The sequence below is a fragment of the Helianthus annuus genome, chromosome 2 (assembly GCF_002127325.2).
Source record: "Helianthus annuus cultivar XRQ/B chromosome 2, HanXRQr2.0-SUNRISE, whole genome shotgun sequence".
Classification (NCBI taxonomy): Eukaryota; Viridiplantae; Streptophyta; class Magnoliopsida; order Asterales; family Asteraceae; genus Helianthus; species Helianthus annuus.
This window is the reverse complement of record NC_035434.2, coordinates 51,213,918-51,286,006: the sequence shown is the minus strand read 5'-3', so window position 1 is coordinate 51,286,006 and position 72,089 is coordinate 51,213,918. Positions and strand designations below refer to the sequence as shown.

The following is a 72,089-nucleotide window of genomic DNA, read 5'->3' as shown; positions in this document are numbered from 1 at the left end:
TTGATTTGTCAAAACGTACTCAACTCATATACACGAGATTCTTAATCATGTCTTAAAACATTTTATTACGCAAACTTCAAAACCTTACGAAATGCTACCAATCAATTTAATCGGCCCAATGAAACTCTTGCCCATGAACTTCGTATTCGACTTAATCACTAAAACTTGCTCACATTATATCGTCATACTAGAGACTTCCATTCTTAATTGAAACCAAACCAACCTTTCTCAATTACCTATAGGATCTTATAGATATTATGAGATCGTTTTACCAAAGAATATTTCCAACATCAACGAACCATTTGTAAAAACCCTTTAAAATGAACACTAAGACCTTTGATAAATCCCTTTTCCAAGGATCAACGTATTCACAAAAACTCCAAAATTTCTTGTTTTGATGAAACGAACTTACCTTTTCCTACACCTATTTTTCAAGACACGTGGGCAAGAAGACTCCATGGGGACCGACCATCTTCGGATTTCGTAAACTCTTTTAAAACAAAGGTAGCATTTCCATTCATTACAAAATACGATATGCATGACCAATAAGTACTTTATATCCTCTTACATATGCAAACTATATTCTACCTTTTTAAACTAAGCCCAATCTAAATTTGATTCAATAAACTCAACGTTTCGTTTAAACAACTATACATGCATGTCATCATACACGTTTTGTCGCTTCATCGCAACAATTTCACTTATATCGTTCGTATCTACATACTCAACCTTTTGAGCACTCTTACATACGTAACTTTGTTATGTTTCAATTAATACTATATACGTAATCAATAGTAGTTGTACTCACCCTCTCACTCATATTCATAACAACACATTTTATGCTTATACTTGTAATCGTATTCATACTTGTACTCATGCGTTTTATGATTTTAATTATATTTATACGTTTCATGCTTACACGTATACTCATACTACGCGTACGTTTGATACCCATACTTACGTGTATATTCATACTTAAACTTATACTTATGCTCATAATTTTGCTTATACTCATGATTCATACATTCGTACCTATACGCGAGCGTAACCTGAGGGATTCGCTTGCGTGGGTCCCACACATACTTAAACATGGACTTGCTTATATACCATATTCTTGTACGTACACATTCTAAACTTTTTATGTATACCTCGATTCATACACAACTAGTACAAGCTATGCGGATCATGCGACGATCAAGATAATCGCGGGTGCACACGGGATTATAGTGATTGGCTCATGAAAAACCATAGAGTGTACTACTGTGTATGGTAAGACACGGAACGTAACATGACACCGAACACGAAACGCACGTAATGTGGTCAAAACATGGTGGATACGCCGCTGGTACTTCCTATACATAAGTGTATTCATCATGTTACCAAACTTTCATAAGACGTGCCATGAGAAAATCAGTGTTTTGCAGACCTTTTAGACCTAATTCAAACTTTAAACAACTCACAAACGCGCTATATCCGATTATCCATGACGAGACTTCATTCTTAGCACGCTACTTTATCTATCCAATACATATGCCATTCTTATACTTGCATTCGTTTATTAAGAGTCAATCGTTCAATTCCATATACGCAACTATACTTTTCCAATTATGTTTGGTACCTCAAATCATTTTAGACAAACGAACTCCTTTGCAAACCCATCTTGTCATCCTTCAAAATTTCATACTTTTTACGTTTCAAATTTTTCAAGTCTCAATTCTTAATAGTCACCTTTTGCCAAAACTCTTTCAAGTCTTCCTCTTGAATAAATTTCGGGACGAAATTTCCTAAAGGAGGGGAGACTGTAACGCCCTGCTTCTACGTACTTTCCATAATTAGAAAGCTCGCCTTGTAATGTTATTTTTGGAAATCTTGTATTATTATAGTCGTCTTCTCGTTGTAAAATCCGAGACTTGGATCATAAATAAAATTCGTATTTCTTTAAATTCACCATCTACATATTCATACATGTTCATACGTTCGAATTCATTGTACATCGAATCCTTATTTGTAATTCATACTTATACGATACTTATTCACGATGCATGTCCATGCTTGTCCTTAAATTGTTGATACCTAAAAACCCCTAATAATATGCTTATTTATATAACGGTTAATCATCTAATATGTGACATATACTTGTCACTTACAAACATGTTACATACTTGTACATTACACTTTTTACCTAGTTAAATCATGTTTTATTTCATATCTCACCTTGTTACAAGTTAGGGGAAACATTGTTGCATATTATTACACAACTTAACTAACAAAATTACTCATTATAATGTTTTAAAAAAATAAAAAAAATAAAGAGATATGGCAGCCCCAATTCAGCAAAATTCAGCCCCATATAGTTGGGTTTTGTGGGCTAGTTTCAAGGTGTAACCCCTTCTAAACACTTCCAAAGCCCAACCCATTGAAACCCTAATCCTTCCCCCTATAAATACCACTTATAACCAGCCTCTCTACCACTTTTGCAACACTAAAAACTCTCAAAACATCCTCCAAACCGTAGCTGAAAGCAAAGGTTCGAGCAGATTGACACCCCTTCACGAAAATGAGCATAACTCACTCATTTCTTAACGAAATCACTTGATTCTTTTTCCTACTTACTTGGATAATAATGGGGTTCGATTCCTAGACTTCTCCTTGGAGAAATCAGACCTGGAAATGCCCCGAAATCATCCATAAACTTTCTGTTTGTTTTTATGTTCATCAAAAACTTGTTTATACCTATGTAACTTGTGTTCAACACATCTCATACCTATGTCCTAATGCTTACAACTTATCCCATGGTTGGTTAAGCTTAAAAACAAGGTTGAGACATTTAAAATCAGAGGATTAAACCTCATAAACTTGGTGTTTTGTCTAGGGTTTCAACCCACAAATCATGTCAAACATAGCCTTTGATACATGAGTGATTAGGGAATAACTTGGGTTGTCCTACATACAATCCTCACGTGATTTGATGATTTCTCTATAGTTAGGTTGTTTATGTTATTGTGCAAATCCTAGTTCGTGACCCTCCTTGGTTGTTGTTACACCAAGTGAAGTGGTGAACATTCAAGGGGTTCCTAAATGGAAGCATGTCCTTCCTACCCCATACATGACATCTATGATAACACGAGGTGCCTAAATGAAGATTCTAATCTTCTACCTCCTACTTGAATTATTGGACTAAATAATATGTAGTACTTAACCTAGATATATATATATACTCATTCGAACCTTTGATGTTGAACTCATGTTTATATGTTAAAGTAGTAGAACATCACCTAAGACCTAAACCTTGTTGTGATTCTTATGGGTGTTCAACTCATGAAAACATTATCATAACCCTTGTGGTTACCAAGTGTCATACAAGTGTTAAGTGTTGAAGATGATTATTTTCACATGCTATTCACATATCTTACTTTTTATGTTGTTTTGAATACCGAATCTCGACTCTAAGCATACTTGAACTTTAACCCTACACATTCAATCTTCCAACCTCATCAACTCGTCAATAATTGGATAATTGGAAAGCATATGCAAACTTTGTGAGTATACTCGTGTTTCCCCTTTTTACTTTTACCACTTTTGGGGTGTAACATGTTTATCTATCAACAAACTTACACATGAATATTTTGCTTAAACAAATGAACATTCCTATAACACGCTTGTATACGTGATGGCTTGATGCTTTAAACTTGGATTTATCTTATGTGTTGAATTTATCATTAACTTCGTACGAGCCAAACCGTGACATATGTAGCGCTATAGGATTAACGACCCGCCCCTTTATCTCGGTTATGTCATGAGCATATTGCGTTTCCTTGGTTTGATATGTTAGACACATACCATATTTAAAGGCTTATCTTGAATCACATGCTTGCTATGAGGAATTGTTCAAAACTTATCTTTTGATATGTACGTATCAAACTTGTATACTCGCCTTTGCTTTTGCATTGAACTTTATTTTAACATGTTACAGGTGGATGTTGACGATGCATGGAATCTAGTAGGATGCTTAGATACCCACTTAGAAAGAATTGTATTCGTATTGTATCATTTTATTATTCATGTTGTTGTACTTTGTTTCAAAACCTTGTACTTGATTCTTTAGAAATGAAATGAAATGATTATTTAAATACTTGTCACAATTATTAGCGTTATGATGTCTCGAGCAATCTTCACACTTCGTCTCATCCCGATGTTTCCGCCATTGGTTGGGGTGTGACAGATTGGTATCAGAGCCATAACTATAGGGAATTAGGAAAAGTAGGAATGCTTTAACCTAGTCTATAGTTCTAGAGCCTTATTCATACCTTTTACTTAAAACTACTTGCATGCTATCCTATTTGCTTTTATTTATTCTCTTGATCTTGTAAGCATATGTGTCACTTATGCGTTAACACTTAACATGCTATACTTGTTTTTATTATGTGTTAATACCTGTTTCATCGTCTTATCCTTTATGTGTGTTCTTGACATACTTTTTATGCATTAATATTCGTTTCATCATTTCACTTTTATTGTGATATTCTTGACATGTTATACTTGTTTGTTTAATCTTTAATATACACTTTTCCTCACGCGTTTTACTCGACTATTCTAAATCCGACAACACACATATTACACAAACGAGACGAGTTCACCCAAAATAGGCGTGAAACCCACAATTTGGTGAATGACTCTCAATCCTTCTACTTTTCTTTTTACACGGAACTCACCACCAAGTTAGGAGTGAAATCCTCACCTTGATGGAGAAATTCGAATTTCAAACTCTAGTGGACCCTCGTCAAAGTGTTGAAATTAAATTTTGACCCAATGAGTACCAACCACACTTAGGATACGAAATCGTCAAGTTAGGGGTGAAACCCGCACCTTGGCGACTAGTTCCACTCCTTGATATTTTTGTTAAATCCCGCCAAGTCTCGAAATTTCGATTGATTTGGGACAAGTAGTAACCGGAAGGGTAAATACCGTTAACCGACTTGTCGGCGAGAGTATTTTACCTATTAGGCCAAAGCATGCTCCTCAAATTCAAAAGACTTTTCGACCACTTTGGTTAGTCAAAGTTCCATTTGGAACACTCCAAACTTTGGTCAAACATGTGTTTCTATTGTTCATTTTATACGATGCAATCTTTCAACCTCGAGTTTACCTTGATTTCTTTTTTCACACGCACAACATATCGAACCTTTTCGATACATTTATATATGCATGATTTTCATATAATTTAAATTCATATTCCTTGTAACAACTAGTGGAGAGGTATCATCGAGATTGGAGTGATTTCCTTACCTTGACGATTAACTCCACTCCCCTTTTCTTAAAAACGACCTCACCAACGAGTTAGGGGTGATTCCCTTACCTAGGTGATCGTTACCAAAACGTCTCTTCAAAATATCTTATTATGCAAACTCGATCATATTTTATACCCAAATTGTTTATCATTATTCAAAATACCCACTCATACCGATTTCAAAATACATTGATTTGTCAAAACGTACTCAACTCATATACACGAGATTCTTAATCATGTCTTAAAACATTTTATTACGCAAACTTCAAAACCTTACGAAATGCTACCTATCAATTTAATCGGCCCAATGAAAATCTTGCCCATGAACTTCGTATTCGACTTAATCACTAAAACTTGCTCACATTATATCGTCATACTAGAGACTTCCATTCTTAATTGAAACCAAACCAACCTTTCTCAATTACCTATAGGATCTTATAGATATTATGAGATCGTTTTACCAAAGAATATTTCCAACATCAACGAACCATTTGTAAAAACCCTTTAAAATGAACACTAAGACCTTTGATAAATCCCTTTTCCAAGGATCAACGTATTCACAAAAACTCCAAAATTTCTTGTTTTGATGAAACGAACTTACCTTTTCCTACACCTATTTTTCAAGACACGTGGGCAAGAAGACTCCATGGGGACCGACCATCTTCGGATTTCGTAAACTCTTTTAAAATAAAGGTAGCATTTCCATTCATTACAAAATACGATATGCATGACCAATAAGTACTTTATATCCTCTTACATATGCAAACTATATTCTACCTTTTTAAACTAAGCCCAATCTAAATTTGATTCAATAAACTCAACGTTTCGTTTAAACAACTATACATGCATGTCATCATACACGTTTTGTCGCTTCATCGCAACAATTTCACTTATATCGTTCGTATCTACATACTCAACCTTTTGAGCACTCTTACATACGTAACTTTGTTATGTTTCAATTAATACTATATACGTAATCAATAGTAGTTGTACTCACCCTCTCACTCATATTCATAACAACACATTTTATGCTTATACTTGTAATCGTATTCATACTTGTACTCATGCGTTTTATGATTTTAATTATATTTATACGTTTCATGCTTACACGTATACTCATACTACGCGTACGTTTGATACCCATACTTACGTGTATATTCATACTTAAACTTATACTTATGCTCATAATTTTGCTTATACTCATGATTCATACATTCGTACCTATACGCGAGCGTAACCTGAGGGATTCGCTTGCGTGGGTCCCACACATACTTAAACATGGACTTGCTTATATACCATATTCTTGTACGTACACATTCTAAACTTTTTATGTATACCTCGATTCATACACAACTAGTACAAGCTATGCGGATCATGCGACGATCAAGATAATCGCGGGTGCACACGGGATTATAGTGATTGGCTCATGAAAAACCATAGAGCGTACTACTGTGTATGGTAAGACACGGAACGTAACATGACACCGAACACGAAACGGACGTAATGTGGTCAAAACATGGTGGATACGCCGCTGGTACTTCCTATACATAAGTGTATTCATCATGTTACCAAACTTTCGTAAGACGTGCCATGAGAAAATCAGTGTTTTGCAGACCTTTTAGACCTAATTCAAACTTTAAACAACTCACAAACGCGCTATATCCGATTATCCATGACGAGACTTCATTCTTAGCACGCTACTTTGTCTATCCAATACATATGCCATTCTTATACTTGCATTCGTTTATTAAGAGTCAATCGTTCAATTCCATATACGCAACTATACTTTTCCAATTATGTTTGGTACCTCAAATCATTTTAGACAAACGAACTCCTTTGCAAACCTATCTTGTCATCCTTCAAAATTTCATACTTTTTACGTTTCAAATTTTTCAAGTCTCAATTCTTAATAGTCACCTTTTGCCAAAACTCTTTCAAGTCTTCCTCTTGAATAAATTTCGGGACGAAATTTCCTAAAGGAGGGGAGACTGTAACGCCCTGCTTCTACGTACTTTCCATAATTAGAAAGCTCGCCTTGTAATGTTATTTTTGGAAATCTTGTATTATTATAGTCGTCTTCTCGTTGTAAAATCCGAGACTTGGATCATAAATAAAATTCGTATTTCTTTAAATTCACCATCTACATATTCATACATGTTCATACGTTCGAATTCATTGTACATCGAATCCTTATTTGTAATTCATACTTATACGATACTTATTCACGATGCATGTCCATGCTTGTCCTTAAATTGTTGATACCTAAAAACCCCTAATAATATGCTTATTTATATAACGGTTAATCATCTAATATGTGACATATACTTGTCACTTACAAACATGTTACATACTTGTACATTACACTTTTTACCTAGTTAAATCATGTTTTATTTCATATCTCACCTTGTTACAAGTTAGGGGAAACATTGTTGCATATTATTACACAACTTAACTAACAAAATTACTCATTATAATGTTTTAAAAAAATAAAAAAAATAAAGAGATATGGCAGCCCCAATTAAGCAAAATTCAGCCCCATATAGTTGGGTTTTGTGTGCTAGTTTCAAGGTGTAACCCCTTCTAAACACTTCCAAAGCCCAACCCATTGAAACCCTAATCCTTCCCCCTATAAATACCACTTATAACCAGCCTCTCTACCACTTTTGCAACACTAAAAACTCTCAAAACATCCTCCAAACCGTAGCTGAAAGCAAAGGTTCGAGCAGATTGACACCCCTTCACGAAAATGAGCATAACTCACTCATTTCTTAACAAAATCACTTGATTCTTTTTCCTACTTACTTGGATAATCATGGGGTTCGATTCCTAGACTTCTCCTTGGAGAAATCAGACCTGGAAATGCCCCGAAATCATCCATAAACTTTCTGTTTGTTTTTATGTTCATCAAAAACTTGTTTATACCTATGTAACTTGTGTTCAACACATCTCATACCTATGTCCTAATGCTTACAACTTATCCCATGGTTGGTTAAGCTTAAAAACAAGGTTGAGACATTTAAAATCAGAGGATTAAACCTCATAAACTTGGTGTTTTGTCTAGGGTTTCAACCCACAAATCATGTCAAACATAGCCTTTGATACATGAGTGATTAGGGAACAACTTGGGTTGTCCTACATACAATCCTCACGTGATTTGATGATTTCTCTATAGTTAGGTTGTTTATGTTATTGTGCAAATCCTAGTTCGTGACCCTCCTTGGTTGTTGTTACACCAAGTGAAGTGGTGAACATTCAAGGGGTTCCTAAATGGAAGCATGTCCTTCCTACCCCATACATGACATCTATGATAACACGAGGTGCCTAAATGAAGATTCTAATCTTCTACCTCCTACTTGAATTATTGGACTAAATAATATGTAGTACTTAACCTAGATATATATATATACTCATTCGAACCTTTGATGTTGAACTCATGTTTATATGTTAAAGTAGTAGAACATCACCTAAGACCTAAACCTTGTTGTGATTCTTATGGGTGTTCAACTCATGAAAACATTATCATAACCCTTGTGGTTACCAAGTGTCATATAAGTGTTAAGTGTTAAAGATGATTATTTTCACATGCTATTCACATATCTTACTTTTTATGTTGTTTTGAATACCGAATCTCGACTCTAAGCATACTTGAACTTTAACCCTACACATTCAATCTTCCAACCTCATCAACTCCTCAATAATTGGATAATTGGAAAGCATATGCAAACTTTGTGAGTATACTCGTGTTTCCCCTTTTTACTTTTACCACTTTTGGGGTGTAACATGTTTATCTATCAACAAACTTACACATGAATATTTTGCTTAAACAAATGAACATTCCTATAACACGCTTGTATACGTGATGGCTTGATGCTTTAAACTTGGATTTATCTTATGTGTTGAATTTATCATTAACTTCGTACGAGCCAAACCGTGACATATGTAGCGCTATAGGATTAACGACCCGCCCCTTTATCTCGGTTATGTCATGAGCATATTGCGTTTCCTTGGTTTGATATGTTAGACACATACCATATTTAAAGGCTTATCTTGAATCACATGCTTGCTATGAGGAATTGTTCAAAACTTATCTTTTGATATGTACGTATCAAACTTGTATACTCGCCTTTGCTTTTGCATTGAACTTTATTTTAACATGTTACAGGTGGATGTTGACGATGCATGGAATCTAGTAGGATGCTTAGATACCCACTTAGAAAGAATTGTATTCGTATTGTATCATTTTATTATTCATGTTTTTGTACTTTGTTTCAAAATCTTGTACTTGATTCTTTAGAAATGAAATGAAATGATTATTTAAATACTTGTCACAATTATTAGCGTTATGATGTCTCGAGCAATCTTCACACTTCGTCTCATCCCGATGTTTCCGCCATTGGTTGGGGTGTGACATAAATGACAAGTCGAAACCAAGTGATTCTATCTTGTATATCTGCTCTTTTATTTATTTATTTTTTTTATTTTACTTATTAAAAAAATCTTTTCTCAAAAATTTGGTTAGATTAGATGTCGACGATATTCCGGGATTAAAAGCTCTTGTGTCCTTAGACGACCTCGGTATCTTACCATCACTATACTATGCCAACAATGAGTGCACTTACCCTAGCATGTTGCAGAGAGTGGTAGTTTTATATCGTGTTTTTATATATTTAAAGTTTGATTAGAGAGTAAAAAGTACATAAAATATGGTGAAAATCTGTACACACTTGACACATGTCAAGCACCATTGTCGTCACTGTTTTTAGCCATAGGTCACCAGATCCGCTCGATCTCACACCTGCTCATCAAAACTTCCATTCATTTGGATCCGATGTCACAGATCTACCAAGGAACGGAGCTTACAAGCACTGCTTGGCGTTTTAAGGTTACCATGGGGCGACCCTCGCGGACCAACATCTGAACTACCTCCGCCACCTATTCCAATAGGACCACCACCATCTCGAGCTGTACCACCACTCATCACCCACCAATTGCCACTGCGAGACCCGTTGTTGCCGTCGCCATACGCCACTGACGCGGCGATTCTGCTGCGGGTGCCTTCTATTCTGCGCCACAGCATGAGTTGGTGGCCCATCGGACCTATTCTCTCTCAATCTCCAATCTCTCCCTCTCTCTCGGTTCCACTCTCTCTCTAGATATGCAATGTAACACCCCGTGTTTCGAAAGTCAAAGTAAAAGTCAAGATTGAAGTCAAAGGAAGAAAAGATAGCTAATTGCGATCTGTCTCTCCTTGCTCAAATCCTGTTTTGACTTCTTTAACTTATAATTAGGCTATTTTATTATCGCTTTAGTTGTATTATGTGGAGTATCTATTAATAATCGCATGGTAATCGCTATTTATCGCTTGATTTATCGCTTTATCGCCATCGCAATCGCACTCGCAACTCGAATTACGCAGTTTGGTTATTGTTATACGTGTGTGTGCCTTATTTGTTACTTGTGCATGTTTACTCTACGTTATGTGTGGTAATCAATCGAAACGCAATCGAACTCAATCGCAATCGAATCGCAAACGCTAAACGAATACGAAATAAGGATGATTATATGTTGATATAGTAGTTGGGATTAAAAGTAATTTGACTAGGAAACTCTCTCCCGCATCGCAATACTCGCAATCGCAATCAAAACAATAAGACTCGTAGCACCGAACACACGAATCAGAAGGCCGATCGACCAGGAGACCAGTCGATCGAACAGCCGCTTGATCGATCGACCAGCTGTCCGATCGGACTGCCTAACCGATCGACCAGCCCCTCTCCATTCCTTTCCATTTTGGGCAACCCTATAAATACCCCTTGTCACCATCATACTTTCCACTTTTGGCAACTGACGTCCGACCAGCGCTTTAACCTTGCTTTTTCTCCGATTTTTCACAATCCCGGTAAGATCTCGTCCTAAATCTTGTACTTCCTTAATCTACACGCACTCCTACACCTTTCTATCTTTTGAATCATAACTTTTAACCGTGAAATCATCAAGATTCAAGGTGTTCTAGGATGACGTCATCATGTGTAACAACTGCCACTAAAATCCATAATTAGAATGATAATTAGCTAGTAAGGAAACCCTAATTAAGAAACCCAAGTAATTCTGCACTAACCCTAAAATTTCCAGAATAATCGGAATCAGGATCAGGGCCCCTAAAACTCAGGGGGGCAAAACCCTAGTTACGATTATCATCATAACTCTCTGTCGAAATAGAATTTTAAAAATCTAACGACTCAGCAAGCCTACACACGCAAAAACCTAGTCTATGAAAGTAGGGTGGTCACTCGCGTAGCGCGACGCCTAAAGGGGTACCCCCTCGCGCTACGCGACGGTGACAAATTTTCAGTATAAATAGCAGGGGTTGGGACTTGAAATCTGGCACTTGAACGACGTTAAAATTCCTAATATACGTCGAGTTATAAGCAAAACAGTTCACAAACACACACGATTATCGAAACGCTGCCGCAATCAGGGTAATAACTCGATCGCTATTACGATTCAACGTCCGATCGATTATAACTATCCAACGATAGTCCGGGTGCTGCTCAATTGAGCTTGTACTTTGATTATTCGTCGTGATTTCGACTTGAATATTAGAGTGCTGTTCGAATTCGGACTATGCTCTGTTATTCGTTGTAAATCCGATTGAATTATCGAGCATCGCACTGATTAATCGTTGTGAAGGTTTAATCTCGTGAATTGACGTAACTGCTGTATTAGTTACTAACCTGTGTGTATGCATTGTGTTAAATTAGGTTTAAGCAAGGCTAATCAGTAGGCTTATATCTATTGCTCGTTAATCTGCAATGTGAGTCATTCTTCTTTTTAAACTGTTTTCTCACAGTTTGTGAGTAAGTATTACAATACCTCAAATTATTTTCAAGGTTATAATTACAGGGATTAAGTCTTTGTAATCACCAAATTACAGCTGGTATGTGGGGTATTGTGCACATTACTGTTATTATCACTCTATGTGAGTGAATATTACTCTATGTGAGTTATTATTACTCTGTGTGAGTATACCGTCACTATTTGGGCAACGGGACCAATAGTGGTATGACCACAGTCACAGAAATGAATCGAGTGACAAATACCCATTCTTGATAATTGGTTGATAGAAACATTGTAATCGCTCTTAATACTGTAAATTATAACTAACGGGTCGTTTTAGAAAACAGAATGATTCACTCAGTATTTCCCTGCTGACAAAACCTTTTTCAAACATGTTTCAGGTGATCTGTGTGATCCAGGAAAAGTGCAGTAAAGCACTATCAAGCTCAGAGAAGTGGCTCAGTGTAAATAAATGAATAAAACGTGTTTTGAAAAATAAAGATTTCTATGTGAAATCAACTTATTGTAAATTATGGGATTTATCCCTTAAACTTTGTATAATATATTAAACGAGCATATTTCACGGATAAAAGATCCTGTTATAAAAAGACTTCCGCTGCCGCATTAATTAAATACCACGGGAACTGTTTCGCGGTCCCCCGACTCCGTCCAGGGTGGGTTGGGGAGCCGTGACAGCGAAGGTCTTCAATCTGTAGTGGTTTCTCTATAAATTTTAAATTTTCGTTCACCTCTACATCTTGAAGAGGTACTACCAGGGATTCGTCTGCTAAACATTTCTTAAGATTGGATACATGAAATACGTCATGTATTCCAGCCAATTCTTCTGGTAGTTGTAAACGATAAGCAACTGGTCCTATTCGTTGAATCACGGGGAATGGTCCAACGTATCTTGGACTTAGCTTTCCTTTCTTACCGAATCGTACTACTCCTTTCCAAGGAGAAACTTTTAAAAGTACTTTATCTCCTACTTGAAATTCTAAAGGCTTACGACGATTGTCTGCATAGCTTTTCTGACGATCTCGAGCTGTTTTCAGTCTTTCCTTGATCTGAGTTATCTTATCAGTAGTTTCTTGTATTATTTCAGGACCTGATAATTGACTTTCTCCGATTTCTGCCCAACATACTGGAGTTCTGCACTTACGTCCGTATAGTGCTTCAAATGGTGCAGCTTCGATGCTTGAATGATAACTATTGTTATAGGAGAATTCAATTAATGGCAAGTGGCTATCCCAATTACCACCAAAGTCAATTACACATGCTCGGAGCATGTCCTCTAGAGTTTGTATTGTGCTTTCACTCTGTTCGTCTGTTTGTGGATGATAAGCAGTACTTAGATTTAGTCGAGTTCCCATTGCTTTCTGAAAACTTTTCCAGAAATGCGAAGTAAATCGACTATCTCTATCCGATACAATGGAGAGCGGGACTCCATGTAGGGATACTACTTCGTCCACGTAGAGTTGTGCTAACCTTTCCATACTAAAGGTTTCTTTCATTGGTAGGAAATGAGCTGACTTGGTTAATCGGTCTACGATTACCCAAATCGCATCATTACCTTTCTTGGTTTTGGGTAACTTTGTAACAAAATCCATTGTTATAAGTTCCCATTTCCATACAGGAATTTCTAACTGTTGTAGTAGTCCTGAAGGTTTCTGGTGTTCAGCTTTAACTTGTGAACAAGTTAAGCACTTGGATACGTATTCGGCTATATTCTTTTTCATTCCTATCCACCAGAAATTATTTCTTAAATCTTGGTACATCTTATTGTTTCCTGGGTGCATAGTATACCTAGATTTATGAGCTTCTTCTAAAATCTTATTTTTTAACTCTCCTTGCTTAGGTACCCAAATTCGTTTCTTATGAAATTTCCAAATTCCATCATTTCCTTGTTCTAATTCTTTTAGGTAACCTTTCATTCCTTCAGCATCGTCTTGGATTGCTGTTTTCTGGACTTCTTTAATTTGTGCCATTAAATCTACTTGTAGATTTAACCTCAGAGCACGGACTTGTTTCTGTTTCTCATGATACTTACGACTTAAGGCATCTGCAACTACATTTGCCTTTCCTTCGTGATATTGGATATCACAGTCGTAATCGCTTAGCATCTCCATCCATCTTCTTTGCCTCATGTTTAATTCTTTTTGCCCAAATATATATCTTAAACTTTTATGATCTGTATAAATAGTAAACTTACTTCCATACAGATAATGTCTCCATATCTTAAGGGCAAAGATTATGGCTCCTAATTCTAGATCATGAGTCGTATAATTTTCTTCGTGCTTTTTCAATTGTCTAGAGGCATACGCAATTACCTTCTTGCGTTGCATTAATACACATCCGTATCCTAATTTTGAAGCATCACAGTATACTTCAAAGTCTTCTGTTCCTTCGGGTAAGGCTAAGATTGGTGTATTCGTCAACCTATGCTTTAGAATCTTAAAGGCTTCTTCTTGTCTAGGTCCCCATTCAAACTTAGCAGCTTTACAGGTTAACTTAGTTAATGGTATGGCTATCTTAGAAAAATCTTTGATAAATCGTCTATAGTATCCAGCTAAGCCTAGAAAACTTCTTATCTCCATAGCTGTTTGTGGAACTTTCCACTTTGTAATTGCGTCTATCTTAGCAGGATCTACATGGATACCTTCGTGATTTACCACATGACCTAAGAATTGTACTTCTTGTAGCCAGAATTCACATTTCGAGAATTTGGCATAAAGCCTTTCGTTTCTTAACAAAGTTAAGAGAACATGTAAATGCTCACAATGTTCTTTTTGGCTTTTGGAGTAAATAAGTATATCGTCGATGAAAACGATCACAAATTTATCCAAGTATGGTTTACAGATTCGATTCATCATGTCCATGAATGCTGCTGGGGCATTCGTTAATCCAAAGGGCATGACTGTAAACTCATAATGACCATACCTAGTTCTGAAAGCAGTTTTAGGTATGTCTTCTTCTTGTACTTTCAACTGATGATATCCAGATCTTAAATCTATCTTAGAGAAATACCTAGCTCCTTGCAATTGATCAAAAAGATCATCAATCCTAGGTAGTGGGTATCGATTCTTAATCGTAACCTTATTCAATTCTCTATAATCGATACACATTCTCATCGATCCATCTTTCTTTTTCACAAACAGTACCGGTGCACCCCAAGGGGATGAACTAGGTTGTATGAATCCTTTGCTTAATAATTCATCTAATTGCTTTTTCAATTCTAGCATTTCGGTAGGTGCTAATCTATATGGTGCTTTAGCTATTGGTGCAGTACCTGGAATTAAATGGATTCTAAACTCTACTTCTCTATCAGGTGGTAATCCAGGTAATTCTTCTGGAAAAACGTCTGGGTATTCTGACACTACCGGGATGTCCTGAAGTTCCTTATCCTTAGTGTTAATGATTACTGAAATTATATACACCATTTCCTGTTTTCTCGAATAACTAGCCAACTTCATTACTGAGATGAATTTTAGTGGCTTTCGAGGTCTATTTCCAGTAATTAAAATTACTTCTCCTGTAGGTGTTTGAATTTCTACTGCATTTTTGTCACATAGGATTCGTGCATGGTTGGCTATTAACCAATCCATTCCTAATACTACATCGAATCCTGCTAAATTCATTGGTAACAAATTTACAGAAAACTTATGGCCTAATAGTTCTATTTTTCCTTCTTGCCAGATTTTATCTATTTTCACAGAATTTCCTTCTGCGGTTTCTACTGTGAAGATTTGCCTAAGAGTGGTTAATGGTAACTTAAGATCTTGGCAAAATAAAGTATTTATAAAACTTTAGTTCGCACCAGAGTCAAATAATACTTTTGCAAATACGTTGTGAACTAAGAACGTACCAGCTATCACATCTGGAATGAGTTCGGCCTCTTGAGTGGTCAACTGGAATGCTCGCGCATTTCTCTTGGTTGTTCCTTCAGCTGGTTTGGTTTGGTTAACTACAGGTTTAGCTAACTTAGGACATTCAGATTGAAAGTGTCCCCTCTCTCTGCAATTATAACAAACTTTTGTTTTCTTCCTGCAGTCTTCTTCCCGATGTCCTCTCATTTTGCAAAAATTGCAAACCATATTGCATTGTCCATAATGCTTCTTTTTGCAAATTTTGCAGAAAGGAGATGATGAGGATTGTCCGGTTCCTCTCTTCTTGGCATTACCCACACGAAATCCTTGGGTAATCTTGTGAGCTAATTCCTTCTTGCGATCTTCCTCTCTTGTGCGTACCAATTCATCTGTTAGGGTATTAGCTAATTCTACAGCATCGTCAATAGTACGAGGTCTCGCAGCTTTAACGATGTTTCGGATTTCACTAATTAACCCCCAGATGTAACGAGAGATAAGTACCGGTTCTGGCGAAGCCAGTGATGGCACTACCCTTGCGTATTCAAAGAATGTCGAAGTATAACCCCGACAATCTACACCTAACATACGATGACTTAGGAACTTGTTTGCCATTTGTTCCTTCTCGTATTCGGGACAGAATTTTCTTTCTACCAAACTCTTAAATTCTTCCCAACTCATTGCATAGGCTATCCTTCTCCCTTTTGCCTGGAGGACCGTGTTCCACCATTCGAGTGCTCCTTCTTTGAACAGATTTGATGCATACATCACCTGGTCTCCATCGGCACATTTGCTTATTGCAATTACTGCCTCGGTTTTCTCTAACCAACGCAGTGTTGCAGTTGCCCCTTCGTTACCTGCAAATTCAGCGGGTTTGCAAGCAAGAAATTCTTTGTAAGTGCAACCAGGCGTTGCAGCTTTCATTCTTTTAGGGAGTGGGGCCTGCTGCGGATCATGATCGTCATGATTACCGCCTCCATTTATGCTGTTACTGCCGTTATCTTCTGGAATACGTTTACTAGGAATTAATTGTGGTTCGGCAGGTTTTCGAACAGCAGCTACAATTTCTGGAATAGCATGAGCTATCCCTTGGGCGATAAAATGCTCGATATCTTGTCGAGTTATATATTGATCTTCCTGTTCTTGCTCAGATTGATTTTCTTCATTAATTGGTTCATTGTTAACGTTTTCCATCTGTTAATTGGTAAACTTATTAGTGTCTAACTTATCAATTGACAAAATTCACATAGATACACATAGATTATCACAATATACAAGTATCACCAAAATTGTCGATTTCTCGACTTTTACTTTGTTAGTATATTGTATATGCATCCATACACACCATATCTTACAGAGTTTTATTGCCCATTTTACAGAATTTTAAGTTACTATCATACAATAGGGTTTTCTGTGGTTTAACTGACTGTTCTAGTAATGATGCTCCCTCTCATCGTACTTCCAAGTTAGATGCTCCCCCATTTCCCTGATCCTATTACCTGTACCTATCAGTTCTTCACCGAACTGACGGAGTTCAGCTAGGTTTTCATTACTCATGGGAGGATTTGGGAGTGGTTCTGGGTCAAATTGTGGAAGGAAGCTATAAGGACTGTTAACTATATTTTGGAATTGCCAGTCATTGGTCCACCATTCCTCCATTTGGCCTAATGGTCTGGTATGAACTAGTGGGTCTGGAATAGCTGGTCCTAGGTTTAGTGGGAATTGAACTGTAGCCGGGTAAGAAAAGAGATTATCGTTGATAGGCTCTAAAACATCACAGTTCTCCAATAGGCGATCTATTTCGTCCTGGAACGTGATTTCCTCAGACTGTTTAGAGCTTTCGCCATTCTCTATTCCCTTTTGCTTCAGATCTATTCCTATTTCTTTTTCAGGTGATTTCGAACCTTCTCCAGTTTCTATTTCCTTTCCCTTGTTCATGATCACAGGATTTTCTATTTTAGGGAGTTTCCTAGTGGCATTTTTCCTACGGCGCACTTTCCTCCACCCTACATATCTTCTCTTCTTTTTAGGTTTGGCTTTTTCCAGCGGTGGGGCTTGGAATTCCACAGGTTCTTCTATGTCAGCAATGTAACCAGTAAAGTCGTGAGAGACTTCGATAGGCACTGGATATAAGTTGAGATTCTGGAATGTTTCCGACATCTCATTCATGCTGCATAGCATATATGCAAAATGCAATGTTAAAACTTTGGAACAAAGTTTAACAAACAAAACACTGAAGTTTTATTGCATACTAATTTATACAAAGAACAACAGAAATAAACACACTTAGGACTTTATTTATTTACGGGATTGTGATTTCTCTTATTAGACCCAACTTATCGGATATTTAGAGATTAGCATTTTCTGCTACAGTAGCTAGCATATAGAGATTTGCCCATTTCCCGTCTATTTTATCTTCCCAAGGTGTACTATTACCCAACTCTTGGACTTCTGGGTTAAACCTAACTCTCTTGGTTCGGGGTTTCTTTGTCTCCTGACTCTTTTTAAGTATCGAATCCCTTTTCTCTGGGGAAAGTGGATTCTCATAGTTTGCCTTGCGGACAAAGATTCCTTCTTCTAGGTTTACTGGGTTTTTAGAAGAAGATGCCACATCTAGTTTGTGGTAGATAGCAGACAACTTTTGTTTACCCATACTGTGACTACCAAATAATCAGTTAATAAAACAAATAATCACAGAATACAATTAGTAAAATTAAGTATTTTGAACATAATACTTAGTTTAGGCTTAATCAGTGGCTCGATCAGTGGCTCAATTTAATTATTAGCTCTGATACCACCTTCGCTGTCACGGCTCCCCAACCCACCCTGGACGGAGTCGGGGGACCGCGAAACAGTTCCCGTGGTATTTAATTAATGCGGCAGCGGAAGTCTTTTTATAACAGGATCTTTTATCCGTGAAATATGCTCGTTTAATATATTATACAAAGTTTAAGGGATAAATCCCATAATTTACAATAAGTTGATTTCACATAGAAATCTTTATTTTTCAAAACACGTTTTATTCATTTATTTACACTGAGCCACTTCTCTGAGCTTGATAGTGCTTTACTGCACTTTTCCTGGATCACACAGATCACCTGAAACATGTTTGAAAAAGGTTTTGTCAGCAGGGAAATACTGAGTGAATCATTCTGTTTTCTAAAACGACCCGTTAGTTATAATTTACAGTATTAAGAGCGATTACAATGTTTCTATCAACCAATTATCAAGAATGGGTATTTGTCACTCGATTCATTTCTGTGACTGTGGTCATACCACTATTGGTCCCGTTGCCCAAATAGTGACGGTATACTCACACAGAGTAATAATAACTCACATAGAGTAATATTCACTCACATAGAGTGATAATAACAGTAATGTGCACAATACCCCACATACCAGCTGTAATTTGGTGATTACAAAGACTTAATCCCTGTAATTATAACCTTGAAAATAATTTGAGGTATTGTAATACTTACTCACAAACTGTGAGAAAACAGTTTAAAAAGAAGAATGACTCACATTGCAGATTAACGAGCAATAGATATAAGCCTACTGATTAGCCTTGCTTAAACCTAATTTAACACAATGCATACACACAGGTTAGTAACTAATACAGCAGTTACGTCAATTCACGAGATTAAACCTTCACAACGATTAATCAGTGCGATGCTCGATAATTCAATCGGATTTACAACGAATAACAGAGCATAGTCCGAATTCGAACAGCACTCTAATATTCAAGTCGAAATCACGACGAATAATCAAAGTACAAGCTCAATTGAGCAGCACCCGGACTATCGTTGGATAGTTATAATCGATCGGACGTTGAATCGTAATAGCGATCGAGTTATTACCCTGATTGCGGCAGCGTTTCGATAATCGTGTGTGTTTGTGAACTGTTTTGCTTATAACTCGACGTATATTAGGAATTTTAACGTCGTTCAAGTGCCAGATTTCAAGTCCCAACCCCTGCTATTTATACTGAAAATTTGTCACCGTCGCGTAGCGCGAGGGGGTACCCCTTTAGGCGTCGCGCTACGCGAGTGACCACCCTACTTTCATAGACTAGGTTTTTGCGTGTGTAGGCTTGCTGAGTCGTTAGATTTTTAAAATTCTATTTCGACAGAGAGTTATGATGATAATCGTAACTAGGGTTTTGCCCCCCCTGAGTTTTAGGGGCCCTGATCCTGATTCCGATTATTCTGGAAATTTTAGGGTTAGTGCAGAATTACTTGGGTTTCTTAATTAGGGTTTCCTTACTAGCTAATTATCATTCTAATTATGGATTTTAGTGGCAGTTGTTACATCATGTGTTCTTGAAGAACTTCATGTTTTGACCTCAATCCTCCAAGAACAAATTAGATCTAATCGATTTCCACATAAACAAACAAAGATCTTTCATAGATCTAAACATATTCACAATAAAAAGGATTAAAAGATAGTTTTTCCAACTTTCTTTCAACTCTTTTATTCTCAATGCATTCAAAACCGATAGAATCGGAGCTTGTGCCAACTTACTACTCATTCTGGTGGTTGTGTTTGTTCAAGATCTGGATTCTATCCACGAGACTACCGATTTCGGGCTAAACATGAAACACCGCCTCGAACCGTTTACTAGACCGGATTTGGGTGATTCCTATCCGATCAGGGGTAACAAGTATTGACAAAGTTTCTGTTGCTTAATACGTTATCAAAGCATCTCAATAAAACGACAAACAATCAAAACAACCAAGTGTAAGACGAACAGGACGACCAGGAAGGGGTGCCGTCCGATCGGACTGCTATCCGATCGAACAGCCAATCCGAACGACTGGCCAATGCGAACGACTTGCACCTTGGTCCCACCTTAATTTGCAAATCAATCCTCAAGAGTTTTGGGGACACCGAACGGATTGCCGTCCGATCGAGTTACCACTCGATCGACAGACCATCTGACTATGTGGTGTTTTGAAACTTCAAACACTTAAACAATTTTCAACATATTCAATGCACTAGGGATGCCACCCGATCGAACCACCGTCCGATCGAGTGACAACCTGCTGTGCACTTGTTCTCGCTAAAGTGTCCAATCAATCGGGTTGTCGTCCGATCGAACGACCGTCCGATCGACCAACCTGAAAGGTAGAAATACTCCTATGTTTTCTAAATGCGACAACGAAAACTTCAAAGGTCAAACCATCATACACAAACACATCCTTCTCAAAGGAAGAAACAATCCACTCGAAAGGTCACCCGACCGGATGACCATCCGAGCAGACTGTCAACCGAACGACCGGCCGTCCGATCGAACTACCATCCGATCGAACTGCTAATCGACCCCACCTTCACTTGTCCCGTTTTACGCGTCGCTTATCATTATGCTATCAATCTGTTCAGGCTAACCCTACTCTCTAGCGCTTCCTTCAATCCATTAACCGTTGTGAGTATACTCGATCCCTTTTTGCTTTATGCACTTTTGGGTGTTACATACGTTACTTATTCTAAATCACATCAAACACACTACGCAATACTTTTAAACGCTAATCGTTACCGCATGTTATACGTGACTTAATGAATGCTTGTTTGTTATGTTTACATATGGAATGTTGTCTGCCTGCCTTAGCAACGATAGTACTATTAGTTTGGACTCAGCACCCGTTCACTTGGGGGTTGTTAAGGACAATTACCTACATGGCTCACAGTGGTGAGTGTGTATCGCGAACTGCCTTGGGCAGTCAACCCGCAGTCATTGTTATCGATAGGTTCATGTCGATAACTAACATGCCTCATTTTACACTGTGTACGTGTTGGTTATGCGTAACGCTTTCGAACTCTATATGCTATTATTAAACTTGTATGCTCACCTTTACACTATGTGTATTGACTTTTACTTTAACGTACGTGACAGGTGTCACACCCCAACCAATGGCGGAAACATCGGGATGAGACGAAGTGTGTAAAGATTGCTAGAGACGTCATAACACTATGTGACAATATTTAATTAAATTCAAATTTCATTTCAAAACTAAATGTTACACAATATTCAAAAGGAAATAACAACATTGTTTCAACAAATAACATAACAACAAAAGATAGATAAATTTAGGTGTGTATCTAGCCACCCTAAACTTGTTTCATCAATCATCCATACTTCAATAATCAACCTGCAACATGTATTAAAATAGAGTTTCAATGCAAAAGCAAAGAGCGAGTATACAAGTTTGTTTACATAGCATAATAGAATAAAAACTCATATCCAACATGAACATAATAAAATAGTTTCAGCCATGCTAGTTTACGCAGTCCAAGTGATAGCCCAAGTTTCCAATGCGTTAAAGTACCAAACCCAAAGTTTCACGGGAGGTTAATATGTCTCCTCCTAACAATACCCCTCGACTACAAATGGGGGAGGTGCATTACCCCTATAGCGCTACTATTGTTAAGGCGGAACTACACACAGGGATTAAACGTTCACATAGCACAAAATAGTCTCAAGTATCACAAGTTTCATGTTTCATGTTTAAATGGATAGAGCATGTTTCAAATAAGTTTCAAGTGTCACGTGCGTTTAATATAGAATACATGTTGCACCCAAAGTGTTTTAAAAGTAAAAATGGGTTCGAGTATACTCACATAATTGCTAAGTCTTCCGATTATCCAAGTGTTGACGAGCGTATGAGTTTAGGAGGTTAGAACACCGAGGTCACCCTATATGGTAAACGGGGGTGTATGAGTATTCGGAATTATGACGGAGGAATTGAATTGGAATTTACAGTATAACTAGCCGATGGTTAAGTATATATATTTTTACGTATATAAAGTTTATACAAAGATTTTTAATCTAAGTTTATCAAAAATATTATAGAAGTTTTGTCAAAAGAAAAGAAAATAAATAATTAATTAATTAAATAAATTTACACTTAATATTTATTGTTATAAAGATTTAATTGAATTCAATACGTTTTCATTAGTGGTTCGACCATTAATTAACACAAAATTATAATAGTGTATATTTTCTTTATATAAAAAAAATATTAGAACTTCGAAAGGTTTCGTTTTATAAAATTTACGCGTTTTGTTTTACGAAATTTTACGAAACACGGGCAGAGTTTCCTCTGTTTTTGGACGATCCCGACAACACAAGTTGTCGATTTACATGTTCAAAATTTAACACTTTATCAACATTTCAATAATACGATGATAACAATATGCGAATACATTTGAAGGGTTTGACGATTACTACTTTATAAACCGTTATGGTAAATAACTCGTAGATTTAATTGTTACACATATAAATTGTTAGTTGGAACAAGAATAATGTCGAGAGTAAAAGATAATGCATAACAATTGATTAACGAAAAGAAGATATACCGAACACGAATTCGAACGGGAATCTGAACCGCGACTGAAACGAGGTAGAGCCCGAAACCCGTGTTGACTGTTTGACCAGTTGACTAATGTTGACCGAAGCTGACCCGGTTTGACCCGAAACAGGAACCAACCTGTTGACTGTTTGACCGAACCAATCTGAGATTACAAACTCAAACCGAAAAAGGAAACATAATCCGAATTTTTGAAACGTACCTGGCCTAAACCGAGTGCGAACCAACTGATGTCGAGACCCGAACCAACAGATCTGAGAGTTGAACTGGAATAACCGATCGAACCAAACCAAAATGAAATTCAAGACGGGAACTCGTTTGAAATGAAACTGATGTTTAAGCGTAAAAGAAAGAAAAAGAGCTCAAGACTCTTATCGGAACCGAAACGGTCGTGATGGCCTGTGTCGAGTGAACCCGAGTCGTGCCCGCACCGTTCACCATCTTCACCGCCGACGCCGGCAGCCGCCGCGCGTCGGTTCTGCTGTCCGTCGACGTCAAGTCGATGTCGCCGCCGCCGGAGTTCAGATCGGAGAGGATAGAGGGAGAGTGTACAGGTGGGTGTCGCGTCGGAGTAGAAGGAGGGGTGTCGGAGTTTGACCAGAACCGGCCGAAGTTCGCTCCGGCGATCGGAGTAGCGGGAGAGAAAGGGGGGGCGCCTGAAGTGTTTAAAAAAATTAGGGTTTAGGTACCCTTTTATACTTTTAGTAATTACACAATTAGACCCTCAAGTTTAAGGAGTTAATTAAATGGTTAAATTAACTTTGTTTGATTTCCAATAACTAACTAGGTTATCTAAATATCCTTTAAATTAATTAGATAAATTAATTAATATCTATGTTGTGTTTTTTTACAAAAAGTAATTAATTAAACGGATCGTTAAACCATATAAAAATCTTTTGACGGTTATTTAATTCGTAAAAAAAATTCCGTTGGCTCAAGGTTAGGTTTTGAATTTCAAAACGGGTCGGATTTCGGGAATCCATTTTGACGGATGTTACAGTCTCCCCTACTTTAGGAGATTTCGTCCTCGAAATCTAAGAAGAATACTTCTAAAGATTCAAAAGAGAGAATAGATTAGACTTGGTCATAATGTTTGCTTAAGAAAATTGTTTATTGGGAGGAACGAGAAGGTTTGGTACTTTTAAATAAAGTAATATTGGTCTACTAGTATGTTTTCACAAGAAAAGAGAATAGAAGGATAGTTTTAAAGGTAAGGAGATATGTTAGGATTCGAACGCTTAAACAGACTTGATTGTGAACGAGGTTCATATGAAGGAAAAGAATAACGGAGAATAATGAGAGTATAAAAGTGAACGATTGACTTGGATAATCGGATATAATGCAGTCATGAGTTGTTTAAAGTTCATATTAGGTTTAAATAGGTCTGCAAAACACCGAATTTATCATGGCACGTTTTACGAAAGTTTGGTAACACGATGAAAACACTTATATATAGGAAGTACCAGCGGCGTATCCACCATGTTTTAACCATGTGACGTCCGTTTCGTATTCGGTGTCATGTTACGTTCCGTGTCTCACCATATACAGCAGTACACTCTATGGTTCTCATACGGCCATTACTATAATCCCGTGTGCACCCGCGATTATACCAATCGTCGCATGATCCGCATATCTTGTACTAGTTGCGTATGAATCAAGGTATGCATAAATTTTGAAAATAAGATTGCGAGTGTATAGAAATGTAGCATATAAGCATGTTTGCGTTCCAAATATTATAAGTCCAACGTAAGCGAATCCTTCGGGTTTCGCCCGTGTACATGTGCGAATGTATAAATTTTTGAGTAAAAAAAAACATGAGCATAGTATAAGTTTAAATTTGAACACGCACGTGAGCATAACACAAAACGCATGCCAGGAGTATGAGTAAAAGTATAAGCATAACGTGTATTAAAATGAGCATAAATGTGAGCACAATTTGAGCACAAACGAATGAAGTGAGTATAGACACAATTCGTATAAATGAGAGTACAAACAAAAGTACGAGTATAACATAAATCGTATAAATGAGAGTATAAATGCGAGTACGAGTGTGAATACGAGTATAAATATGAGTATAAACACAAGATGCATGAGTATGGATGTAAATGTGAAAATTAAGTGTAAAACATGAATGTTTAAGTATGAATAAAATACATGTGTATGAATATAAGTGTAACAAAGTTGTAAAAGTGCAAAAACATAACTCGTATGAATATGAATACGAATGTAGTATAGACATGAATGTAAGGACAGCGTAAATGTATAATTGTGAGTGTGTGTATAAACGTAAAACGTATGAATTTTGAATCGTGAGTATAACATAGATTTGTAAGTGTGAACATGAGTGGAGGCATAAAATGTACAAGTATGGATATAGGAAATAATGATTTTTTTATAGTATATATCGAAATGCACGAGTTTAGATACGTAAAAGATTAAGAAGTTTTGAGTATAACAGAAAAGAAAACGAGTGATACGCGTGAAATTGTTGTGAGATATTGACTAAAACGTGTAAAATGTTATGTATGTATAATGGGTTGAGCAGAACGTGAAGTTTATTGAATCAAAATAGGTTGAGTTGGCATGGTACGTAGAATTTAGTTTGTGATTGTAAAGAGGATATAAAACATCTACTGGTTACGTGAAATGTACTTTGTAAAAAGAATGGAAATGCTATTATGGTTTTAAAAGAATTTACATAGTTGAGAACTTGTCGGTTCTTATGAAGTTTCCTTGCTCACGTGTTTCGAATTTAATTGGCGTATCGAGCGAGGTTTTGAAAAGTTCTTGGGATTAACAAGCTTGCATCGTTTTAAGTGACTTTTATATTAGAAAGTTTTGAAGTTTATAGATTCTTGAGGAAAAGTTGATCCTTAGAAAAAGGAATTTGGTATACGAACTTAGTGATTGTTGAAAAAATGTTTTATTGGTTTTGAAAAGGAGTTTTAGTAAATGCTTAAATAATACTGGTAATATTTTATAGGTGTGTGCGAAAAAGTTGATTTGATTCTCAATTAAAAATAGAAAATCTCCAGTTTAATGATATGTGATGAGCTTGTTTTAATAGTTATGTTGAATACAAAATTCGCGGGCAATGGATTTATTAGACCGACTAAGTTGACGAGTAGTATTTCGTGAAATTTTGAATATTGAGAAACAAGTGTCTACGGAAAAGTTAAAAATTTCACGTGTGTAAGCTATATGAAAATATAGATTGTAGGATAAGAAGTTCATTCATATAAACAATGCATTTTGAAATAATTAGAGATTTGACTAATGATAATCGATTTAGATGTATAAATGATCGTGTTTACATAACATAGTCTGTTAAAAGAAAGTATCGGTAACGATCACCTAGGTAAGGGAATCACCCCTAACCCATTGGGAGGTCGTTGTAAGATGAGAGAAAGAAGCGAAGTTAATCGTCAAGGTAAGGAAATCACTCCTATCTTGATGATATGTCTTCAGTCGTTGTTACAAAAGTGTAATTAAAATTAAGTGAAATTATGCATGTTAATGATGTATAATCGTATGATGTATGCGCAAAAGTGAAATTTTAAAAATGGTTCAAAATTGGCAAGAAAGAGTCTCATCATAAAAGATCGAAGATAATAAAGCGTACACTTGATAAAAAGAAACTTGGATGGTTCCAAAACGGAACGTTGACTAACCAAAGTGGTCGAAAGGTCTTTTGAATCTGAGAGCATGCTTTGGCCTAATAGGTGGTATACTCCCGCCGACAAGTCGGTTAACGGTATTCACCCTTCCGGTTACTACATGCCCCAATTCAATCGAAAATTCGAGACTTGGCGAGATTTACGTAAAATCAAGGAGTGGGACTAGTCGACTAGATGCGGGTTTCACCCCTAGCTTGACGAGTTCGTACCCTAAGTGTGGTTGGTACTCGTTGGGTCAAAATTAAATTTCGACACGTTAACGAGGGTCCACTAGAAATTGAATTTGGAATTTGAAATTTGAAATTTGAAATTTCCATTAAGATGTGGATTTCACTCCTAACTTAATGGTGTAATTTCGTGCAACAAAAATGAAATCAAGCGGGATGAGAGTTGTTTACCAAATTGTGGGTTTCACGCCTATTTTGGTAAACTTGTCTCTTTTGTATGAGTGTTGTCGGATTTAGATTACTCGAGTAAAATGTAAGAGGAAATGTGTATGTTAAAGATTAGACGAACAAGTATAAACATGTCAAGAATAGCACATAAAGAACGGAATAATGAAACAATTATTAACACATAAAAAGTATGTCGAGAGTAACACATAAAGGATAGAACGGTGGAACAAGTATTAACACATAATAAAACAAGTATAGCATGTCAAGTGTTAACACGTAAGTGACATATACGCTTAAAAGATCAAAAGAGAATAAATAAAAGCAAATAATGTAGCTGGTAACTATAGACTAGGTTAAAGCATTCCTACTTTTCCTAATTCCCTATAGTTATGGCTCTGATACCAATCTGAGATTACAAACTCAAACCGAAAAAGGAAACATAATCCGAATTTTTGAAACGTACCTGGCCTAAACCGAGTGCGAACCAACTGATGTCGAGACCCGAACCAACAGATCTGAGAGTTGAACTGGAATAACCGATCGAACCAAACCAAAATGAAATTCAAGACGGGAACTCGTTTGAAATGAAACTGATGTTTAAGCGTAAAAGAAAGAAAAAGAGCTCAAGACTCTTACCGGAACCGAAACGGTCGTGATGGCCTGGTGTCGAGTGAACCCGAGTCGTGCCCGCACCGTTCACCATCTTCACCGCCGACGCCGGCAGCCGTCGCGCGTCGGTTCTGCTGTCCGTCGACGTCAAGTCGATGTCGCCGCCGCCGGAGTTCAGATCGGAGAGGGTAGAGGGAGAGTGTACAGGTGGGTGTCGCGTCGGAGTAGAAGGAGGGGTGTCGGAGTTTGACCGGAACCGGCCGAAATTCGCTCCGGCGATCGGAGTAGCGGAGAGAAAGGGGGGCGCCTGAAGTGTTTAAAAAAATTAGGGTTTAGGTACCCTTTTATACTTTTAGTAATTACACAATTAGACCCTCAAGTTTAAGGAGTTAATTAAATGGTTAAATTAACTTTGTTTGATTTCCAATAACTAACTAGGTTATCTAAATATCCTTTAAACTAATTAGATAAATTAATTAATATCTATGTTGTTTTTTTTTTACAAAAAGTAATTAATTAAATGGATCGTTAAACCATATAAAAATCTTTTGACGGTTATTTAATTCACAAAAAAAATTCCGTTGGCTCAAGGTTAGGTTTTGAATTTCAAAACGGGTCGGATTTCGGGAATCCATTTTGACGGATGTTACAACAGGTGCTTAGGATGCTTATTTGCTTTCTTTGCTGTGAAATCGAGGCTAGGAAAGACCTAGGTCAACAATAAACAATTGTCTGTAATAAAAATCTGAGTTGTCGGAACAGAACAATTTGACTAGATCTTTCTGTAATAATTGTATTATCATTTATGACATGGTATGGGACGTGTTGCTTTAAATATTTGGTAAATATAGTTGTTATGGAAACTTCTGGACAATCTGTTTCGCTCAGTGCCGCGCCCCGATGTTTCCGCCATCGGTTGGGGTGTGACATGCAAGTTGTGTGTGTGTTTGGAGAAAAAATAAAGGTGGGGGCTAGGGTTTGAGTTTGTGTGGAAAAGAATAATGAGGAGGAGTTAAGGATGTTTAAATACCTAGGGTTTGGTGTGGTTAGGTAGATGTACACCGCGTGTATGAACCCGCTTAACATCACGTGTCTCACGTTAATCATTGCTCGTTCATAAAAATAAATATAATGTTTAGATTATATTTACTAATTTAAATCTAATCGAGTATATATAACATATATATAATATATACATTTGTATAAAAGAATATGCGTAAAGAATTTGTAGTACAACATCGTGATTGTCAATTAAACAATGTGTTCGCTCTTTATAAGTTATAGTGATAATGATTTACTAAATAATAATCCATAATATTTCTACAGGTAACTTTCTATAATTAACCATGGTCAAAATACGGTTGTCACAATTAAGTTGTATGGAGATGTGGAGACTAGGTGATGTGGAGACTAGGTGATCTACGAATGTTGTTCAAGAAGATGCGGTTAGATTTAGGGTTGTAGTGGTGGTTCGATGATGGTGAAGGAAGAGGTGTGGGTGGGTTGAGGATTGGGGTACTCGTCGGAAAATTGCCATGAGTTCGGTAAAGCTGCAGAGGTGAGGGTGTGGGTGTTGGTGTAGGCGGGTGAGGGTGTGGGTGGGAGAAGATGGACCGAGTGAAGTTCTAGCCAAAACCGATATTCCGGCCACAAACTTTCGGTGAAACATGGTCATGGAGAAAAGAGGGTTGTTTTAGGTTTTAAATAAAATTCGTGGGGCCCACCTGAATTCTTATCTGTTAAGTATATTTTGATTTAATGTTTTAATTATTATATTTTAATAATACGTGCATTTTTGTCATTTATTCCATTTAACGTAAAAAACTAACCCCCATCCACGTTAGGGACTATCCGAGAAACGAGTAAGCAAAAGTTGTGGGCTATAGCTATACTTTTAGAAAGTTAGGTACTATAGGTGAAATTTGACAATGCCACAGGTACTATCCGGTCATTTTTCTCAATCTACATTAATAACAATTTAATATTCCATTTATTTAATCCATGTGATACACGAGTTTCTAACATAGTGTGCGGACCACATCTGCAGACATCTGTAGAAGAAAAGGTGGACCAAACCTCTGTAGTCTGCAAGAAGAAGGCTGTTTATTTTTTAACGTATGTAGACTTCTAAAATAAACTGGTGTGGTGTACGGACGGTAGTGGTGGGTGGTGGGGGTGCTGGACGGTGGGTGGTGGTGGTGAACGGTGGTTGTGGTAGACGGTGGTGGTGGTGTTGGTGGTTGGTGGTGGGTGGACGGTGGTGGTGGTGATAGGCGGTGGTTGGTGGTGGACAGTGGTGGTGGTGGTGATGGACGGTAGTGGGTGGTGGACGGTGGTGGTGGTGGTGGTGGTGATGGACGGTGGTGGTGGTGGACAGTGGTGGTGGGTGGTTGTGCTTTACCCTCTATAGACCTTAGAAGATCTTAGAAGTGGCTGAGCCAAATCTGCACCAAGAAGAGCTCGCGCAGACGTTTTTTAGTGAAACGTCTTCACAATAATAAACAGTCTGCAGATAACAATGTCTGCGCGTGGTCTGCGAGGCGCAGGCAGAAGAGGCTGCACATATCTTTTTTAGAAAAACAAACACCACCTAAGTGTTGAGCCAGTTAGTGCTGTTTGGTTAAAGCTCTGAATAACTATGCAAAATGACTATTTTACCCCTTTGTTCTATTTTGTGCTAAATGAAATGTACCTGGTGATTGACGGGTGGTGATGGTGAATGTTGGCGGTGGCGGTTGGCGGTGTTATTGGTGGGTGGTGGTGGGTGGCGATGACAGGTGTTGGGGTGCTGGTTGGCTGTGTTAGGGGTGGGTGGTGGCGTTTGGCGATGAAATGTGGTGATGGTGGTGGTTGGCAGTGTTTGTCATGGGTGGTGGTAGTAATGGGTTGTGGTGGTTAGTGGGCGGAAGTTTTTGGGTTAAATAAGTTTATTAGAGCAAGGATAAATCTGTCTCTTAACCATTCAACATTATCTTATCAGCTAATCACTAAGATGTCAACTGAACCGTTAAGAGATATTACTTTTGTGAACCAAACACTCTTACCTCTTAGTGATTCAGAGGTATCCTCTAAATGAAATCATTAAGAGGCTACCAAACAGCCTCTTAGTCAACACGAAAATTTTACCGAATCTAACCCAATGATAAGAGACACAAGGAAACCTGGGTTGGATCCTTGAGCCAAACGGGTTTTACCGGTAATTTTATCGTCGTGCCTACGGGCGGGTAGGTTACTGGGTTTTCCTCGGAATTGGTGGTGGACTCGGGTTACTCTCGGAGTACTCCGTTTTTCCAGTGGGTGCCCCGAGATTGATCGGGATTGATTCTGTTGGCCGTTTAAAAAAAAATAAAAAAAATCATTGTAATTTTTAGTTTTATCGGTTGCAACGACAACTAAAAATTCGGATATTGAGTTGAAAAGCACCCGAACACTCAAAAAAACTGATCTGGTAAAAAGGAATCCAACAGGTTTTGTTTTTGCTGTTTCAAGAGACGTAATTAATTAAGTAATTGAATCTTATTGCCCTACTTTTTGTTTTAATTTTTGAAACTAACTTTGCATGAAATTTTGATGACCATAAATTACGATACTTGGATGATGGGTAAAACCAGAGTTACGTAATATAATAAAAATTTTAAGATTATTGGTTAACATTACAATGTTTTGTTAAACTAAACTTTTAGTATTTAAGTACTATGTGTTGTATATTATGTAGGAGAGTTCTAGGCATAAGATAGTCATTTTTGGGAAGAAAAGAAAGTATAATATATATATATATATATATATATATATATATATATATATATATATATATATATATATATATATATATATATATATATATATATATATATATATATATATATATATATATATATAGGGAGCCTATATATATATATATATTTAGGGTAAGGTTCATGAGTGAACAATGGTGTATTTGTGAACAAAAATGAACAAATCTTGTCCATTGATTATACAAGATGATGAGATTTTGTATTAATGGCATTTTTGTAATTCTTTTATGTTACTTGGTTTTTAATTAAATGATATGAGGGCTAATTAGTAATTTCCATTGCAAATATCAGTTACTAGGATATCAAATCACAAATCAAAATAAAAACCTAATCTTGTTCTCTCTCTACACCAATTTCTTTCACAGCCCCCTTCAAGTGATGACGATTACGTCTTCCCTATACCGTATTTCACAGTGATTACATCTTTAAGATACATATCAAACGGCGATTCAAAATTCCAGCGACTAATTGAAGGTATTAAGCTTAGTGTTGGTATGTTTTTCCTCTTGTTTTCTATCTGCATGTGTAGATTATAGTGTTCTTACCCATTTGTTCTTGTAAAAGCTAGGGTTTTAGTTAATTGTTCATCAAAATATGTTTTTTTGGGTCAATAAAGTTCATTTTAGTTGCTGGATTTTCATTTAATTTGTGGGTTTGTGGTTAATTTGTTCTGATTTTGTGAAGGGGATGTGTATATGTTAGGGTTCACTCGATTAATCAAGAATAATATATAGAAATAAATTGTTCGTTTAGCAGTTGATTTGTTCAGATTATACAGATTATACGAAGACGATGAGTTTATGCTAGGGCTTATACACACATGTATACTCTGTTTTCGGGTTTATTCGATTATACAGTATACTTTGTTTTTTGGGTTTATTCGATTATACACATATGTATACTCTATTTTTTTTGGGTTTATTCGATTATACACATATGTATACTCAGTATTATGGGTTTGCTCGATTATACACATATGTATACTCTGTTTTTTTAGGTTTATTCGATTATACACATATGTATTATGTTTTGTTGTTCATATGTGTATAAACACCTTGTGTTGTAAGAGATTGGTCATGTGCTACTAGTTTTGTGTGTTGTTTTATAGTGGAAAAGATGTCATTATACATATATGTATAAAGACAATCGTATGTCGGATACACATCTGTTTTAGAACTGGGTTATCAGTGAAAACTGTCTGAAATCTAATGCTTAGTGTTTTGTTTTTGTTATTGTATTTTTAGGGAAGTTCAGCAATTCGAAAGAGTGGAGTTTGAAGGGGCAAATTCATAGATGTTGGATAGTGATTGGGCGACCACTAACAACGGTGTTGACTGTGGTGTGTTCGCCATACGACATATGGAAATGGATGGGAGTAGATAATATGCTCGCACTTTTATTTAGTTTGATTTAATTTAAAAAAATTGGACTCCACGGTCATAGATAATATGCATCCTTGTGAGAGTCCGATAAAAGTTTTTTACGGTAACGATTTTTTTCTTGAAGTCAACTCCAATGAAAGTGGTAAGTGCTTATCGTGATATGATTCATAAAAGTCCTTATATAGATGTCATGTACATAAGTGTACTTTTACAAATAATACGTCATATTATTTGTGTGTAGAAAATGTTGTAAAAGCATGTTGGTTATCCCCGTTGCTATGAGATTGAAGATGTCCAGCCTGTTCGTTTAAAGATTAGTTGGGCGACTATAGGAAACTATGAAGACTGCGGTGTATATGTGATGCGTCACATGGAAACATGGATAGGGATCGTTGAAGGGCGTTGGGACGCTGGGTTTCCAACTGAAATCTCAAAAGAGAAAAACAAAATAGCACAACTTAGGTAGAAGTTTGTTGTGAAACTGATAATATCGCATGCGAACATACCTCACGAACGAATTACGAATGAAGCTAATCAGTTTGCCGGTATCAATAAAAAGAAATAGATGTGAAGTTGCTAGTGGTTTATTTTGTGTAGTGTTTGGTCTGGTGTTTCAATACTGGTTATGGTTTATTTTACTTGTTTTGGTGAAACTAGTAGTTATGGTTTATTTTGATTATGTTGGTGGACGTCGTTTTGAATGAGTTATATGATAATATTTTAATTGGATGATGTTAATTTCAGTTGTTGTCATTAAAAAATCGATATCATGTATGTGCATTTACACTTGTGTACACAGTGTTTGCATATAAAATACATATACCGTTAATTTGTATGTCTATAATGTGCTAATGTTGCCTTTTAACATAAAGTAACAGACAAATATATTTGTTCATATAATTAAGACAAATTAGTATATTGTATTGATTATGGACCAACAAGGAATTTTTTTTTGGAACGATTAATCAAAAAATCGAATTTGGTTTTTGATCAAGAAAGTAGGGTGGTTAGAGATTTATCTATTAACTGAATGTGATTATGTGTAATAAATTTAAATAAAAAATAGTCTTTATATGTCTAATGACCATCATACCCTTATAACTTTAAAAGAAGATCAATGGCCAGGATGAGTTCGTTTTGTTCACAAATATAAAAAGGTTCACAAATGAACTTAATCCTATATATTTCTTCTTTTAAATGTAAGAAAATACATTAATTCAATATATGAACAAATTACCTACATAGTGCAAAAGTCACATGTAAACTTTATTGCATGTAGTGTATACCTACACCGTGCAAAAGTCACATGTAAACTTTATTGCATATACTTGTGCATGTAGTGTATATTACTTACATGTGTACATAAACATTCAAAAAGTGTACCGCATTAATATAAATGTTTTTTCTATATGCATTTGTTTGTAAAAGGTTAATAAATTAAAAAATAACTCAGTGTTTTGTAATGAATCTCACGCACACTTAACATCATATTTACCACATATAAACGGTTAAAATTTCATGTTTTCTTTCTTTATCCAATATAAATTATAATATGATCATCTTCGCTTCCAAATCCAACATAAATCCGTATTAAATAAATGTAAAAATAGATATATTTGAATATTGATATTATGATTTTTGATCGGACTAAATTGATAGAGTAAACTGCCAAAATGGTCCCTGAGGTTTGGTCACTTTTGCCACTTTAGTCCAAAACTCAAACCTTTTGAATCTGGGTCCCTGTGGTTTCAATTTTGTTACTCTTTTCATCCAAAATTGAAATCTGGTCATATTTTGTCAGTTAACATTCAGTTTTTTTGTCTTTTCCCTCTCTTTTAATAAAGGGCAAAATGGGTTTTTAATGTTTTTTATAACAAATTAAAAAAATCTGACCATTTTGCCTTTCATTAAAAGGGAGGAAAAAGACCAAAAAAACTGGATGTTAACTGAAAACTCTGACCAGAGTTTGCTTTTGGATGAAAATGACAACAAAATTGAAACCACGAGGACCCAGATTCAAAAGATTTAAGTTTTATACTAAAATGGTAAAAATAACCAAACCTCAAGGACCATTTTAACAATTTACTCAAAGTGATATAATTTTTTTTTTTTTTTTTTGAACGGCAAATTTGGATCACTGACGGACCACTGGAGTATCATCGTGCCATCAGTGAAACCACCCGATCATATCTATCTCCACTAGACATAATGCCTATACACCAATTCAGGAGGAAACCCAATAAACATAAATTTTTCTTAATAAAGAGATCCAAAGAATCAGAAAGTATTTGGGCTAGCATATAACAAAGTTAAAACAATTGGGCCAAGCCCATTAAATCTTGAACAAATTAAACTAAATGGGCCAACGTTAACACCGAGCAACATCATCAATCAAGAATCTTCCAGAATTCATAAAAATCAACGAACTCATCAACGATCCTCAATTTCAATCAACAATCTTCCTCCGTCAAGCAACGAATATTGTTACACCGATACGACGCCGTTCGCCGGCGCTGTTTTTCTTTCAATATCCGTACGGTGAGTAATCATTTGTGGATCTGTATCGTTTCATGATCTTGATTGATATTATGATGTGTTTTTTCATGGATAGACATTGTTTCTGTTTGTAATTAGGTACCTTTGTTATTGATTGTGTGAAGCAATTTGGTAGGTGTTGTGTTAATTGAATTTTGCAAACATGAAACCCTAGAATACTCGATTGATGCATGTTATGTTCTGGTTTTAGTTTTTTTGTGTGGTTTTTGATTGATTGGTGTGGAATTGCTGAAATCATGTGAATTGATTTATTGTTTGTTGCAGTTAGGGCTAGAAATTGTTTTATTGTTTTACTATGGTTTAGTTGTTTTTGATCTTAAATGTTTCAGCTGTGTATTAGTTCTATTGTTGAAATCATGTAATTTGAATGACAATTGAGACTGCAAATCGATACAAATGTGTTTATTTCACTTTGATTAAGTTGTTTGAACAGGAAACCCTAGAATACTTGATTTTGTTCGATTGTTGATGCTTGTTTGTATGATTTCTCGAATGATCAGCGTGGTTTTGTTAAAATCTCGTGATTGGGATTACGATTGTGACCTTAAACTATGTAGTTAAAATCCCAATGTATCACCGGTATATTAGTGATATATTGGTCATCGGTCCGTGGTGAGATATCGGTTCAAAATATCGGTCAGAATATCGGTACCGATAATATCGGCGATATTGACCGGTTTTGGACCGATGTATCACTGATTTTCCCGATGTCAGTATCTTTCTTCTTGGGTCAACCATTCGTCTTTCTTCTTGTTGTTGCTATTAGTGTTTTAAGTCTTAATTGTTAGTTGTTAGTGTTTTAAGTCTTAGTCAGTTCCTACTTGCTACAAATTAATTGTTAGTGTTTTGAAAGTTGCAAAAGGTTAATTTGTTAATGATAAGAGAGTGTTAGTGTTAAATTGCTATATATATAAATTTAGCATGATATTAAAATTACCGATATCCCTCCGCGATAACCGATATCTCAAAAATCAGTCCTTGACCGATATCCGATATTTTGCCGCATTAACTACTTTGACCGTAAATGGGTTTGTTGTTGTAAGTAAGACTAAAAATTGATTTATTTTACTTTGATATAGTTGTTGTTTGAACATGAAACCCTAGAAGACTAGATTATGTTCAATTGATCCTTCTTAACTTCTGGTTTTTACTTGTTTGTACGGTTTTTCGATTCATCAGCTTGGTTTTGTTGAAATCATATGATATTGTTTTCTCCATGTTCTAATGATTCTTTTCTTGAACTTATGTCGATTTTTATAGCGAACTTGACTATTTGTTTCGAGAGACATGTCTGCCGGTTTTGGGGAAGTGCCAAACCGGACACCCCAACGAACATCTTCATCAAACGATAACAATCCCAACAACGGCGACGCTGGTGATTTCGAGTGCAACATATGCTTTGACTTAGCGCAAGACCCAATTGTCACGTTATGCGGTCATCTTTTCTGCTGGCCATGCCTCTACAAATGGCTTCACATCCACTCACACTCTCAAGAATGCCCCGTTTGTAAAGCCCTAATCGAAGAGGAAAAGTTAGTACCGTTATACGGAAGAGGAAAAACCTCAACCGATCCAAGGTCAAAATCCGTCCCCGGTGTCGAAATCCCACATCGGCCCGCGGGCCAGAGACCAGAAACCGCTCCTCCACCCGACAGAAACGCGTTTAATCCACACGGGTTTGGGTTAATGGGTGGTTTTGGGCCTTCGATGACTGCAAGTTTTGGGAACTTTACACTTTCGTTTGGTGGTTTGATTCCATCGATTTTCAATTTTCAGATGCACGCGTTTAGTGGGCCTGGGCCTCAAATGTATGGAAATGGTCCTCCTCCTGCCTATTCATATGGGGCCCATCAGGCCCATCAACAGAGAGCTCATCACCAGCATGAAACAGGGTTTTCTGCAGCGTCGCCGCTTTTAATAATTGGGTTCCTTTTTCTCTTGGCTTTAATTTGGAATTGAATAACTGTTATATCAAGGTTGATGATTGAGTACTTGGTTTCCTTTTGATAGTTGTTTGTAAAGAAGATTGGTTGCTTTTGACAGTTATTTGTGTTTTCTAGTTTGCAACTTTGATTTAGTGTTTTTCTGTATTTTACTTCACAGTTGCTGTTGATACTTTGAAATGAAAGATTTGGTTGGTGCATGAGTGGTGTTTTGTTGGTTAATATGTTATCTTTTCTTTAGTGGTTTACAGCTCTAACAACTGTTTGCTTCAATGATTGATGAGTTTACAACACTGCACAACTTTGAATTAATTGCTGATATATTGTGTAAGCATGATGTATTACAAAAGAATCATCTATAAGTTTGAATGCTGAGTTTTCCCTTTTGTTTTCGGTTATTATATGTATGTGCCGTTCGAAAAGTATAGTTTGCTCGTACATTAAGGCATATTGTACGGTACACTTTTTCTAGTTATCTGTGTGTCTATATATGTATGTATTTATCGTATATACCCTTTATTATAATTGTATATTAACTTTTTGTAATTGTATATATTATATTAAATAACATTGTTATTTTTATGTAAAAATAGTAATTTAAGCATTTTAGTTTGTACTCAAGTTCGCGCATATTAAATGAGCTTTAATCTAAACTAGTTTCTTTTGATGTCGCGCGTTGCGACGAAACCGGTCAAATGATAATATAAAACAAACGTGTTTTAAAAATAAAACATGTTGTTTAGAAAGCCAAACCATTAGAGCGGTTTAGTTTATTATCGTACTTTTATGACACCAAATAAATAATTTATTTTAAGTACAACTTCATTTTTAACAAAACTTATAACGGAATGTCAGAGAAAAAAAATTAAGCACAACTACGTAGTTAAGTTTTTAGAAAAAAAAAAGTTATAAGCGTAAATTATTAAAAAATATCAAATTAATACATGTTCTAAAAAAAGAAAGAAGAATTACCAAAAATGGTAAATGAAATATATGATTTAAAAAAAAGGCAAAAAAATAAAAATAGGATATTATAAGTAAATATAATAATAAACTATTATATTAAATAAAGAATAATAAAAACGTATATATTATTATAAAAAAGTTACTATTAATCGTCCTTCATAATCAATATATATACATATAATGTTGAGTTCGACTTTTTTTTAAAGTGACACACTCTTTGAACCCTCACAACATGATTGAGGGAATACCATCAAACCATTAGGCATAGGCATGTACTACTGCACCAGATCCAATAAGAACTTTATAGTAAAGTGACCATTGGTAAGTCGAGTTTGAACTTTTAATAATCTAATCTCAAGTGTTTTGTGAGCGGCTCGATTTGTTTATACGATACATAGGTCAGAGGGAAAGATCATCAAGTTATGGGATTTTACATGAGGAGTCATTTCCGTATATCTTTTTTTGGTCTATTTTCACAATTGTAAGTGTTTTTAATGTCTTGTATATCTTTCCAGTAACTAAATAATCTTTCGCTAGTTAGCATTTTTACTCTCTAACTATAAAAATAACCTTAATAAACCTTATAATTTTTTTTTAAACCAAAATGTAAAAGATCTATACTTCACATCATCACATGGACATGTTCACATTTAAATTGGACTTTGGAGGGGAGGGGGGAATTTTAAATTTCAATTTTATGGTTATTATTAGTATGGAACAAAGTTGTTGCAGAGAATGTGCCCTTTTAGTCTTTATCTTGGTAACCTTTAGTTTGTGCATGTTCTTGTCCCTTGGCCCATTTTCCATGATAATATACACTAGTGGGGTTTTGGATATTTAACAGGTAAAAAGTTAACTTGTCCCTTGGCCCATTTTCCATGACAATATACACTAGTGTGGGGTTTTGGATATTTAACATGTAAAAAGTTAAAAACTTCCCATTACAATTTCTCATGATTACATAAGTTAGTGTCATCTTCCACTTTCTTTAATACAAGTGGTCATGCCTCTATTATGACCTCTTTTTTACCTCTACATCATAACTCCAAACTAGCTATTCTAGAATATGGATCATTTCAGAAAAAAATAAATAAATAAAATAAAAAGCCCATGTGGTCAATCTGTCTTGCAATTAGGAGTGGCTCATTGATTGTAGATTTGTAGGGGTGAATAGTGATTGGGATCCAGATTCTATGTTTTAAGTAGAATGCACTTGTTTTTGTACTATGATGGGACCATAACAACAGAAATGGCCTTATCTATCATCTTCTAACTGTCTTTGTAATTGGCTACTTATATGTATTTTAAGAGACAGGTGTAATTTTTTAATAAGAATATGTGATTAATAAAATAGGTTTTGTAGATAGCCGTCTTTGTTTGATTGAACAATAATTTTGGGTCTGTTTGGTATGGGGTAATGAAATGGACGGGAGAATGAAATAGATGAGGTAATAGAATTGATTCTTACCATTCCATGTCTTGTTTGGTTACCATGTGAAAATGGAATGCACCATTACTTTTTGTTATTTGGTATGCGAGAAAAGACGAAGGAATAAAATGGGATGGCGGTGGTCAATGATAGGCGGCGATGGTGGGTGGTGATAGGTGGCAGTTTAGCAGTGGCGGTGATGGTGGGTGGAGACGGCGACGAGTGGAGATGGCGACGGGTGGTGACAATGGTGGTGGTGGTGGGTGACGGTGAAGGTGGGTGGCGGCGGTGGTCAGAGGTGGCGGTGGTGGTGGTGGTTGATAGCGATTTCGGAGGTGGGTGGCGACGGCGGCGGTGATCGGAGGTGGCAGCGGCGATGGTGGCGGCGATGATCGAAGGTGAGTGGTGACGGTGATCGGAGGTGGCAACGGCGATGCTGGATGGCGGCGGTGGCGGGAATGGAGGTGGGTGGCGACAACGATGGTGGCGGGTGACGGCGGTGGCGGGTGACGGCGGTGGCGGTGGGTGGCGGCGGTGGTGGGTGGTGGCGAAGGCGGGTGACGACGGCGGATGACAATGGTGGTGGGTGGTGGCAACGGTAGTGAGTTGTGGTGTTGTTAATGAAGGATGAAGAGGGAATGAAATGAAAAAAAAAAACAGTGGGGAGGGATGGAATGATTTTGAGGGAATGGAATGCGTTTTGGATTGGGCGATTCCATTCCATCGACTAACCAAACACTCTTTTCTTCATTCCTTCTCAACGGTCCATTCAATTCCACCTCTCATTCCTGCGTACCAAACGCTACCTTAATGTTTAGGAAGATGGATTATGATTTGAAGACGCTAATCTTGAAATAGGGGATAAAGATAAAAAAAAGTTATAGCTAATTCTAGGTGAATTATTTTAGGATTGTTAGTTTAGATTAGATATGTTTATCTACTTAGATATTTATTTATATAAATAGAGTTTGAGTCGGGTTAGGATCAGAATAAGTTTTAGTATAAATAGAGGGTTAGGGTTATTGTATTGGAGTGCTATCATTATTAAGTAAAAAAAATAGTCAAATAATTCGTTTAATCTCGTGTTTGTGTGTTTAAGTTTCGGGCCTAATTTCCAACGGGAATAACGTTAGTTATACTGATTTTTGTGAATATGTTATATTTTTCATGTAACTAATTTTTAGGTATGCATGTAGCTAACATAAAAAGTATAAAGGTTAATTGATGCAACACTTTTTGTATTACACTATAGTTATGCGCCGTCTGTATTGCGGGGCGCTAAACCGAGTATTTCTTAGTTTAATAATATGTACGCCTTTATGTCGGTTAGTTATATATGCTACTTATAACACGATATCAAAAAAGATACATCAAGTTAACCAATTAAAGAAAAATAGTACCATAGTTATGATAAAAAAAAATAACTAAAACGACGACAAGCGTGTAATTTAGAGTTGGGGGCAAAACAATAATTTGTCAGGAACAATGAGCGAGTGCTAGGCAGCTGTTTGACATGAATAAAAACAAAATGGGTCAACCAAGTAAAATAAAACACTACCATGGTTTTGCCCAAAAAAAAAAAAAAACCAAGATTGTAATTTTTAGCTGAGATAAAATCGTAATTTTAAAATGGAGGTAAAATAATATTTTGAACTGAGGACAAAACCATTTTTTATTTTGAATTGAGGGCAAAATCATAATATTTTAACTTCGGGCAAAATCGTAATTTAGTTGGGGGCAAAATCGTAATTTTAAACTGGGAACCAAATCGTAATTTTGCAGGATTCTGGCAAAATCGTATTTTTTAACTTAGGGCAAATCGTAAATTTAAGCTGAGGGAAAAGTGTAAATTTAATTTCGAATTGAGGGCAAGATCGTAATATTAAACAGGGGATAAAATCGTAATTTGGCAAGACTTTTAAATAACTATTTTATATAAAAAAAAGTTAGCCGCCACTTTTAGCCAACCACATTTCTTCACTATTCCCACCAGCACCTTAGAATCGTATGTATTGTAAATTAGACTATTAAAATATTGCATCACTTTTATATATTATACAAAACAGTGGCGTCTTTGAGAATTCATGTACCCTGTTTGAAATTGAAAAATGTGCCCTTATGCCTTAACGATAAATAATGCAATTACGAAATGACAAAATCGTAGTATTCGATAAACAATGCAATTACGGAAAATGAGAAAATTATACTATTCAAATGAGTTACATTACATACCGTAATAAATAATAAACTAATAGCTAACCAATGATTCGTGCAGTTCTTCTTGCATTCTTCATAACAAATTGGTGGAACAAACTCTTCATAATTTATATTATCTAAGACTTCATTTTCAATTAGTAATGGACTAAATTCTAAAGTCTAAACCATAAAATAATGATTTGTAAATGAGCATTACTTGAAATTGGTATGGGTTTACTATTTTAAAAAAAATTAACATATATATATCGGATTTTTTTTTTAAACCATATGCCTTGCTAAATCACGGGCCCTGTGTGGAAGTCCTTCCTGCACACCATCTAAGCCTCCCATGATACAAAATGAAAAATGTTATAATTTTAAGTTAAATTTTTTTTTCCATTGATGCCCTCATGCATCACTTTAAGACATCATGCACCGTTTCAAATAGTTGTCCATCATTTTGAAACATTTTACATTGATAAACTCATGTACCACATTATACCGTTTTTATATACTTTTGTTAGACTACTTGCTGTTGATATCTTACTTCTATTTCATTAGTGGTCTTTTCTTCAGTTAAAATGTATGTTGTTTGGTCAACTTTGAAGTCACATATAAGTCATATGCACCATTTTAAAAAGTTTTTATTATATACTTAAAAAGGGTTTTTTTTTTCTTTACATATATATCTTACTTCTTTTCCACAAGAGATACTTTCTTCTTTTAATTTCTCGTAGTTTGGTCAACTTTGTGATACTTCAAATTTATACACATATAATTCATATGACACAAAATAACATAAAGATCTAAATCATTTGCTTTTCTCACACCGTCCTTGTATATAGCAATGTTCTGATTCAATTCTTTAAATTCTCGTAGTTTGGTCAACTTTGTCATGCTACAATTATATGATATGACAGAACTCATCATCATCCTACTCAGAAAATTTCATCAATAATAAAGCTAAATAGGGTCTGCGGAGGATAAGATCTCCGCATAAGATGTAGACAGTTTTACCTCTACTCCATAGAGATAGAGATACTGTTTCCAGTGGGACCCCCGACTTGATAGTAGTTTTGCATCAAACCTTAGTCATAAGGCACATAACACTCCGCAATTAAGACAAAGGCCAACTAGTGCATGTACTCCCGTGTCTTCGGCTATCAACGCCACCACATGATGCACGATTAATCATCCCCTCTTTTAACATTATTTTCACGAAATTAGTAAAATAACGTTAAAATTAGTGCACTTTCACTTTTGCCCCCCCCCCCCCCCCCCGAGCGCTCACACATATATACATTATATGCGCATACCACAAGCGAGACGTATTATATGCACAACTCATACACCTATATAAAAATAACATAAGGATAGATCTTTTACGTTTCTCACAAGTCACACCCGCAAATCCGCAATGATTTTTGGGTACAATCCAGATTGAACCTATAAACATCAGTTTCAAGTAGCCTTACGGATACATAAAATGACATATCAACTAATCCTATCGTTCACAAACACATGCTCATCACATTCTATCTTGATTTAGTCAAACATTTCCTACCATTGGTTTGGAGCTCTTCCAAACCATACATTGGCTTTACATAATTTTCATTTGTCACAAACTCTTTCCATGCAGGATACTAGTTTTGCATACATTATTTGTTTGTATTTAATCATAACACTATCATTTATAAATATCTAAAGAAAAAGTCTGAATATATTTGCTGAGGCAGGATCAAATACAAATAGATCTAAACCTAAAAAACGTAGGAAATCGGGTCAAACGAACTCTAATTGAACTCATTCCAATGGAGTTGGGATCGGCTCTTCGATCCCTAAATAAATATGTTTAAGGTTTAACTTTTAGGGTTTAGTGTTTAGCTTTAGAGCTAAACTTTAGGGTTTAGGGTTTACAATTTAGATTTTAGGGTTTATCTTAGAGTTTAGCTTTAAGGTTTAGAACTAAGGTTTAGGGTTCAACGAGCCAAGTCCAATATCTGTGAATGAGTTTAATCAAAATTCGTTTGACTTGATACTCTACATTTCTTAGGTTAAGGACTTTGGTACAGGAATCACCCCCATATTTGCTAAACTTGTTTAAAATGTCATTAATTTATATGATAATAAACATGCCCGACATGCTATACATAAAAGAGTAACATAATATAAATTATGATAAAGTATCAAATATCAAATACAAATACAAATAGCCTTATCGTACAAAATGTATGAAATGTATGAAAAGGTAAAAAACACGGTGGCATTTTCGTAATTATTTACTCGTAGAGTAATTATAAAAATTACACTACAAATGATTTTGTAGGGTAATTTTGATCATGTAAGGTAATTTTGTAAAATGATCTTATAAGGTAATTTTGATCTTTTAAGGTAATTTTGTAGAGTATCATAATTAGTCTACAAATGATCTTGTATGGTAATTTTGATCTTGTAGGATAATATTGATTCTGTAGGGTAATTACATGTAAAATAATTACGAAAATGTCAGCGCATTTTTTTTACGTTTTCATGTCTTTGTTACGTTTTATACAATAAAACTATTTGTACAGGATCTCTACTTTATAAATTATAACCCCATAATAAAAATTAAACTAAAAAATATTACGTTTACTTTCATACTTTTGAGTGAATAATATATTACAAAATATCACAGCCATCGGATTAAAATGAATGACAAATGCATAAATGTCCGTACACTTTTTGGGTCATCTCACAATTCCACATGTCCAACTTGTTATTATTTACTCAGGCCGTCACTACTTTGGGGCCCATTTCATTGGGTTGGAAGACTAAAATCACTACTTTTTAAAATATTAATTCTTTTATTAACAAATTAAATAGTATCAAGACTTATGGAATCTTATTGGCTATTATAAGTGTTTTGGATTTTATGCCTTCATTGGAAGAAAAGTCAAATATAGTAATAATTATATCAATAGTAATATTAATACTGACCAAGTGATCAATCCTAGTGTTAAGCTAAAGTTCTGTAAGATACAAAGAACACGTGGACGTGGTTAAGGCTATAGAGTGTGGCCATGACCCTCATGATCATCATGACCTTCCATGTTAGTGTCATGTAACTCACCTCTAAACCACCATCCAAAACCACTACCCTAAGGGTGTGGTCATGACCCAAACCATTAACCCCTTATTTATTATCTTTGTCTAAAGAAAAAGGAAATGATTTGTTGAAAAATGGAAATGAGGACCATGGTTGCCATGGTTTAATCCATGCAAACCATGATGGATCAATCAAGGGGGTGGTGTGTAGCCTTCCATTAATGTTCCTAGGTGGCAAATCATGTCCCAACCATGATCCTCATACCCTATAGCCTAATAGGAAACCATAGGAATAGTTTATGATTAGAAGACGTTTTAAAAAGTAAAAAAATAAATAAAAAAAATTGTTAACAATTTAACATGTTAATTATTTATATCTCTCTCTCTCTTTTATTTATCTATCATTAGACATATGGTCTTTTCCTTATAAATCTTGTAACATAAGTTTGATTTTTAACATGCCATAACCTTCTTAAAACATAACTGATAACATTATAGGGGCATGATTAGTGGTTTAATAATGACCCCCAACATCATCCATGTAGGCTTTATAGAGACATGAAAAGGGACAGACATTTTTAATATAATGTCAAATGAGAAAAACAAAATTGGAAAGTAAATGGAATGGGCGCATTAAGGGGCGTTAACCATGACACAATTTTTTAAGAGCCGTTACGATATTGATGTGGCAAAAGAATGCCCCTCGAGTGGCATTAACCATTACAGATGACCTTAAGGGAACAAAATAATCATAATTACTTACCATAACTATCAAATTAACATCTCTCTTCACCGTTACAATCTTAAAGTAAACAAGATTCACCAAACCCAAAGCAAATAACGAAAAAGGATGATATAGCAAATAGCAAAACCTATAGTCTTGAAGAAAACGTATGATCTAGATTAATCACATTATTTTGATGGTTACAATGCTACATAGAATAAGATTAAAAAGATCAATCAACTTAAGTTAAAGGTAATTTCCAAAAGTGAAAATGGACATTAAAACCACATATCTCACAAAATGAAATCAAAGGGATAACCTTAGTAAAACACTTTTAAGTGTGTAATTGTGGCCAGAGCAGGGTATCACACTTGGTAGAGGCACATGTCTCTTAAAGGGGATATCTCAGTGTAACGCCCAGCGTCCCTAAACTTTAGACACTTGGCAAGATTAGTCCCTGAACTTCTCTTGATTGTCAATTTTGGTCCCTGTGCTTTGTAATGTGATACCTTGATACTTTTGGCAGGAATCTTACTGATGTTGATGCTTAACACTATGATGCTTGATTCTTAATCTAGATACTTGATTCTTGATACATAATCTAGACACTTGATCTTTGATGATTAAACTAGATACTTGATTCTTGATATTATGGAAACTAGATTCTTTATGATTCTTGATACTTGATACTTGGACTTTTGATTCTTGATGCTTAAGAAACTATGAACCTTGACTCTTGTAACTTATTTGGTGCTTGACTCCTTAGACTCGTGAAACCTGATTCTTGGTTGAACGAGAGACTGGAGCCTTGTCACTGGCGGAATCTATGAAACTTTGAGACTTTAGTGTTTATGATGTAATCTAGTTATGAGATACTTTTACCCAAACCATACGCAACGCAACGCTTAATAAAACTCGCTAAACGAATTAAAGTCAGGAACGCGGAAAGAATGGATTGGCCAGAGTGGCCATCCTATCGGATTGCCACCCGATCGGATGACCACCCGAACGGGCCACCACCCTATCCACCTTGCACCGCCTTAATACCCTCTCTCACTATAAATAGACCTGTCACATCACCATTTTCAGTGATGTGACAGCTCTGCTCGACCAGACACGCACACTTTTCATTTCTTCATTCACTTGCTGATTTCGGTACGTTTCAAGCTAGATCTTTGTACTTTCTCGCTCTACGCATCATTCTCTACATGATTCTCACTTGAAATCACACTTTTCACCGTGAAATCTCTCGGATCTGAGTTCTTAAGGGTGATGTCATCATGGGGGTTTGTACTAACTGCCATGTGATGTCATTCTGAGCAAGATCTAGCTCAGTTCTAAGATATTTCATGCGTTTTCACACTAAATCCAAGCTAAATCTGGACTTTTTCATATAAAACTTGAGTACCTTCATCTTTTTCCTCAAACTTTTACTTTAAACCGAAGGGAACTAAGTCTAAATGGACTGTAGACTTGATAAATAGTCTAGGGTCAGCTTAGATCTGAGTTAATACCCGTGAAGACGAGCATGGAACGGATTCTGACATTAACTCGTTACGGACAGACGACTGATCGAACGGGGTGATTCCCACCCGATCAAAACGACGATGAACTAATGAGTTACTGTTGTTACAGTACGTGCCGTACCGTCCCCGTTAAACTAGAAACTTAGAAATATTACAAAATGGTAAACAAGAACAAGGGTCGCCCGATCGAGCGGCAACCCGATCGGACAGCAGTCCGATCGGACAACCACCCTATAAGGTGACACTTGCTTTGAAATCTTGCAAACACTTGGTAACCTTTCAAAACTTGGAAGTCTTGATCAAATGGCAACCCGATCGGACAACCGTCCGATCGAGCAGCCATTCGACTGAGATGACTAAGGTGATAATCACTCAGATCGAGTGACAACCCGATCGGACTGCTGTCTGATCGAGCAGTCACCCTATCCCTTCCACTTATGAATTTCAAACCTAGTGGCAACCCGATCGGATGGCCATCCGATCGGGCAGCCATCTGACTTCTCAAACATATATGTCACCGACCGACTGGCAATCCGATAGGATCGCCATCCGATCGGACAACCATCCGATCTAGTGACAATTTCCAACTCTTTATTCAATCTCGACTCTTATCCTATTGCAAGCTAATCAGGCTAATTCTAAAAAGAGCTCCCTTTGATCCAATAGCAGTCTATACTGTTAAGCAAACACTGTGAGTATACTCGATCCCTTTTTTACTTTAAACTTTTGGGGTGTAACATGTATTCTATGTAACTTAAACTTGAATCTTTGAAACTTATACTCTATCCTACGTGTACGTGAAACTTGTGATTCTTGATTCTTTGTGCTATATGACGTTTAATCCAGAGTGTGTAGTTCCGCCTTAACAATAGTAGCGCTATAGGAGATGCACCTCTCCCATTATTCTCGGGGGGGGGGGGGGGGTATTGTTAGGAGGATTCTAGTTTGCCTTGAGTCTTGGGTAAACACTAAAGCATCGGATACTTGGGCTATCACTGCATGGACTGCGACACTAGCACGGCTGAAACTATTTTGTTACGTTTACACTTGGATATGAGTTGTTTTAAATCTATTATTCTATTATCAAACTTGTATACTCGCCAATACTTTTGTATTTATATTTTAATACATGTTGCAGGCTGATAGGTTGCAATGGAACATGGAATCAAGCTAGGAGATGCTTAGAAATGTCGCCTAGTTAATTTAGTCTTTTGAACAATTTGAACGAAATGATTTGATGATGTAATTTTGATGATACTTGGTTTTGTTGTTAGACAAGTGATCTTATGAAATCTACCTAATGACTATCGAAATATTTAGTTTTATGGAATTCTCATGAGCAATCTGAACGCTTAGTGCTCGCACCCCGATGTTTCCGCCATCAGTTGGGGTGTGACACCCAGATTAAACCTGGATAAATGAGAATAATTTAGAATTATTGGTGTAAAGGGGTAACATTTGCCGTTCAAAAAAAATGTGTAATTATGATTTGTATTGAAATGTTGTGTAAAATAAGGTTACGACGGATGAGTATTTATAAAACTCATATCTACATAGTACTATAATAGTACCTCTAATATTTATATAGTGATCCTCTAGTTATCCATAATTATTCTCTAGTCTAATGTTCCCTCGCAAGATAAGGTCGAGAATGAATTATAGCTTGGATCGTAAAAATATGAATTTATGAGTAGTTAGAGGCTTTGCAAAGATATCCACAACCTGATCTTATGTAGATATGAATTGGACCTTCAATTTTCCGTGTGCAATCTTTTCTCATAAAAATTAAAGTCAACTTCAACATGCTTTGTTCTGGCATGGAAGACATGATTCTTAGATAGATATGTAGCGCCAAGATTATCAGACCAGAAGGTTAGAGCAAAAGTTGTGTATGTTCCAAGTTCTTTTAATAGGGCTTCTTACCAAGTCAGTTTAGCTACAGTGTAATCCGGGACATGAGATTAGAGCCCATGTATATGTGAATCCCCCCGTGGATCAACGGTCATCTAAACAGCCAGTCCAGTCAGCATCCAAAAAGGCTTGTAGTGTGGAGTCCTGCCAGTGAGCATTAGTAAAGGCTTGTAGATGAGAACCAGATTCATGTCGAATTACTAAGCCATGAGCAAGTGTGCCTTTAAGGTATCGAATAAGTTGTTTGCCAGTTGACCAATGATTTTCGATGGGGGCATGCATATATTGGTAGACTTTGTTCATTGCGAAAGTAATATATAGTCTGGACATAGTGACATCTTGAAGAGCCTCTACTAACTACGATTTTTGACAGGACCACGTAAGAACGGTTATCCCTAAGAGATAATTGATGTGATGAGCTCATTGGAGAGGAAATTGGTTTACGTTTAGTAAAGACATTGCGATGAAGAATATCCGAAATATATTTCTTAGGTGATAACAAAATATTCTTGCCTTGAGGACTAATTGAAGGTCGAGAAATTAGTCAAGTGAGCCAAGATCTTTGAAAGAAAAAGCATAACTAAGTAGTTGTATGACACGATTGACAACATGTATGTTATTTCCAGTAACAATGATGTTATCAATGTAGACTGGAATAAAGAGAATTGTGTTGTTCTGTTTGTATGTGAACAAAAAAGGATCCGTCTTAGAACCCTGAAAGCCAAGTTTATATTGAGCCTATGGAAAGTGATGAAACCCAACGCTTGGTGCCTGTTTAAGATTATATAGGGCTTTGCATAGGAAACAGGTATGATCTAGATGTTTCATGTCAATGAAATCTTATGGTTATCGTATGTAGACATTTGGTTTAGGTTTCCATGAAGAAAGGCATTCTGAGCATTAAGTTGTCGAGGAGACCACTTCTTTGTTTCAACTTGGGAGAGGACTACCTGGATAGTGGTAGCCTTGACAACTAGACTAAATGTTTCATTAAAGACAATGTCTAGCTGTTGACGAAAGACTTTGGCAACATGATGAGCTTTATATCTAGTAATAGAGCTTGTTTATTCTTTTATAATCTTGTACACCCATTTAAAATCAGTTACATTAGTGTTAAGAATAGGTGGAACCAGAGCCCACGCATCATTTTTTGACAAGTGCTTTAAGTTCCTCGGCTGGAGCATGGCGCTACCCCGAATATAACTTGGCAATGGTAAAGGAAGTGGATTCAACAATGAGAGATGTCGACAAAGAAGCCATGTGGTTGATGAATGTAAAGGACCCAGGGTTTAGGACTAGGTCGAAGATTAGGAGGATATGGGTGAGGAGGAGGGGTTGCAGACGAAGATTTATTGGAAGAATATGAGGATGAGGAAGTTGTAGGAGATGATGGAGGAGTAAGAGTTTATATGGATGATGGAGGTGTGTTTGGTTCAGTATGAGGTTGTGGATTATCAATAAGAGTATCAAGAGGAAATGTGGAGTTAGAAAAGGATGTATAAGGGCTGGAATGTGGAAATGAAGAAGGAAGTGATGAGACTATTTGTTTAAACAGAACGTTGTGTTGGCTAGCTATGTAGATGCGATCATCTGTTTGATCGAAACACCGATACTTATAATGTTATGGACTGTGGCCAAGGAATATGTAAGGTGTGGAACGACAGTCTATTTTGTGAGGATTGTAGGGTTGAAGGTGAGGGGAATATTGACAACCGAATACTCGAAGGAAAGAGCAGTTAGGGTGACAATGGAAGAGATGTTCGAATGGAGAATTGTTGGTGGACGTTCGAGTTTGCATTTAGTTGATAAGATAGAAAACCGTGTCAAAAGAAAAATGCCAAAATCATTTTGAAACAAAGGATTAGGCAAGAAGAGTGAGTCCAGTCTCGACAATTTGGTGATGTCGGTGCTCAACGAAGCCATTTTGTTAGCGTGTGTGAAGATAAGATAAACGATGGATTATGCCTAGAGACCGAAAGAAACTTACCAAAGTGCGGAATCACCCATTCAATTAGTTGGACTTGTTTGATTTTGTTCTAAACCAATGTTCAACCATGTGAATAAATTTTGTAGATGTAATGTAAATATCAGATTTATTTATCAACAGAAAGATCCACATGTAACATGAGTAATGATCAACATAAAGCATAAAGTACCGGTAACCATCAAAAGATAATACATGCGCAGGTCCTCAAACATCACAGTGTAAAAGATCAATATAATATGCATTGTGAAAATTGAAACATGTATATAATTTAGGTTAACTCACCAATAGGACAAGCAGTGCACGAAACAAAACTAGATGCCTTGGTTACAGGTAAGGAATAACTAGAAAGTATGAAACTGAAAATACTCTCATGTGGATGACTAAGCCTTCGGTTCCAGAAGTCGGAAGTTTTGCGAGTGGTATAGAATGCGTGCTTTTTTGATAGACTGGAGAAGTGGAAGCGGAAGACCAAGACTGTAGAGACCATTTTCACTAGGGCCCGTAAGGAGAATAATGCATGTAGACTCGTCCTTCACCCCAAATAAGGAAGAGTGCATTTCAAAGAAAATATTATTGTCTAAGCAGAATTGTTGGACAAGTAGAAGTTGTTTTTTAATGTTAGAAACATTAAGAATGATGGATATGTTAAATGATTTATTTAAGGAATGATTTTTTGTTGAAGAAATAGAAGAATAGAAAGATCGTTACCATTACCAACACAAAGGAAATCACCATGGGATGCCACAGAATTGTCCATACTTGCAAAATCTGGTGTGACATGATTGGTGGCTCTAGTATCAGGAAACCAGGTAGAGCTTCTAGGGGATCCTGGTTGAGAATGATTATCCGTATAGTTTGGATGTGGAAGGTTACAGGATGTGGAAGGTTACAGATTGTGGAATGATCACAGTTAAGGCAGTCAGACGGGAGATGTCCAATTCCACAACGGTTGCAGGAACCGTCAACTTTATTTTGTGCAGAGGCCCATGGAAACTGACTACTGTTGTCACCACAACCCCGACCTTTTCCTCGGCATCCTCAGTTGTTGTGCCCATAGATAGTTGGAGGACGGGCGCTGTAGTATACTTAAGGTCATTGACTTGCTGAAGAAATAGCAGTCATCAGTTGATAACCTAGTGAAGGTGCTATTTTGGGGTTTCGTACACGAGTCTTAACAAAAATTGTTAAACGCAATGAAAACAAAACATCTATAAACTGGTCCAAACTAAACTTTGGATGGCCCACTAGGAATCAAGATGAAGCCAAATAGAAACGAATCACAACCATAGAGTGTTTAGAACCAAATACCTCAAGTCAGTTGTAGTAGACTCTGAATCACGAAACACCTTGATTCAATAACTTCGGGTGCTAAGAATACAACTCTCACATGCACAACACACTAACAAAGTATGATGTATAACAAATCAATGCACAAACAGCTTGCAAATTAATTAACCAAGAAATATGAATACAATTTATTATAATTTCTAGTTGAACTTAAATTATTGATAGATTACTATGGGTATGTCCATTGGTAACATCTTAAAAATTCACTTGGTAAACCGTCGGTGATAGTGTATGCTTCATCAAAGAAGACTTGTCGGCCACCAGAGAAGACTTGCATGTCACTGAAGATGAATCGCTAGTAATCCCTCACTAAAAGATCCATTGATAATCCCTCAATAATTTCCCTTGGTAATCCGATGGTAATCAAATTATCCAGGCCCATATTACCAACAGACTTTCACCAATGGATACTCGTTGATAATGACTTGCATTGACAAATCTCTAATGTAAATGTCCGTTAACGACAGTCATTTATAAATATATACACACTTTCATATATGTATATATATATATATATAACTATAACGAATTGCATCTAAAAGCTTAGTATAAAAGTGAATATCGTGTATATCCTCATCCTTGAAGTCATTGTCCGTCTACATGTAACAAAGTCAAACATTGGGTCCCGAAAAATTTATTTAGTATTTTGTTTAATTTATTTGTTTAGCTTTTTATATCAACCTAATTTTCATTAAATTATTTTACAGTGCTTGGTGCTTATCCCTACGAGCTTTTTGTCCTTAATTATCTAATGATTCACTTTTCAAATAAGCTGGATATAACAACCCTCCTAAAATTCTTAACGCACCCATATACGTCCTAAAATACACCACGTATACGAAAAACAGCCCCGAAATATCTTTATTTTAATAAAATTAAATAAAACAAAGTCTGTGGGGCACTTGCGGGCCGCGACCCCTTGACTAAAGCTGTCGCGGGGCGTGACGTGTGCGTGACTACACATATTTTTACAATGAAATTACACACGATTTGGTTTTAAATTTATAAAAGTGATTATTACTTTTACATCAAAACACACACGAAAGAGGCAAGTCTACCCCGTCATATATGTAATAAAGTATCGGTAAGAACCAAGTATCGATCCACGGAAATGGGCGGAGAAATAATACTAGACCTTTGTCACTAAACTACCGGTAAAAACATAAGTTGTTTGATTTTACTAAACTAAGGTAAGCATAAATACATACTTATAAAACATAGTAGATTTGAAATACTAAAATAGATAAATAGCCTTGCTTAATATACAACCAAAGCATGTCAACTAAGTCGGTTTTGGCACTAGAAGCATTCGGTCAATTTTCCAATTTAAGACAATTAGTATCCCTTTCGGGAATCCTAACATGACAATCATTCGGAAAGCTAAAACGATAAACACACTTTAACCACCTAAAAATGTTCTTTAACGTGCAATTGATAAATGTCTATGAAAATCTCTTAAAAATAAGTTAGTCATCCGTTAGGAGTTTTCTAACCTCACTTAAACAAGGAAAGCGACACCGATAACACAATGCAACCACCGAGACAAGCATAAACTTGATTAAATCACAACCGAGTTCATTTTACAAATCTAGAATATAAATCCACCAAGCAAGCAATTTTGGCCGAAACTACTAACTAAGTTAACAATTTATATTAAGAATTCATAACGACACCATTTAACCCGTTAAGGTCCTTGCGTGAAGGCAAGCTTTCTTGATTAACAATAATTACATTTTATTAAACCACTAACCATTTCTAGTATCATGGTGCCCACATTTTAACAAAGCTAAACTAGTTAACCAAGTTTAAAGTTTACTAATACATGATTAATTAAGCTTCATTTTTAAACTATCTCAACTAACCAAGTACCAATCAACCAACACAATTACTTATAATCAAGAAATCAATATCAATAACAAGGTTGCAAACTAATCATCAAAGATTAACATAGAAAATACTTCCAAATGTCAATACAAACAAAGATTAACATACTAGTGGCTATAATCAAGCAAGGGATTATTGTGTTTTTGCCCAAAGGCTACAATAATACATAATAATCAATCTTAATGCTTGAAACATAACAAAATTATGGAAAGACTTAAGAAACCAAACCATAAACAAGCATAAGAATGAGAATCCGGATAGTAATCGAGCTAAACCGGACAATGTGGCTTGAATCCTAGCTAAAGCTAATGCTTCTGGAGCCTAAAAATCGCCTGTGAAGCTCTCCAAAATTCCAGAATTACGAACAGAATGCTTATGTTCGCTTTTTATATTTTTTCGATGTCGCACGGTCGTGCACCGATCGCACGACCGTTCACTTTTTGCATTATTGGAGTTACTGTTCATGACATCAGCAGAGTTGACTGGTCTTCGGTTCTGCACGACCGTTCTTCATATCGCATGACCGTGCATTTCCGGGATCTTGTTGCATGGACTGAAGCACTGGTCGTTCATCACCGGGAATTGGCTGATCATCGGATCCGCACGGAGTGCAAGGAATGGCACGACCGTGCGTCACAGGGATTTTCTTGAACGCCTTGTTGCACTGGTCGTTCATCACCGGCTAGTCTTGGTTTGTCGGAGATGCACGGTCGTTCCTCAGACCGCACGACCGTTCCACTTGCCCAGGTCATTTTTCTAACAGAATGTTCGCAGCTTCGTCGTTTTGTCCGGAAAGTCCTCGTTTTCACTATCATCTTGTCCGGTATGCTGTTTTAGGCGTGTAAACAAAAGTATACATAATTAAGTATCCGAATGACGATTTTACGGCCGAAAACGCATAAAATGGGGATAAAATGGGGGACTAAAATATGTGTAAATTAGTGAATATCAAATCTCCCCACACTTGAACCTTGCTTGTCCTCAAGCAAGCTAAACTAAAATGCAATAAAAAATAGAATCAAACAAGAACGATAATTTACACACTATTTTATTGAAAACACTATAAACGGTTAGCCGGTTTTTCGAAAGACAACATCAAAAGACTCAAACCCAACAAGCATATGCAATTATATAGCGACAACCAAAAAGCCGTGACTTCACATTTCTTTGACTCAACATGTTAATCTTCACACAACTCACAATGTTCACACACACTCGGTTTTATTTATGAACCATACATAAAATGTGTACGTGCAAACACTCAATGCCTCGTCAATGAAATGTGTAATATCATAAGCTTGTTATAAGATCTTGTCTCCACCAACTAACATGCGAAAAAGTGTAAATCAAGTGGTCTTTACGGGTTGTAACGTTAGGCTTGGGCGAAGGGTATGGAAATGGATATTTAAAGTGGCGAAATGGTTAAAACTCGGTAGTTACGTTTAACAAGCGCAATACAACAAAACTATACATACAAATGCCTTAAAAAGGCGACTTATGCGACAACGAGCTCATAAACAAGATTTTATCATTTAAGCATTCAAAATTTGCTCGATTTTTGTCAACTTCACCCTATTTTAGGGTGTTTTATTTTCTGTTTTTTTTTATTTTTTTATAACATACTAACAAACTGATTTATACAATGGAAAGTAAACTATAACAAGCGCTAGTTAAACGATTATTTCGGCCGAGTTTTAACGCTAAAAGGTTTAACATATAAAAAGGCTAAATATGGCTAAGTAGGCGATAATATTGGGTAGACAAAGGTAAACGGGAAGGCTCGACATGGTTAATCCTAAAGGGTAATGTAAGGTTTACGGGAAACATAACACAAAGAACAAGGCTAACACAAAGTGGTAATCTAGGTGCCTCTATCACTTCTACACAATTTCGCAAGTTCATGGTCTTAACAAGCATTCTAGTGACAAGTTCTAAATTGCACATAATATCCGGCTCACTCCTATATCCGAAATGAACAAATATATAACAATATCAAGGCTCAAATATGCTCACATAGCGGAAGGAATGGGTAAAAGTGTGAAAAGTATCATGCAAGTCTTTCTTTGTTTGTCACGCTTTCCGGTTTCCTTTTTCAAAAGTATTTTGCTTGTCGAGTTTTTATCAAGTCCGAAGCTTTCTAAAACACAACCAACCGGTTTATTACTAAAATATATACAGAAAATAGATATTTTTGTATGAATTTTCTGTTTTTTTAGAGGACAAACAAAGTTAACAAAGTTAACCCCCTCCCCACACTTGAACTTCGCATTGTCCCCAATGCGAAACCCGAAATATAGAGAAAAAAGGATAATAGTACTCCCCTCAAGATGATATCTGATGAAACGAGACTTTCAAAGCTGTTTCTGTCATATGCTCTGGTCCGAGATATGTCGGATCTGCAAGTATGTCATATGAACACCAAAACAGAGCAGTAACAGAATAAACATAAAAACCATAATGTACATAAATAAACTACCAATCCAAACAAAGACATAACATAAAGTAAAGTGTTTGAAATTAAAATACAATCCGAGGGTGTTTGAAATACTAAGCAAAAAGAACACCCGAAATAACAAGTACTGAAATAATAAAAACCATCAACGAACAACACCACCATCTCCTACTCGTCATCACCATCATCGTCTCTCGTGAAGGATGGGCCCGCATCACCATAACCAGGTGGGTTCCACGGTGGGAACTGTGGAGGGTGCTGAAAGTAGTCGGGATATGCATGATGCATCTCCCCGAATAAGTATGAAAATCCGGCACTCACCCCCTGGTATAAACTCTCCTGGTTATGCCTAAGCTGATCCTGAGTGGCCCTGAGCTGATCCTGAGTAGCCCTGATCTGGTCCTGGCTAGTCCTAATCTGGTCGATATAAGTCCCATGCTGCTCCTGCGTAACTCGCATCTGTTGGAACTGCTGGTAAAACTCTGGCCACTCCTGATGCTGGTGGTAATCATGGTGCTGCGGTGAATGCGGTGGTGTGTGCGGCTCATGCTGCTCGTGCTGCTGAACTACATGTTGTTCCTCCATTTCTTCATCCTCATCCTCTGCTGGAAGTGGGGGCAACGGGTCCTAGACCTCATTGTTGAGCCCCCTCAGCCTATCCCCATCATCCGTTTCTGCGATAACCCCCATCTCCTTCAATGACTGAATATCAACATAAATACCATCGGTCACATGAGTGAGACTCTCAAGCACCTCATCAGTCATCATGTTTAAATTGTAAGCAATTTCGGTCACATACTGACCGCCGTGAATCTGACTGTTGGGTGTCCTACCTGAGCACTTCACAAAGTATTCAGCCATCCTTGCGGCTAGGTTGATGTGTACTCCATCAACCAGCGCGTACAGAAAAATCAAATCCGGTGTTGGACAGTTCCCTAAACTGTCCATGCGGCTGCAAATGGTGTGGCTAAACCCATGATGCATCACTCGAACCAAAGGGTCTTTCAACCGTGAAGCCTTAGACATTCTTGGGTCGTAAGGGTCACCAATAGCATTTGCAGCCCAGAATGCAGCCCGTGCTTCATCAGACGGAAAGGTAAACTGCTCAGTGAAGAACTCGGAATCCATGTCTGCAGTTGTGTAGATACCCAGCCTCCTACCCAATCGACCTACCGACCAACTGTGCCAGCGTCCGCCCAACCTAAAAGTTACCCGCTCCTTGTAGCGGAATTTTGGCCTTCTAGCAGCAAGTGGTTTCTCGTAGGCGTAGGTGGAGAAGAACTCTATCGTTAGCTCGCGGTAGATGGGTCGGTTGATCGTTACTAGGCGCACAAGTGGGATACTGATCATGTTTTCAAGTCTTTCAAACTGATTGAGATCCCTCATAACGTCCCAATCCAACCTCCGTGGGACGCCAAATTGCCCTCGCCTTCTCCATAAGGCGTCCTGTCTTGGGATACAAAGGGCTTCTCGTTCATCATTGGGGTTAAACTGAAGGAAAGGATGATCCATCTGCATGAGGAATATCATTAGAACAGAGGGAACAGGAAAAATTTCATTCGAAAATAGTAGAACGCACAATTATGAATGTTCTGTCAAACTGATCTGGGCAATTGACATGGGCGTGCGGCTTGTCGCACGGCCGTGCATCACGGAGATCGAGCAGTAGTGGCCAGAAAATGTCGTAACCGCACGGCATGCGACCAACGGCACCACCGTGCGATACCGAGCCAACATCAGAATCAGTGAACAGCCGATAAGGCACGACCGTTCCACCAAGGAACGACCGTGCAACCCCTAATCTGCAAATTTTCGAACCCCTGAACTATTAACAGCCTGATTTTTGCAAATTTCAACAAGTTTTGTGCAAACAGGGGTTAGAAAATCAACCGGTTGTTCACGAGACATGATTCTAACAAGGGCTAGGGTTTCGATTTGTTTATGAAGAGAACCCTAGAGAATCCTTGAAGAATCGGATGAATCTAACCTAGAAAGCAAAGAAACGGAAAATCTACAAGAAGGAACATACCATGCGAAGAGATGGGTGAAACCGTGCGAAGAAACCGTGCGATTTGAGTGAATATCGTTCTGGAACGGCTGCAGCAGTTAGGGTTCGCGAAAATGGAAGTGGGGCTGCAGATGAAGGTATTTATATTGGACAAATGACCAAACTGCCCTTAGCCTCCCGCACGGGCGTGCGACAGATCGCACGGTCGTGCGACACCGACATTTTGCTGATCCTGCACGCTGTTCTCGGAGATGCATCGGGGGTGCGACTCATCGTTCCGGCCAGCCCGCAAACGCACGGTCGTGCGATTCATGGCACTGCCGTGCAACAGCTGTAGATCAGTTTTTTCTGCAGAAGGTATTTCCAGCAACTGTTTTGGCCGTTTTTCTCCATTTTTTCAACACGCACACTGTTTTAACAATATTCCCACGTAGACCCTTCACTCGGTACGTATAGAAACTGTACAAACTAACGGAAACTACCAAACACTCCTAAATTACGCTAAAACTAGAAAAACACAAAAAAGGACAATTTTACCCCTAAAGCGCTTTTGACACTCTTGCTACATTTTTGATCCGCAAGTCAGTAGCGTAGACTCTCTCCTCCCCACACTTATGATGTGTGCGGGGTTTGGAGCTCGATGACCTCCACCGCCGACTCTATCGGCCCGGCAACGTACAACTTCAAGCGATGCCCATTTACCTTGAAAATAACGCCGTCCGCGTTCTCTATTGCAACAGTCCCATATGGAAATACCTCTTTAACTGTGTATGGGCCTGTCCAATGTGAATGAAGCTTCCCGGGAAATAAGCGCAACCGCGAGTTGTAAAGAAGAACAAGATCGCCCGCTTGGAATTCTTTGTGGTCCTTCAAGCGTTTATCGTGCAATCTCTTCGTGCGCTCCTTGTACAACACGGAGCTTTCATAAGCACATTGTCGCAACTCTTCCAATTCATGAATCTGGAGAAACCGGGCTTCACCTCCGGTTTTTAAGTCCAGATTTGCGGTTTTTAGAGCCCACATCGCTTTATGCTCCAACTCAACCGACAAATGGCATGCTTTTCCGTAAACAAGCCTAAAGGGAGTAGTCCCAATAGGCGTCTTGTAAGCCGTACGGAAAGCCCACAACGCTTCCTCAAGCTTATCCGACCAATCCTTGCGGTTTGCACCTACCGACCGCTCAAGGATTCTCTTCAGCCCCCGGTTCGTGACTTCTACCTGCCCGCTTGTCTGTGGATGATAGGGCGTGGATAAACGGTGATGCACACCGTAACGGGACAAAGCTCTCTCGAGCTGAGTATTGTAAAAATGCATCCCTCTGTCGCTAATAAGCGCTTTCGGAGCGCCAAACCGGGCAAATAAGCTCTTTAAGAATCTCACGACCACCCTGGCATCATTGGTGGGTAAGGCCTGTGCGTCCGCCCACTTGGATACAGAGTCAACTGCGACCAGGATGTACTTATTACCTCGTTAGGGGGGAAATGGTCCCATGAAGTCTGTCCCCCAGATATCAAAGACTTCACAAACCTGAATCCAGTTCTGAGGCATTTCATCACGTGCCGATATATTTGTCACCCTCTGGTAGGCATCGCACGCTCTAACCCAACTCTGCGCATCATGAAATATAGTCGGCCAATAAAACCCGGAATCCAACACCTTCTTGGCGGTAAAGTTGGCTCCATGGTGGACTCCGGTAGGTCCCTCGTGACAATGGCGCAGAATATCGGTCGCCTCATTCCGTGAAACACATCTCCTAATCACCTGATCAGCACCAACCTGGAACAAGTAAGGGTCATCCCAAATGTAGTGCTTGACATCCGAGAAGAATTTCCTCTTTTGCTGGTGAGTCAACCCTTTAATCAGAATCCCGCAAGCAAGGTAGTTCGCAAGGTCGGCGAACCATGGCGACTCATCGCATATCTCAACACTCATCAAAGACTCGTGTGGGAAGTTGCCATTTATGGATTCCCAACGCGCGTCCACGATGTCTCCATGCTCTAACCGAGATAGATGGTCAGCCGCTACATTCAACGCACCCTTTTTATCTTGAATTTCAATATCGAACTCCTGCAGCAACAAGATCCACCTGATCAGACGCGGTTTAGCATCCTGTTTGCTGAAGAGATATCTGATGGCTGCGTGATCAGTATACACAACGGTTTTCGAAAGCACCAAGTACGATCTAAATTTGTCAAATGCGAAAACGACCGCCAAGAGCTCTTTTTCTGTCGTGGTATAATGCTCCTGCGCGTCGTGAAGAGTCTTGCTCGCATAATAGATCGAGTGAAAGTGCTTTTCTCTCTTTTGTCCAATAACGGCCCCTATAGCGTAATCACTCGCGTCGCACATAATTTCAAACGGCAGACTCCAGTCTGGTGCAACTAAAATAGGGGCCTCAATCAACTTTTGCTTGAGAAGGTCAAAGGCTCTCAAGCAATCATCTCCAAATATGAACGGAGCGTCTTTCTCCAACAAACGGGTTATGGGCCTAGCGATCTTTGAAAAATCCGATGGATCTCCTATAGAACCCCGCATGACCAAGAAAGCTCCGTATCGCTCTCACAGGGGTGGGAGGCGGAAGTCGTGAAATGATATCCACTTTGGCTGGATCGACCTCCATACCAGCATGCGAAATCTTGTGTCCCAAAACTATGCCCTCCTTCACCATGAAGTGGCACTTTTCCCAGTTTAGGACAAGATTCGTCTCCTCACATCTCTTCAACATCCTTTTCAAATTTTCCAAACAATGATCGAAGGAATCCCCAAATACCGAAAAGTCATCCATGAAAACCTCCATAGAATCCTAGATCATATGATGAAAAGTTGCAACCATGCACCTCTGGAAGGTCGCTGGCGCATTACACAGCCCAAAAGGCATTCGCCGGTAGGCGAACATGCCGAAGGGACAGGTAAAGGTAGTCTTCTCCTGATCCTCAGGAGCAATAGGAATTTGGAAGTATCCAGAGAACCCGTCCAAGAAACAGTAATAAAACTTCCTTGACAGACGTTCCAACATCTGGTCGATGAATGCAAGCGGGAAGTGATCCTTGCGAGTAGCATCATTGAGCTTGCGGTAGTCAATGCAAACTCGCCACCCAGTGACGGTACGGGTAGGAATTAGCTCATTCCTATCATTTGAAACTACAGTCATACCACCTTTCTTAGGTACAACCTGCACCGGACTCACCCACACAGAGTCAGAAATAGGATAAATCATTTCGGCATCCAACAAGTTAATCACTTCCTTCTTCACCACGTCTTGCATATTCGGATTTAAACGCCTCTGATGCTGCGCACAGGGTTTGTACTCGTCTTCCATCAGAATCTTGTGAGTACAAAACGAAGGATTGATGCCCTTGATATCCATGATTTTCCATGCAATGGCTCCCTTATGAAGTCTCAGAACCTCAAGAAGCTGATTTTTCTCATCCTTTTCCAATGATGCCGAAATTATGACTGGTAAGCGACGCTCCTCGTCCAGAAATGCATACTCGAGATGTGGTGGGAGTTCTTTCAACTCCAAAGGCGTCGGATCTTCAACCGAAGGCTTTGCTTCCTCTTCTTTTACATGGCCAATTTCTAGAAACCTCTCTGGACTCTGGGAACCATCATCACCAATCTGATAGACTGGCTGCTCGAAATCGTGGCCCTCTTGCGTAATGCCAATCAGGTCCCCACACGACAGACGTGTGTCCGAATCAATCTCGTCAACAGTGCCTTGAAAATGAGAGCAAACACATGCGTCGACTATGTCGACATAGTAAGGCATGTCATCGTGACTTTGCGGATGCTGCATTGATCTTTTAATATCAAATGTCACGTGCTCGTCATTTACTCGGAGCGTGATTTGGCCAGCTGCCACATCAACAATCGTCCTCGCTGTATTGAGGAACGGGCGTCCAAGTATTTAAGGCACTCTTGAATCTTCGTCCATGTCAAGGATAACAAAGTCCACGGGGAAAACAAATTTATCGATTTTTACAAGCATGTTTTCCACAAATCCATGCGGATACTTTATTGAGCGGTCTGCCAACCGAATGCTCATTCTAGTGGGTGACGGCTCACCCAGATCCAGCTTAGTAAAAACCTTATATGGCATAAGGTTGATACTCGCTCCCAAGTCAGCCAATGCATGGCTAACAGACATGTTTCCAATCAAACACGGGAGCGTAAAACTACCCGGATCTCCCATTTTTGTGGGCAGACGGTTTTGCAGAACGGCGGAACAAGTTTCATTCATGACCACACATGATATATCCTCGAGCTTCTTTTTATTCGAGAGGATATCCTTTAGGAATTTCGCATACTTTGGCATCTGGGCCAAGGCTTCAACAAACGGTATATTAATGTGTAGTTGCTTAAACAACTCAAGGAACTTACCGTATTGCTCTTTGTTTTTCTGTTTCTTCAGCCTGCCTAGATAAGGTACTGGTGGAGTGTAATCTTTGACCGGCTCCTGGACTTGTGCTGTACTTGCTGGGCGTAGCCTGGCTTGCACCTCGTCCGGTGTGTCAGTCGGGACCGCTCCAGTGATCGGTGATGAGTCCGATATGACGGGTCCGGTAGTTTTTCCACTCCTGGTCATGATCGCATTCACATGCCCGCCCGGGTTTGGTTCTGTATTAACCGGAAGAGCACCTGGGGGTCTTTTGGACATCATCTGCGCCAGCTGACCAACCTGATTCTTGATATTCTGAATCGAGGCTTTCTGACTCCTCATTTCTCCCTCGTTAGCTAGAAAACCATCTTCGCTTTGTTGGTATCGTTTTTCAGAGCTAGAGAGAAGCTGAGCCATCATATCCTCCAGCTTGGAACTAGACTGAGGGGCCTGCTGTTGAGAGCTACTCCCAGTGCCCTGATTCTGGTACGAATATGGACGCTGCTGGTAAGGTTGGTTGTATTGCTGGTACTGCTGACCCTGCTGGGGCGCTGGTGCACGCTGAGTGAACCCCAATGGGTTCTGATTACCTTATTCGCTTGCCACCCAAAATTTGGGTGATTTCTCCAACCGGGATTATAGGTGTTGCTATAGGGATTGTTCTACGGCCTCACCTGATTACCCACAAAATCTACTTCTTCGTGGCTCTCATATACTACTCCCTGAAAGCATGCACCAGGCTCATGTGACACTCCACACTGGTCACATCCCGAACCAGCTTGTGCAATCATTTGGGACTTATCGAATTTCGCTGAAAGAGCCGAGATTTGTGCAGTAATAGCCGTGTAGTCATCCACCGCGTGTGCTCCTGCGCGAGATGATGATGATGATGCTGCCCGGCCTCTATCTCCTTCCCGACGCGAGCTGGATTTCAACGCAGCTTTTTCTATAATATCATACGCTTCCGTCGGCGTCTTAGTTCCTAGATCGCCTCCTGCGTTCACGTCTAATCGCTCCTGTGTGTTGTCACTGAGCCCCTGATAGAACGTCAAAACCAGCTGTCGCTTGGAGAAGCCATGATGTGGAACATCAATCAACAGATCTTTAAATCTCTCCCAGGCCGCGTGTAACGACTCTCCCTCGTCCTGGCGAAAGGAAACAATCATGTTCCGAAGCTTGTTTGTTTTCTCAGGCGGAAAATATTTCTGCATAAACTGCTCCGCCAATTGATTCCAGGTCCTGATGGACCCGGCTGGGAGTGACATAAGCCAAGCTCTAGCTTTGTCACACAATGAGAAAGGAAACAACCTCAACCGAATTGCATCCTCCGAAACACCTCTAATCCTAAATGTCGAACAAATAGCAAGAAAAGCAGCGATATGCCTCCCAGGATCCTCATGCTCACGTCCGTCAAACTGTACTGAATTCTGCACCATGTTAATAATACTAGATCTAGTTTCAAAAGTAGGTGCATCTATAGTAGGCTGAAGGATACTCGGCTCCAGGCCTGCCCTTCCGGGCTGATTCGTTTCATTCAAAGGTCAGTCGTCGTCCGCCATGACGACTCTCTCCTCGCCCCCTGAGCTTTCGTCTTCAGAGATTATCACCGGCTCGTCAGTTGCGTTTGCAATGCGTTGTGCAATGACAAGCGACCTTTCGCGCAGCCTCTTACTTCTTCTAAGATTATGCGTTGGTTCGTCAGTCGGCTCAGCAATAGCGGGCACGGGAGTTGAGGACATCAACCTGCAAACGAAAATTTGACACAATGAATATTTTATTAATATAATAATGATGTTTTTTTTTGCTGAAAAGAAACAGAATATTATTGTAAATGGGCTGAAAAATTTATAAAAATCCGAATATGGGCCCGAAATTTTATAAAAATTAAAGCAATGAAAATAATCGAATCGGCTAGTGTAAAAACGATTTTTAAGAGCCGAAAATTCAACGAATAAATGAATAAATAAATCCGGATTAGAACAAATAAATAGAATAAAAATTCACAAGTGTACAAAAGAATCACGAAAATGAATAAATTGAATTAAAGCAAGAAATATTAACAAATAAATCAACAAATAAATAATCACGAAAATATACACAAAATATTAACAAGTATATACACCGATAAAATAATGACCCGGGTCGTTCCTAAAACTCGCCAATTCCCCGGCAACGGCGCCAAAAACTTGACGTGTGCGTGACTACACATATTTTTACAATGAAAATACACACGATTTGGTTTTAAATTTATAAAAGTGATTATTACTTTTACATCAAAACACACACGAAAGAGGCAAGTGTACCCCGTCATATATGTAATAAAGTATCGGTAAGAACCAAGTATCGATCCACGGAAATGGGCGGAGAAATAATACTAGACCTTTGTCACTAAACTACCGGTAAAAACATAAGTGGTTTGATTTTACTAAACTAAGGTAAGCATAAATACATACTTATAAAACATAGCAGATTTCAGATACTAAAATAGATAAATAGCCTTGCTTTATATACAACCAAAGCATGTCAACTAAGTCAGTTTTGGCACTAGAAGCATTCGGTCAATTTTCCAATTTAAGACAATTAGTATCCCTTTCGGGAATCCTAACATGACAATCATTCGGAAAGCTAAAACGATAAACACACTTTAACCACCTAAAATTGTTCTTTAACGTGCAATTGATAAATGTCTATGAAAATCTCTTAAAAATAAGTTAGTCATCTGTTAGGAGTTTTCTAACCTCGCTTAAACAAGGAAAGCGACACCGATAAACACAATGCAACCACCGAGACAAGCATAAACTAGATTAAATCACAACCGAGTTCATTTTACAAATCTAGAATATAAATCCACCAAGCATGCAATTTTGGCCGAAACTACTAACTAAGTTAACAATTTATATTAAGAATTCATAACGACACCATTTAACCCGTTAAGGTCCTTACGCGAAGGCAAGCTTTCTTGATTAACAATAATTACATTTTATTAAACCACTAACCATTTCTAGTATCATGGTGCCCACATTTTAACAAAGCTAAACTAGTTAACCAAGTTTAAAGTTTACTAATACATGATTAATTAAGCTTCATTTTTCAACTATCTCAAATAACCAAGTACCAATCATCCAACACAATTACTTATAATCAAGAAATCAATATCAATAACAAGGTTGCAAACTAATCATCAAAGACTAACATAAAAAATACTTCCAAATGTCAAAACAAACAAAGATTAACATACTAGTGGCTATAATCAACCAAAGGGATTATTGTGTTTTTGCCCAAAGGCTACAGTAATACATAATAATCAATCTTAATGCTTGAAACATAACAAAATTATGGAAAGACTTAAGAAACCAAACCATAAACAAGCATAAGAATGAGAATCCGGATAGTAATCGAGCTAAACCGGACAATGTGGCTTGAATCCGGGCTAAAGCTAATGCTTCCGGAGCCTAAAAATCGCCTGTGAAGCTCTCCAAAATTCCAGAATTACGAACAGAATGCTTCTGTTTGCTTTTTATATTTTTTCGATGTCGCATGGTCGTGCACCGATCGCACGACCGTTCACTTTTTGCATTATTGGAGTTACTGTTCATGACATCAGCAGAGTTGACTGGTCTTCGGTTCCGCACGACCGTTCTTCATATCGCATGACCGTGCGTTTCCGGGATCTTGTTGCACGGATTGAAGCACTGGTCGTTCATCACCGGGAATTGGCTGATCATCGGATCCGCACGGGGTGCAAGGAATGGCACGGCCGTGCGTCACAGGGATTTTCTTGAACGCCTTGTTGCACTGGTCGTTCATCACCGGCTGGTCTTGGTTTGTCGGAGATGCACGGTCGTTCCTCAGACCGCACGACCATTCAACTTGCCCAGGTCATTTTTCTAACAGAATGTTCGCAGCTTCGTCGTTTTGTCCGGAAAGTCCTCGTTTTCACTATCCTCTTGTCCGGTATGCTGTTTTAGGCCTGTAAACAAAAGTATACATAATTAAGTATCCGAATGACGATTTTACGGCCGAAAACGCATAACATGGGGATAAAATGGGGGACTAAAATATGTGTAAATTAGCGAATATCAGGGCGCGACAAACTGGACACCAGGCTTAACCCGGTGCTGCCACGTGGCCCAACGCTTGGTGAAGCTTGCTCGTGACTGGCCAAGGCTAGGCCCTAGCCAGCCTGGCTCACGGGGCGCAAAGACCTTGTCTTCAGCTCTCGCGGGGCGCGAGGAAGTGTTGATCAGGCCCTATAAATAGAGGCCATCGGCTTCAGTTGAGAAATCCTTCAGAATCAAAATCTCTCTCTTAGTCTTTGATAACAATTATAATACTCGGGTATAATACCCACTAATTAGCAAAGCTCTCCCTCGTTGTAAGTATTATAATCCCCGATTACGTATTAGATACGCTGTCCGATCGTTCTAGTGCTCCATAATGCATGTCAAGGCTCTGCCTGACTCAGTCATTGGAGTTCTATCTCGGGGAGGGTATAGCTAATGTAAATTTGGGTTATTATACTAATGCATGTGCAGTGTTTAAATTAGATTATAACTAGGAAGTCACAAGGAAATACCTAAATTAGCAATGTGAGTGATTCCTCTTTTCACAAAATTGTTTTTACAAAACCTCAATTGTTTGTACCTTATAATTAACAGTGATTGAGTATTTGTAATTCTACAATTATCGTCGGTATGTTGGGGTTTTGTCTACAGAATTTGTTATTACAGTGTGAGTAGTAACATTACCACCAGTCAGGATTGACAGTACCGTGGGTGGTAATTAAAGTAGATGTGAACAAATGTAATTGCTGGATTGCCCTCAATGCTGTAAAATGATAAAACCTGTTTTGATTAAACTGGGATTCACTCGCCAGTATTTCTTGCTGATAAAATGTTTTTAAACGCGTTTCAGGTAACAAAATGTGAAAGCCAAATAGAAGGCAGCTGGAGAGCACTGAAGGCTTGGAAAAGTGGCTATAAAAGTTACCTAAATAAACAAGAAGTTTTTATTTCAATAAATTAGGGGTTATCCCTAGAAACATGTTTGTAATGGAAACTTGGGTTTTACCCGTATACTAATTAATTATAAAAATGTGGTGTTTTACTCAGATAAAATATTTCCTAACTATAGTCCTGATGAAATTTCCGCTGCCAAATTAATAAACACCGATACCACCAGCTCTGAGTAGCTCGTGGCCGCCCGCCTCCCGAGGCAGGGGTCGGGGGTTGTGACAGAAGGTGGTATCAGAGCTACAGCCACTGATTTCAGCCACAGAAGTGTTCTGCTGACACCAAAATTTTATCCATTATGTTAGGAAATAATCTACGTGATTACATGCATATATGTATATTATTGTTTTGTGTTATTTGACAATTTGTTAGTTTACAGTATGAGTGATCAAGGTCCCTCAGACGCCTATCGTCAATTGTCTAGTTCTCCTAGAGATAAAGGAACTTCTTCCCAGCCTACTCCTTCGGGGTATTCAGCTGATACAGAAGAGGGGATTTTCATATTTAAGGCGCAATCCGAAGAACCATTCCCTACCAAAAAGAGAGGATGGTTCAGTCGGGGAGCACACGAGCGTAGGAAGCAAATGAGGAAATTATAGCAACAAAAGGCTTTAGCAGCAACAAATAGGGAGATGAATGCCCAGACCCAAGACATAATCAATAGGCGGTTAGCCAACTTTCACATATTAGCTAACACTACCGCAGACCCAAACTTAGAACAAATCATTGCACCACAGCCACTACCACTGTTCCCAACCAAACCCATGGAAATAGAACCTAACCCAGGTGACCAGATTCCCATACCCGCCTTTGACCCAAATGAAATCCCTAGAATCTCGACACCCAATCCACTAGCTTATAACCCATGGGAAAATGAACATAGGGGTTATCGAGAACTCTACCCACAGGAGGAACCCATACCAAACCCTATAGCACCATACCCCAAACTTGACCCTCTTGATCCATATTGGGATGCTGATCAGTATGTTTGGGAAATACTAGAAAACCCATACCTATATGGAGAACCCGTACCACAGTACCCTGACCCAATACCCGCACCACCACCACCCATGAGTACCGAAAACATGCAGGAACTCCGCACATTTGGTGAGGAGTTAGTATATGAAGGAGAAAGAATAAGGCAAATAGGGGAAAGGCTTGTGTGGAAGTACGACGAGCGAAATATGCTATACTGGATGAACCCCTAGTACTAGTAATAATAATAATAATAATATAGATATAAATATATATGCGTGTAGTTTGAAAAAAAATCAACTAAAATAGATAATCTAAATACTTACTGATGCATAACTAGTAGTGTATTTTAATTTCTAGTTGTAGCTTGTAATATATAAATATATGAAATAGAGTAAATGTCGCAATGCACGACGATTTTGAACAACATGTTTGTTTGTGTTAAATCTTGGTCTATGATATTAATACTTGGTAAATGTTTATAATTCAAATGGACAACGAAGTGAATCAGGAAAACCCAAATAACGATAATAACAGGAACCAATTAGATAACAGTGCCATCCAACACATCGTGGCACAAGGGATTATAGACGCTATGCCATATATTATCAAAACGGTTAAGGAAGCGGAAAATAATAAAACTAACAGTGGAAGTAAACGACCACCCACTGAGCCCAGTCACAGCGTAAACAATGGACCATTACTTCAATTGCTTATTCCAAAAAGAAGAACCATGTCTTATGGTTGTTCTTACAAAGAATTCTGGTCTTGTAAACCAATAGAATTCTCGGGCAATGAAGGAGCCATTGCAGCTCTATGTTGGATAGAAAAGACTGAGGCAGTCTTAAAAAATAAGCAAGTGTGCAGAGGAAGATAAAATCATGTTTACTTCCAATCTTTTTTAAGAATGCAGCTCTAGAATGGTGGAACGCTATTCTCCAGTCTAGGAGGAGTGACAGAGTTTACAATATGGAATGGACTGAGTTTAAGAACATGGTTGAAAGAAAATTCTGTCATCCCAATGAAAAAGAACAAATAGCTAATAAGTTCTTAAACCTTAGAATGACTGGAGTAGACTGTAAGGGTTACACTACCGTATTCTTCGAATGTGCTAGAATAGTGCCAACCCTAGCTTCACCAGAATCAGTGTTAATCCCCCATTATATTTAGGGATTAATCAGTGAGATTAGACATGTAGTCAAGGCAACTAGGCCATAAACCATAGAAGAAGCTGTAGAACTAGCAAATACCTTGACTGATGAACTAATACGTACGCAAGAAGAAAACCAGAGGAAGAACCTTGTTCAAAAACTTATCCAGGAATTCCGCTACAGTAATTCCAACCGTGGGAAAAACATAGGTTCTACTTCTGCACCTTACTGTAAGTCCTGTAAGAAAAAGCATTCAGGGAAATGTTCCACATACTGCAACTTCTGCAAAATACCTGGACACAAGGAAGAAGACTGTAGGAAGAAACCTAGTAATGGAGTATGCTTCAATTGTGGAGAAAAGGGGCATATTAAGCCGAACTGTCCAAAACTAGCTCCAACAATGAACAACAAGACTACGAAGAATGCTAGAGCATTTGTTCTGACTGCAGAGGAAGCCAAGATGATTCCGGACGTAATTGCTGGTACGTTTTTAGTTAATGATGTTTTTGCTAAAGTATTATTTGACTCTGGTGCAAACCAAAGTTTTATTAATACTTCATTTTGCAAACTTCTCAATCAACCATTAACTAAACTTCAACAAGAATGTCTGGTAGAGACGGCAAATGGAGAATCCATTAAGATCACTAAAATCTTGCAGGGAGCAAGAATAGAAATTTTAAACCATAATTTTGTTGCAAATCTTTACCCAATGAATCTGGATGGATTTGATATTGTGTTAGGAATGGATTGGTTAGTAGCCAATAAACCTGAATTCTATGTAATCAAAAGTCAATACAAGTAAATTCACCAAAGGGTGAAAAGATCACAATTACAGGAGATAAGCCATCTCGATCCACGAAATTCATCTTTGTGATGAAAACAACAAGCTATGCAAGAAAAGGGTCACAAGTGTATATGATTTCCATAATCATTAACACTAAAGGAAAGGAACTGAAAGATATTCCTGTAGTATCTCAATTCTCAGATGTTTTTCCAGAAGAGTTACTAGGACTACCGCCAGATAGAGAAGTTGAATTCCGAATTCACCTACTACCAGGAACAACACCGATTGCCAAGGCACCTTACCGTTTGGCACCAGCAGAGATGCAAGAACTGAAGAAACAATTGGATGAACTTTTGGAAAAAGGATTCATACAACCTAGTTCATCGCCATGGGAGCACCAATCCTGTTTGTCAAGAAGAAGGACGGGTTAATGCATATGTGCATTGATTACCGAGAATTAAACCAGGTCACGATTAAAAATCAGTACCCATTACCGAGAATCGATGATCTGTTTGATCAATTACAAGGAGGTCGATTCTTTTCCAAGATCGATTTACATTCAGGATAT

At 37.7% G+C, this 72,089-nt stretch overlaps 1 protein-coding gene and 1 long non-coding RNA gene across 2 annotated transcripts; both read left to right on the top strand.

Moving 5' to 3' along the window:
- The first annotated feature begins 31,917 nt into the window (after positions 1-31,917).
- LOC118483246 lies at positions 31,918-33,932 on the top strand. Its single transcript, XR_004870013.1, has 3 exons — positions 31,918-32,300; positions 33,071-33,350; positions 33,450-33,932. It is a non-coding gene; the product is annotated as an uncharacterized LOC118483246 (long non-coding RNA).
- Positions 33,933-35,588: 1,656 nt separating this feature from the next.
- Positions 35,589-37,910, top strand: LOC110913480 (E3 ubiquitin-protein ligase RNF185). Its single transcript, XM_022158308.2, has 2 exons — positions 35,589-35,746; positions 37,025-37,910. The coding sequence occupies exon 2, from the start codon at positions 37,052-37,054 to the stop codon at positions 37,721-37,723; it is 672 nt and encodes a 223-aa protein (XP_022014000.1). The 5' UTR covers positions 35,589-35,746; positions 37,025-37,051; the 3' UTR covers positions 37,724-37,910.
- The last annotated feature ends 34,179 nt before the right edge of the window (positions 37,911-72,089 follow it).

Coding starts and splice junctions, on each gene's coding strand:
- LOC110913480 (XM_022158308.2), top strand. CDS start 37,052: ATGTCTGCCGGTTTTGGGGAAGTGCCAAACCGGACACCCCAACGAACA.